The sequence below is a fragment of the Amphiura filiformis genome, chromosome 3 (genome assembly GCF_039555335.1).
Source record: "Amphiura filiformis chromosome 3, Afil_fr2py, whole genome shotgun sequence".
NCBI classification, from domain to species: domain Eukaryota; kingdom Metazoa; phylum Echinodermata; class Ophiuroidea; order Amphilepidida; family Amphiuridae; genus Amphiura; species Amphiura filiformis.
The window spans coordinates 32,635,082-32,707,170 of NC_092630.1; the positions used below are offsets into that span (position 1 = coordinate 32,635,082).

The window sequence follows — 72,089 nt, forward strand, 5'->3', positions numbered from 1 at the left end:
GAAGTGCTTAAATCATCCTCTGATCTCGACCAGTTATGATTGTACCATCTAATCTTCTATTTGGTTGTTCTGTAGCTTCTTTTTCATTCCAAGGTTTATATTCTTGACATTGTATTCTCCAAGTTCATATTTCATTCGCTTTCTGATTGTTTAACACAACTCGACATATTGGTCTGTTACAATTTTTCCTTTTCTTGAGTAGTTTCTGAGAGCGTCATCTTTCTTCCTAGCTTTCTTTCCAGCTATGTCTTTGACGTAATTTTGAATTATTCTGCTATCATTGTCGTTTTCAAGTCCCAGTGAGACATTGCCCTTCCATAGTTTCTTTCAGAACCGGAAATTTATTCTGCAAGTGTTGTAGTTGGAATTACAATGATTTGTGCTGTAGATTGTCCAGGTTCATTTGTGCTATTTTCTTTCTAGTCTATAAGGTTGATATGTATCTTAGCTCTCACCAGTATGTGGTTACTACCTGTGATGAAGTTGTTGAGTGCTGTTTATACATTTGTTACTACACTATGTGCTGCTTGTCTGTCAGAATGAATGACAAACAAGCAGCACATCCTGTATTTACTGTATTAGCGCCACTGTATTACCCAGGGTATTTTATACCTGCCTTAAGGGGTGGGGTATGAACCTTTGGTCAGTATATATTGTGGGACATTAGAGCACATCAGACATATCGAATTGCATTCTGAATACGAGGAATGTCCTTCTGATATCAAATAATTTAGATTTTTTGAAATTCACAATGTAATACACATTTTATGGCAAATGATTAAAAATTGATATTTTTGATATTTAACAGTACTTGAAGTAAACTTTATAAATCTGATAATATGTACTTATAGTGTAGGTAGGTGGGATCAATTTTCAATTGATCGTCGGCTTTTCCTCCCAGCTACATACACTTTAAGAATATATCATTAGATTTATAAAATTTACGTCGAGGACTGTTATATATCAAAAATGTGAAAAATATCAAATTTTAATAATTTGTCATAAAATTTGTATTATATCGTAATTTTCAAAAAATGAAAATTATTTGATATCAGAAAGACAATCTTCGTATTCAGAATGCAATTCGATATGTCTGATGTGCTCTCATGTCCCACAAAAAATACTGTCGAAATGCTAAAAACGCTCATTCCAGATCCTTTAATACGCTGGCGAAGTGATGTAATAATTGGATTAACTACCAAAGCAATAGGTGAAAACAATTTTTGAATATACCGTGCTGCACTGGTATGTTCATGTGGTACCTCTGCATTGAACCATATCATGTTGATCACTCGCACCTGTAAGATTAGTATCTTTGAAAAGATTGGTATTGTATTCAATCTATGATTGCAGACATACACAGGTGATGAGTGCAACCTGCTTGTAGTGCACCGCAATGTATTCAAAAATTGTTTTCACCAATATTACTATGGTAGTTAATCAAATTATTACATCACTTCGCCAACGTATAAACATAATATTTCAATTTGGAAGGGATTGGAGTTCTAATATCTAGAATACTAGAATACATTAAGACATACTTAAGACAGTACTGAGTGAGAAATCTGTCATTTATTACAAGTATTTATGAATTACACATAGAGACACCATTCTAGATTATATATGATTAGTCTTATTCCAGCCAAGCACTAATCAATCCTTACACACATTTATCCAATCAAATTTCAGTTATCAAATTGTGTTAGTAGGGGGGGGGCTACATTCACCTAATTCAAGATATGGTATATTCAAGAATATCAGCTGATGATCAATAAATTCATATTTCGATTTACTTTTGGTAGGTCAATTTGACCTTACTTCTACATCCAAGAGCTTGTACAAAAATGATGTGACCAGCGGAAGGATTTTTGGCAGCCCAAAAAGGGAGATTTGTTGGCGTCCAGAGGGAGGGAAGGGGAAGCAATTTTTGCACACAATGTCAGTGTACCTTTGAATATGTGATAAAACTATATACAATAAAATGTTTTGAATATTATTAGCTATAGTACCACCTATACAGTAAGTGTAGGTTGTTGTGCAATGTGGCTCCACCAAACTTTGGCCTGTGCAAAGGCTGAAGTTTTTTCATATGAAGGGGCAGTATTTGTTAGGTACATCGAGTGGGTCAGGAATTAACAAACATGCTGGTCAAATAATTATTGCGGCCAGTGGTCCCTTAACAAAGAAGCTTAAAGACATGATTTTGTCCTTGAAGTTAAAGATTTTCTTTGGTGGATCACTTTGCTTTTTACACAGAGTTGGAGTTGTCAAGAAATCCAGAAATGCCTGAAAATCCATATACTTCAAGACAGAATCATTTGAAATCTGCAAATTTCATAAAATGTGGCAGCCCTGTTTCTCTGTATAAATAAATAAAAATCTCCATAATCCGTTTCTTTAGAATATTATAAAGGACAAAAAATATAATATTTACATTCTAACTCTATTGTAATATTAAGGTTATTAATAATTTTAAACTGTTGTGATTTGGTAGTTCACAGCATCTTACTTAATGGTAGTGAGCTTTGGCAAAAACTGCATTGCTCAATTCATAGCGAAAGTGTAGAAGAATTAAAATATCACAGATATACTTTTATAAGTGCTGCGGTTCTTGAGTTACGTTGTAAAGAGGGCTGAAACAACAATACTTTTGTAAAACGTACATAACTCATTAACAGCAATAAAATAAGCAAGTTTGCAAAGTATACGATTTGTAGAATGAACTTTTGCAAAACATCAAGGTGTTAATTTTCAATAATATATTGATCTAGATAATAAAAATCGATTTTTAGGTTGCTTCGACCAACAATACCTCGTCTACCCTTAAATAAGTAAAACAAACCTTAGCACCATTACATAGGTAATAAATTAACACCTCAAATAGAGAATGTCTATAGTTATGTAACCTGTCCTTCACCAAAACCATCCTAATTTTTCACCGATGTGGCAGTGATGTTAACGTGTTGAAGCAGCTGTTTAGCTCATGCATCGTCTTGAGTGAATGCTAGCAATTTGAGGCTGCTCTCAATTATATTCACACTGACTTCACTGCCACATCAGGGTGCAAAATGGACAGTTCTCTGCTTTTAATTCTGTGTTGCCATAAAATAGTATTCCCTACCACATAATCCCAATCAAATCTGGAGTAAAAAAACATATACTTTTCAACATAATATAAACACATCAAAAGAAATAAGTCCCCCTCTGAAAATTTCATCATAACATTGTAAAGGAAAACTTTGTACCAATAAAACTTACTTAGAAATAATTATATGATTGTTTACTAAGTGTTTTGTGAACATGAAAGATGTCCATGACATCATGGCTGAATGAACCCAAATTGAAGACAAAAACTGCCCTTTCCAAAAGTCACAAAGTAGGCCTATGCTTGTTAACTGCAAGGGGTATTGGGACAAGGAATGGAACTGGCCATCTTACAACTCACTGTGCTGAACTCTGCACCAAGGGGATTTGCATGGCTGAATGATCAAGAATCGATACACATTACAGTAAATGTTCACTTGGTGAACCCTGTTTCTCTGTATAAATAAATAAAAATCTCACATACTCAGTTTCTTTAAAATATTATAAAGGACAAAAAATATAATATTTACATTCTAACTCTATTTTAATATTAAATAAGAAAAACAAACCCTATAGCACCATTACATAGGTAATAAATTAACACCTCAAATAAAGAAAGTCTACAGTTATGTAACCTGTCCTTCACCAAAACCGTCCTCATTTTTCACCAATGTGGCAGTGATGTTAACGTGTTGAAGCAGCTGTTTAGCTCATGCATCTATGCAGCGTCTTGAGTGAATGCTAGCAATTTGAGGCTGCTCCCAATGATATGCACACTGACGTCACTGCCACATCAGGGTGAAGGATTTCTGTGTTGCCATAAAATAGTGGCAAATAGTATTCCCTACCACATAAACCAAATTAAATCTGGAGTAAAAAACATATGCTTTACAACGTATAATTGTTAAATCATGTCATTATATATGACTATAGATAAATATGAATGAATGTCAAAATACAAGATGTTGTTCATGCCAGATCACAACAAATGATGGCAATTTTTTTTTGAAGAGATTCATCAGGAATACAATATTAAGATTTCAAAGTTTTTCATAGTATAATTCCAAGAAAAAAACTCACTTTTTTTTCCATACAGTTTCGGCAATCCACTCTGTTGCCTTTCTGTTGCCTGGGGCCTACCAACTGAGTCACGTCTATGACCAATTGATCCTGAGGGCGTCATCATCTTCTGATGACGTCATACCATCCAACAAAGGATCGATTGGCAGACACCATTGAGAAACTGTATTGGCCTGTAACTTTTTGGCCTGGTCGGTAACTTTTCTGACTGGCATCTATAGTTGCCAGCCCGCCTGGCCAGTAACTTTTTAAGGTCAAGCCCGGCTGGCCTGTAACTTTTTGAGGCATATTTCGAACACTGTACATATATCCATACAATGTGCTCTCAAGGTGGTAGTTTGTGTGCGCTTGTACTCAACACAGTTATTGGGAAAATAAAAATATGCAAATATAGTCTTAATGCATAGGTCTGTTATGTATAAAAACCAAAAATGAAGAGTTTGTTTCTAAACCATGTTAATTCTACAACCACATGTTTCTCATTTACTTGTGTGATACAATCCCAATTACTTTGACAAGTTTGATATTAGCAACATTAACAATGAGTTGTACCATTAACAACCCATTTATGCTGCTCAACAATATGCAGACTATTGTTCTCATTTGGGAACCAAAGGCCTTACACAGTATTGTTACTGTGCATCCATCCACTGTTTGTTTTGTAATGGTGCATCCAACTGAAATTACTGACTTAACATGGTTTGGAAACAAGCTCTTCAAATATTGAATTTGAGAGTGAATGATATCAAAGAAATTGAAAAGATAAGAGTAGCCAAGTTTCACAGATAAACCCTATCAGGAAATGCTTTAAGAATTGAATCTTTATCCATTAGAAGTCAGAAGATTAAGAGATGACCTGATAGAGGTATTCAAGATCTTGAACAGCCTAGAAGATATCAGACCAGAGGAGCTCTTCACCAAGTCACACAATACAGATACCAGGGGCATAAGCTCTTCAAGAAGCAGCTGCACAAAGGCCTGAACCTGGAGAAAAATTTTCTTCTCACAGAGAGTGAGAGACACATGGAATAAACTTCCTGAAGATGTTGTGAATGTCAAGACGACAAACCAATTCAATGGTAAATTGACTAATTTTGGAACAAGAATCAATATGGGGAACTAAAAGCTACTAAAAGGCTTAACCCTATAATCTTAACACATTAAATGTAAGTTTAAGTGTAAGTGGATTCATCCAACTGGAAGAAAGGATCATCAGTCAATATTCTAAAGATTACTAGTGAGTGAAGCTATGTTACCCAAATCATTTGATGCAATGTTTGTAAGTCTTCAGGATATTCACAGTTATAATACTAGAAATAAGCATATAATTATCAGCTGCACAAAACAAGAACTGTTATCTGCAATGGTCAACAAATTTGGAATCAAATGCCTCATCAGATAAGACAGGCTACCAACATTTCTCTTTAAGTTTAAATGCAATGGATTTTCAAGGCTTGATTCCAGAGGGGCGCAAGTTAATAATAGAAACAGCCATGCAGAAAAAAAAAAAGTTTTTTATACGTTTCTTAGTGTAACCTTAAGAGAGGAGTATTTGCCTTACTGCATGACAAGTAAATCTAAGCCTTTTTTGCTTCATTAGTATATTGCTAACTATTGTATTTTTTATATCATCATGGTTATTCTTTTCTGTTATATCATTCCTTCCACTTAAAATGTCATTTCAAAGTTGATCATAATTGCTCTTATGCTTATCAGTGTTTGCAAGTTCCTTTATCATACACTACACTGTATGTTAATACTCTTTAAATTGAATGATTCAATATATTTTTGTTTAAAAATTATGGCTACATTTAACCGTATTGTCTTTGTTTTGTTTTGAATTATGTAATTATACAGTGGGTGCAACATTTACAGGCTCTGCTGATCATTGTATCTCCTCCATTATGTTGTACTTTTTCACAATATTGTATTTTGTTGTTCATTTTTTGATGAAAAATAACTACATTTGATTTGATTGAAAAAAGTTTTTATGCAAGAATCTTCATATTTAGCAAGTGAAGTAGATTAGAATCTTCATATTTAAAAGTATGTTCAAACCTGTTCATATTCAATGACTATTACAAATGACTGACATACATTGTATATCCACATTACGTTACACTACAGGGTGTATCAAAATGATTGGTACCCATCAGTTTTCAGTGATTATGGACAATACCACCACAACAAAATACAACATAGGAGCTACCTTATTTATAGATGAATGTTAAGAAGGGTCATACAACTATAAATCATGGGCATTTCAAGAGGATCCAATGTTGCATATTGAAAAACAGGCTTGTCAATAAACACCAAAAACTGATTAGTACCAAACACTTTGATACAGCCTGTACCTGGAGAGAATTGATCAAAAATTGAACACCCTCCTGAGGTTCGTATCTGTCAATAAGTTGACCAGATCATAAGGATGTCATGATAGCTAGAGGCAATATATAACACAATGGGTCAATTAGTTACATAAAAATGACCTAGTGTGTGGTATTCAGTTCCCAGGAAGTGAGTTTTGCCTGAGGCAATTTGTGGTTAAATGTTGATCACTCACTACAAGAGTTATTACCGCCGATTTGGTTGAAAAAGGAGGTGAAACATGATCAAATCTCTCCAGGTAACAAAACATAATGATTTATAAATATACACTGGAATAATGCAAGCTCTTAGGCTGTATATCAGGCCTTAATTTGTTTGGATGTGAATAATATGAGATTAAAAAAGAAAGAAAATTGATTTCAAAATTTGCAGCATACATGTTTGGTGGGCAGCATAATTGTTGGTAAACTGAGACTGTCCAGAACATTGTTTTCATATTGAAAATCAGAATACTTGAGAATATTCAGAATGCTTGGCAGTGGAGATGAGCAGTGCATTCATGTCTTCTCGCTCCCCTACTCAAACACACCAGACTACTAATAACCCAACTTTGGATGATTAGGGTCGAGTTGGTTTGGGAAATTGGATTGCTGGTGTGTGCCCCTGTTTGAGACAACTTGGCAGTACAATTTATTGAATATAAAGTATAACTTTGACATGGTATGGTAACCATTGTGGACTCAGTATCATACCAGTGACCTGGAGCTGATGTTTTGTCCGGTTTGTTTTTGTTTGTTTGTTTGTTTTTGTTTTGACGTGGATTTGATCTTTGCATCCAATGATTGTTAATTTTGTTTGGCATAAGTTTAATAGTAACACATTCGGTGGGTTAAACTATTCTTTTCTATAGTAATAGACAGCCTACACACAAAAATGGATGTTGATCATGTGACCCATTTTGATATCATGAAATAGAATCAACCAATTAATCAACATACTTATTGCAATACCCTAGTAAAATGTTTGAGCACTCACAAACTTTAAAAGATGTGTGAAGGTCAAATGATTACTCTAAAACTTTAATATAAAGATAAAAATTGCACTATTTACACACCACACACTTAACTGTGAGTTTCAGATAAGCAGGGCTCGAAAAAATGTTAATTTCCCGGGAAGCAAGCTAAATTTCCCACAATAGCATGTTTTTATATACAAAAAAACACAATATCCCTCCAAATACCAGAATTTCCCTCCAAACACCAACATTTCCTGGGAATGAGCTTCCCAAATTCCCCACTTTTTCGAGCCATGCAGAAAAGAGTGGATGCACTAAAGTCATGCACAGCGAACTGCAAACTGCGCATGATATTACTGTTCTTTGCATATGATATTTCCCATAATGCATCTCATTGTGATCCAAGATTTTTCAGTATACTATCTGCTTCTCTCTGACCAGACAGCATTGCACCATGGGTAGTGGAATAGAAATATCTGTGAGTGGCTTCACCAGCAAACAGGATCTGAAAAGAGGAAGGACATAACAAAGTCATTTTAAAGGAACTTTACTACTTGAACCATATTTTCTTTCCAGAAATATTAAAGAAATGTGAGATCATGTCCCCTGCTGGATTTGTATAGAATTCCTTATGCCCGGGCATTCAGAATTAAGACTGGTCTTTTTGACATGTAAAATGTAGTGTTAGTTATTAGCAAATATTCTAAAGTGAAATTAAAATTGAATTGCATAGGGAATAGTGCAGTTTGAGATTGATAGATCTCTCAATGTCCCTTTAAACATGAAACTTACTATCATTTCTGATTAGAGGTTAATAACTGTGCATCGGTTATTTGGAGGGTGTGTGCCCCGAGGGATATTCTGAGGTCCATAGCAAAATGTTTAGATTTTTCACAGTGCCTGACATATTACTGATGCAAAGTTATTAACCTCATTCATAACCCTCACTTTCATCTCTTCCCTTTACAACACACAATTTTCCTCAAAAATAAACAATTTTGTTCGTTTTGCCTTTCCAAAAATCAATCAGGCTAAAACAGGATGATCAATACAGAAGTGCGAATCACAATCTGTGCAATTGTGGTAGCGCACAATCCAAATACGGTGACCAGTGCTCTCCCAATTTGTTCAACGCACAACACAGCGCGTGCGGAGGTTACTAATATTTACGCTGACGGCATGGCGGTCCACTGTCGAATATTAGTAACCGCGTTCAGTGCTTGCGCTTTTGGCAAAAATGATTGGATCGCATGTAATGCGTATGAGGTTATGAATACAGGATTTTGATTCATATAGGCTAATTGTATGGTGACTAAACCAAATAAAGAGATATCCAAACTAATTACTTATTACATAAATAAGCACTCATCAATCAATCTGTTCCGTAACTACACATAACACTAGGATCCACAACATGCTCATCTATCAGTGCTCAGTTCTATAACCCAATACATTTGTACATTAATTCATTGGATGACCTTTGAAATGTTATGTACAAAAACTCATACTCTGCAACATGAGGTCAAATTTTGCACTCTGATTGTTTAATTGAGGTTATTGAACTATGCCATTGGAATGAGGATATTGTGGTCCATAGTGTTATGATCATTTTGGATATTGAGCAGTATTCTGTCGGTCGGACATCCGGGCTATCTCTAGTCTCGGGCCCAAACTGCATGTGGCTCACGGTTTGTTGTGAACGACAGAAACCGGCTGTGAAGGAGGCTACATAGCGATGTTGCTGGAGTGGCATTCAATTTCGGAAAAAACGACACTCGACCATGGAATTTAATTTTAAGTTTGTCAGTATATAAACGGTAAATCAAGTAAGTTTCTTTCACTCTGAAGACTTAGAAACGGTTGTTTGATTCCACTGACTATTTGCGATCGAAATTTATATAACACCAATGACAGAAATCATCAACAAAAATCGAATTAGGGACTTGTTTTCACTCGAACATCATCAACCGGAAGTGACGTGACACGGACCGACAGAATTCTTTAGAATTTTCAGTATCTTAAGTCCAAGATACTGGAAAACAGTCTCAATTTGAGAGTAACGCCATGTTGGATTTTGCAGTGGCAGATTCTAATTGCATATATGCTAACCTAATACCACAGGGAGTAAACACACGCATAGAAGGGTGATCTGCCCATACACTGTAGATGCAATTGCGTACACGCACTCTGCAACTGCGAAATCCAACATGGCGTTACTCTCAACTTCAGATGAGACAGACTATATAGTCCGAAGCTCTGTTCAGATCATTTGGCTGATGCTGCACATTCAGTTTATAATTTATAAATAGTCCTTAGCTTATAATAATTTCACAGATTACTGATACAGTTTCACATTTGAAATGCATTCGCATCAGAAAGAAAATATGAAAATACTTTTGTAAATCTTTCCTTACCACTGGCCTTCCATTTGCAGTGATAGGTTCAGCCAAGATATCTATATCTGCACCTTCTGATCCAACTGACATGTAAGAGTACGACCCCCGGAAATGAGGGTTGGTATACCACTGAGTTCTTAGCATTGATTTGGGTTTAGGTATTGAGCAGTCACTGAAGATGTTTTGCAAAATGTCTGCAATATACATGAGGATTCAACAATAATCAGTTAAAGTATATAATATACAATCAACAGTGAAAAAGAGTCACAAGTATAAAAGACTAATTTGTTGTCTTTAAATTAAAAATATGGCAGTGATTATTTATGCTGCTTTATCAATTAAACAATGTGTAACAATGCCAGCTGGATTTTTAAGGAGAGTAAAAACAAGGGCTGCTGATAGGATCCATGGAATCAGTAGCATAGATTTCTTTTTGACATTGGGGCCATGGGGTTGGCAAAATTTTCTTGAAGTATAGTGAATCCAGCAACTTTTGGTGACAAAATAAGTAAAAATTTTTCCCATATTGAAGCTAAACTGGTGAAATATGGTACAAGGTATTTTCCTTCAGAGAACCTAAAATGACCTAAAAATAGCCTAGCTTTCCTCTAATACAAAATCATCGATCTTGGGCTTGTCCTTCGGGATTGAGTCAACTTGTGCCGAAATTCCTTCCCACAATACAAAATGCATATTGCAATAATAAAGGAGATTGATTAACCCCTGAGCTGTATCTATTGTTATGCGAAACACCTATTATACACTTGTATTGCACTACTCCATTAAGTAAGCATGCTCTTAATGAAAGCAATTGGTTACCTGTGCACTTTTGTATGATTTCCTCCTCAGGTAATGTCTCCATTTGCCTGGCTTCATTCCCTGATAACCAAGCCACCAGCACATTGGGGCTATGTTGTGATTGATAGAATGTATTCAGTTTTCTAAACCATTCCTGTGCAGGGGTTAGAAGACAATTGGTATCATTAGCTCCACTTGGACATGCAGTACAATGTGCATGTGCTAGGCCTTACCATTGGGGGTGAGGGATCTCCCTTGCCATCGGTATCGTAATTAGCTCTACATTGCCATGCAGTACGATGTAACAGGCCTTTGCATTTGAGGTGACAGATTGCCCATACTTGCCATAAATTGATTCACAGAGAGTGATTTATTACATTACTTGCCATAACCAATAAGATCTCTGGCTGTGACTTCTACAAAATAAATCCAGTACATGTTTCAGCTCTACAACTTGTTCATTTGTTTAAATGGGTGCTCCATGTGGATACACTTGGGTCCTGATAGGACCAGGTTCAAGCAAAATGCTCAAGCCAGGCTAACTGACTGATTTCTGTTGAATGAAGACAAATGCTTTTTTAGCTCCTGCGTGACAATCCAATATGAGTTTTCAAACTATTATGAATGAAGCTATATATGTTGATGTACACACATGAATAGCACTCACTTCTAAATTGCATGGTACATGTACAAACTGCAGCAATATATCACTCTCATTAACTAAACAAAGTGTATATAGGCTATACATTTGTAATGAATTGTCTACATATAGTTTGATAAGCTTGTAATCAGCGGGAATTGTTAGGCTTTTACCATTACGCCGAAAAGTAGACCCACGTTAAGAGTGAGATAGTTGACTTGTCTGGTCAATAACGTGCATGTTAAAGAAAGTAGACAAAGTATAGGACTTGAATTAATTATTTGTGATGCTTCTGGTGAGATGTCACAAGACAATTAAAATATATCTATATTAATCCGTGATGTTAAAAGGCCCACCGATTACGAGCTGATCACACTATAGAGTGTAATAAGTTGTGTTCTAATACACTAACCTGAGATGGATTTTTCTTGACAGCATACTCCATTTTATCTCTCCACACCAAATTGATGCAGTTTTTACTATATGTAGTCCAAAACTGAGTCTCATATTCCAGACTTATAGTTGCAACAGTTCCAAAACCCATTCTTTCAATTGCTCTCTGCTTCTCTTTAGGAAGTTGTGGATTGAACATGGTTCGCTGGTTTTCCTTTAATACGCCAAGGGATACTGTCACTATGATATAATCTGATGGGAATGTTCTACCATCTGTGCACTCAACCTTCACTGCTCCAGTAGCAAGCGGTCCATTTATACCTACATAAAATTACATAGAGATGTTTAAAACCACATATGCTAGCTTTTGGACAGCAACACAATAAAAAACATTTTTCATTACCATCACACTATGTTTCCATCAAAACATATCATTTCCATCAAAACATATCAACCTCACTTTTACTGACAAAAAATCTGGTATAAGAACATCTCATGGCTACCAACTGGCTGCTGAAAATGACAGTGGATGGACAACTATTATTTTCTCTTCACAAAATGATCTTTCTGACACTGCCTGACTTTCAATTTGACAATCCTAAACCACTAACAATTATTGTCAACCATTTCAACTGCCAAAATAACAAGGCCTGCCTTAATGAACAAACATACAATTAACAAACAAACCCCTAAAAAGACTATAAATGCATTTGACTTTGCATTCTCAAACCGATGACAATGCAAGGACAACAATATCTTACACACTTGGGACTCAAATAAATTACATTTTGAGTACCGTTTTGAAATGTTACAGGTCAGAGAAGATTTATAGGCGGTCCCATAATACTAGTGAAACATCCGGGTACTTGAGAACCAGTCTACTAGAAATTTCAATTGAATGAACACGGCTGTCAACAGCGTGGTGATTCTCTGTGTACACTGTGTGATGAACGCCTGTGTGTGTGTAACGCGGAAGTGAATCCAACCTTGCCAACTCACTCATGATTGGATAGTATTTTCATTATTGTATCCATGGTTGTGCGTTCGCGTTGTACTTTGAAATACACGACATACGATCGCGGTTGCATCGCGTACAGTTGTTGGCAGCAGTGTTCATTCAATTGGAATTCTTACTTTTAGTATATCGATTTCTTGTACTTTCAGACTTTTATTCCTCATTCAAATGTGGGTCGATAGTAAAAAAAGATCTCATTTGAACAGGGTACCGATGTTCTTTTCATTGGCTTCTTGGCTCAAAATGCTTATCGACCCAAGTTTTGGACATATTTTGAGTGTTTGAAAATGGCGACTCTGGAATGGGAATCAACAGTGAAGAATGGTGTGAAACTCTGTGATTACTAGACTGGTTCTCAAGTACCCGGATGTTTCAGTGGCATCATGGGACTGCTTATAAATCTTCGCTGGTTACAGGTAGATACTCTGAAGGCTCATCAGTCTGAAAACCCAATTAAGTCATTACAAACCCTAACCTTTGCCCTAATGCTCAACTTCACCCTAACCTATAACCTAAGCCCTAATCCTAATCCTCTGACCCTAACCTTTATCTGCAACTTATAACCCTAATGCTAACCTTAACCTAAAATGTCCTAAACTGTAACTTTAACTCTTTACAGAATAATGACCCTTTGGAAAAATGGGCTGTTCATGAATACATACCTGTGTTTTCCTGTCCATCGTCCCTATTCCAATGTATACATTTAACAGGGGAGTTATATACAACACAGTCTGTGGGAAGCTTCTCAAGGAAGGTGTCAATAACCTGAAAGAAAATATGTACAAGGATGAAAAACTAATGCTGCCATTCATTCTAGCTAGGAGCAAGCAATTTTACCACATTTAATTTTGGACAAATTCATTTTCATGCATAAAATGCTCTGTAATATTCACAGATTTTGTTCATGAGTGAGATGAAATCGAGAACACTTTGAAAATAAATCTATTCATATTTTGCAACTGATGTAGCCATAAATATTTTGGATTTTGAAAAAGAAGAAGATATGATTCTGAATAATGAAAGTCAAAAGGCCCAAAATAGAAGAATGAAGACATTGATTCTGTACCAATTTCTAAAGCAAGGAATTTTTGATGTCATATATGGGGCCTCACATAATATAAACCAAACATTTAGGTAAATAAAGCCATGCCGGAAGCAATGTTCTTGTGCCGAAGTGCTGATCTCTTTTTCATTGGTGTTTGGGCCAGACTCCCCTGAATTAACTTGTAGTGGAGTTCACCACTCCTCCTATACAACCAATATGTTTTACCTTCCCAGCACTATATTACTGAAATCAAGTGCAAAATCAAGTGCAAAATTCCCTGGGACACTTGTTCATATTTGGCACAAGTGGTTAAATAAAACCGTCCATGTGAAGTTCACCATATGGTATTTTAATTGTATATATTCCAACCCTTCCACCCCCACCATCCATTGTTGGAGCAACATGTAGCGCATTTCAAAATTGAGGCATGCTATTTTGAATACATATACAGCATGAATAATGGAGGGTCATTGAACTGTGCGGTGTCCCAGTAATTTTGCACTTGATTGTGGATGGAGACAGACAATAGAGGTTAAAAGCCTTGTCTAAAGGCACAACACCATAGCACCACCACCACCAGGGTTCAAACCCACAACCTTCTGATTATGAGCCATACAGCTATATAGGAACCCACAAAGTCAAGAAAGTACCAATTTTTGGCGAGAAAGGGCGAGGTGTGGCGAGAAAGGGCGAGGTAGCCTATTACCAAAGTCCAGAATAGGCGAGGTGGAGATAATTAGATTAACTCTTGCTCAGATTCTATCCAGAAAAGTCCAGAGAAGTCAAGAAAGGGCGAGAAACGAGAATACATTAAGGGTACACAATACATCATTTGTACCACTAGAACTAATTTTGAATTGGTGTCCAAGAAATCAATATGCTCCATTACATTCTCACTTCACATGCTCTTGTAACTTAACTTGCTTAACTTGATTATTGATTGCTTTTAAAAACACCTATTATATTACCATTATGATGATGTTCAGTTGAATGAGATTACATCTCTTGAAGGGATTAAATTAGATCAAGTGCTCATGTCAAACTTGGTATCTTTTTATTTATCTTGTGTAATAGATTAACTGAGTGATAGATTGATCATTAAATTGTGTTCATGTAAGTCATTACAAAGTGATTATGTTTGTAATTAAATACAATACATTAGATTAACAAGTAACTTACATGTAATTTTGAAAATAGGATTCCAATTGAAATGAAAGAAAGGACTCTTGGCATTTTTCATGTGTTACTAAAGAAATTCTACATTTGAATAAATGCAAATTCACTTTTAGTCAGATATTCAAAATAAGCTTATTCTTGTGTTTTGAACTGCCTATAATAATTGCTGAACTTTTTCCTAAAAATATTAATGTTTAACATTAAATGCACTTTGCCTATAATATTGTGTCCACCTAATAATATCAGTAACACCCTGATCATTATATGGAAATGTGAGATCAACACCATCACATTCCAATTAAATGGTGTAAATGGAGCATTGCTACCAAAACTTAGGTGTTTACAGGATTGCAATTCAAAATATCCAAAATTGAGTTTTAAAAAGCAAATTCTCTAATTCAGTGTTTTGGACAATCAGCCTCTCTTTTTCCATTATCTTGAATGTATAAAGTGTGTGGGGGGTGTGTGTGTGTGTGTGTGGGGGGGGTTGTGGGAAGAAAGAGGAGGAAAAGTGAGGAAATAAATACTATGCCAGGTCAAAATTTGCCTCACTGTTGGCAAAATTCTTTAAAAAATTGGGTAAATTAAGTCAATTTGTGTTAAATTTGGCTGAAAATTTTGAATTTGGTATATTGATGGGCCCAAATTCCTTGAAATATTGATGGGTCCACTTTCAAATTCTCAGCAGCACAGCAAGCACACCCCTACCCAAACCAAACTTTGTATAACAGTTTCTAATAGCATGTTAAGATAACACATCTACATAACTAAAACATCATATCATGACATAAAATATGCATAATGTTGTGATTTTAGTATTTTAAAAGACAAAATAATGTTGTAATTTTCTCCATTCTCATGTTCACCAACCATGACCATTTCCAATCAATAAGCATATCACCCAGGCCAGAGAGGCCAGAAATTTATGACCAGCTTAAGTCAACAATATAACAATAGTGTTAAGTGGGTGCTACTTATCTTCCAGACACAAAGTCTGTACTCAGTCTGAAGGAGCTGAATCTCACTTGATTTACCTCGCCTTTTCTCGCTTTTCCTCGCCGTTTCTCGCCTTTTCTCGACTTCTCTGGACTTTTTTGGCTAGAATCTGAGCAAGAGTTAATCTAATTATCTCCACCTCGCCTTTTCTGGACTTTGGTAATAGGCTACCTCGCCTTTCCTCGCCCTTTCTCGCCACACCTCGCCCTTTCTTACTACAACGCGAACGCACGACATTGGATACAATGCTATCCAATCACGAGTGCGTTGGCATGGTTGGAGTTCACTTCGGCGTTACTCATGCACAGTCGCACACGCTGGCGTACATCGCTCAGTGTACGCAAAAATTCGTCACGCTATTGAAAGCTGCATTCATTCAATTGGAATTCCCACTATAGTCCACTGTGCCCTAAGCATATAAGGTGCTATTCATGTTAGTACCAGAGCGCTTAAAAACAATCAAAAGTCTTGAAGGCTGATACTTGGCAATGCATGCCCAAGCTTCAAAATAGGCAGACACCCAGGAGCCATTTACCCAAAGGTCATAACATTTTGGCTCCTAATCCACACCAAAATCATATGAACTAGGCTCTACTTTTTTATTTTAAATAGAGCCTGGTAGGTTTTGTATTTAATGTGTATAATTTAAATTTAAATGACTCTTAGCTCTTTTAAAAATGGCTCCTGGTTCACTAGATCATCACAGGACCAGGAGCTAAGCTGCTTTTTCCAAATGTGTGGCTCCTGGTCCAGATCTGCTTATTTCGTGACAATGCATGCCATACTCGTACGCAGCAGCAATACAGAAGTTCTTACATCCAATGGATGTTGCTACTCTGTGTATTGCTAAAAGACTGTTTTGTCTTTATATGATCTTAAAGGAGTATTTCCTGATCCTAGCATCCTCTTTTTATGACATTTTTCAGTACATATCCATGAAAAAAGCCTATTCCCAAAATTTCAGTTGATTCCGATTCTGCGTTCGCGAGTTATGCATGATAATGTGTATTACACTGCTCCATAGACAATGCGTTGTAATTTCGTTCTGGTGCACCAGAACGAAATTCAAATTTCACGATATCTTTGCTAAACGAACTAATCTGCAAGAAATATTTTGTACATAAACATTATGTAGCCATAGGTTTCCAGTGATATAAAAATCTCAACTTTTTTTGAGAAAAGTGGGGGGATGAGGCTGTGGATCACGAAATGCCCTTTTAAGTGACAAGATGATTCCTAAAGAGTTATACACTGCAAAAGGTAAGGTGGAAGCACAGTTATTCAGAGCCTTGAAAACATATGTGACACGATCTGGTCAATGGGGCCAAAGGCTGCAAATTTGAAACTGAGATAAAGGTAAAAATATGGAATAAAAAACAATAAAATCACGTAAGAAAATACACATCAAAAACTTTATAACTTGAGAACCAAGTATGCTAGACCTTTGGTGTTTTCAGTAAATGATAGCCTATTTTGTATTGTACATGTATGTATAATGCAATAATTATAGTAACTCAATTTTCAAAAATGCCTACTTTGGCCCCATGGATCAGATTATGTCACATATGAAAGCACTTTTAAAGTGAGTCTATTCTTCACTGGAAGGTAGTGCAAGGTCTCCAGTAATGATGGGGCATCAACCGTACGACCAACAGTAAATGCAACTACGGCAGCACTGTTCTAGAAGAACGGATTATTTGACTATCATCCACCAAACTATGCAACTCAGGGAAAAGACAAACAAGTAAGGCCAAAAAAAAAAAAAAAAGGTTTGTCTCAAAGCTCGCACGCATTTGTAAATTCGTGAGATTTGGAAAAAAGAAATGCAGAATTTTTTTTTATTTCAAAAAAAAAATTTCAGTTTTTTTCTCCAAATACCATGAAAAAAAAAAAAAAAAAAAATTGCATTTAGCATTTGTTTTCAAACCACTCGTGAGCTTTGAGACAAACCATTATTTTTTTGGCCTAATAATACCTGTGAATACCCTTGTGGAAATATTGGATGATATCCTTCTAATTCTATGTACTCTCCTTCATCTCTTAGCATCAAGTCATGTAGTGTGTCACATGCATTGTAATTACAGCCAACATTCACAAAGTATCGCAGAATATCAGCAAGGACATCTTAGGGTGTGTCAGAGGATCTGTATGGGAATTAAGATCAATGTTTTGAACATAATGTACTTCTTATTATAGAAAAATTATTAAATTCTTGTACATCGTGGAACATTCAACTATGCTTGTTACTCCGCGACTGATCATTCTAATACACAAGCGTACAACGCGTCCATATTAGCGATGTTATCTGCGTACAACAGCTTACGATGCACAGCCACGCAAAGAGTATGTTCCATGATGTACACAAATTAAATAATTTTATATAGTCAAAAAGCTTATGCAAAAAAAAAAAAATTTGATTGTACTCGCACTCTTTGTAAAAGACAAGGTCGGTCATCCGATTTGTTTAAAAAAGGTCATAGCCGAAACAAGTAGGCCTAATTTATTTTTTAATAAAAAAAACTTAAAAGGTGTGAAATGGGATATATTCTCTACTGTATCACTTCACTAATGTTTTAAAACAATTTAGCGAAGAAAGTGTTTTAAATATCTTTGTAGGATGTCAAAAATTAGTGTTTGTTCACAATAAGTTATCAAAAGGTCCAAAGGAATGATATAAGACAAATAAAGCTGACATTCAAGAGACACATTATGGGTTATATAAAGAACATCCCAAGCCTTGATATAAGGGGTGTCATTATTTTCTGCCCACATGTATGACCTAAGTAGGAAAATGGAAAGAAGGATATGGAAACAAAAATGATCATAAAACATCTGACCTTTGATGTCTCACTTAAGGGCTGGGGTATGAACGTTTGGACAGTAGGCCTATTTATTGTGGGATATTAGAGCACATCAGACATATCGAATTGCATTCTGAATACGAAGAATGTCATTCTGATATCAAATAATTTTGATTTTTTGAACTTAGCAATGTAATACACATTTTATGGCAAATGATTAAAATTGATATTTTTGATATTTAACAGTACTCAAGTAAAACATCTGACCTTTGATGTCTCACTTAAGGGCTGGGGTATGAACGTTTGGACAGTAGGCCTATTTATTGTGGGACATTAGAGCACATCAGACATATCAATTGCATTCTGAATCGAAGAATGTCCTTCTGATATCAAATAATTTTGATTTTTGAAATTGCAATGTAATACACATTTTATGGCAAATGATTAAAAATTGATATTTTTGATATTTAACAGTACTAAAGTAAACTTTATAAATCTGATGATTTATACTTAGCGATGTATGTAGGTGGGATGAAATGCTGAGGAACAATTGAAAATTTTGACCTTTCGTATTGAAGATATGGATTTTTTTCCCCAAAACACCTAATGATTGTCGGCTTTTCCCCCCAGCTACATACACTTTAAGAATATGTCATTAGATTTATAAAATTTACTTTGAAGACTGTTATATATCAAAAATGTGAAAAATATCAAATTTTAATAATTTGTCATAAAATCATGTATTATATCGTGAATTTCAAAAATGAAAATTATTTGATATCAGAAAGACATTCTTCGTATTCAGAATGCAATTCGATATGTCTGATGTGCTCTCATGTCCCAAAAAATACTGTCGAAACGCTCAAAACGCTCATTCCAGATCCCTTAACTACTTACTCCTCAGCAAATCGGTCAAACTTTTCCTCCAGATATTCTCCTATAGATTTACTGCAGTCCACCTCTTCCTCACTCTGATTGAATTGGCCAGATTGTCTTAATGCATCATAATATAAACCTCCCACTTTCTTTACAAGGTTACGTGGAAGAGTTTGTCCATCTGTGTAACAGTAGTGTCTCTTTGTGGACAAATGTGTAGATTTTGTTAAAGTAGGTTTTTCTATATTTTTTTCTTGCATGAACTCATAGACTGGGTTTCCTTCAATACCATGTATCCAGGTTGCACCCTGCTCAGATATTCCATTACCTACAGGGTTAACAAAAATAATGTACCTTGATTAATGCATTGGGCAATTCCAGTTGAAATCCATGTACCTCCTATGGAAGATATGACCTTAATCTCCCACAGCAGTGCAGATTTCAAAATTGAGTCACCCATTCAAGTAACCCCATTTGAAATCTACACCTCCTGTACAGTATATTAAAGGTCATGTCTTTATAGGGGCTGCGTGGATTTAAACTGGATTAGCATATTGAAAGAAAAAGGCTCAACCGATAAACATATACAGAAATATAGGCCTACATTTTAATGATGTTAAAACATAACTGCATTTGACCTAATCAGCACCCTTAATTAATTACAATGGAGCAGCTCCAGGGCTGGATCCTGCATGAGGGTGCTTACCACCTTCCTGCACCTACCCCACACTGCTTACAATGTATGTGGCACAATGCCTGCTTCACAACCTTATTGATATATTCAATTATTCATTAGTGGGGTCCCTTTCAAAAACCTGGATCCGTGCCTGCATGAGCACCCCTCTGGATTCACACCTGCTTCAGCAGCCCCTGGCTTTCAGTGCACATTTATTTAGCATTTAAAATTGAGTATATAAACAAGCTTAAAACTCATCTGTTAGAAATATGATCATTTTGATATTGTGTAATTGATGTCTATAACATTTGTTCTACAATTTCTCTATTTATTACCAGGGCATAAAAAGATCATTTTGAATGGAAATTTGGTTTGACTTTCAAATCATGGTATTAAAATCATGGTATTAAATAAAAAGCAACTGAGTGAATCAAAAGTGACTAACTAATAGCAAGGGCCACAATTTATACACATCAAGAGAGAAAGGAGCAGCATACCTTATAAATAATTTCCTTTGATGTTCTCAAATGCAGAACTATAGTGTTCAAATTTTATAGCCAAAATTGGGTTTGAAATCTACATGCCCTCATCAATCTTCACATCATTTTAGACTGGCCCACATTTGTGACACTTTGTGAGATGCTAGACGATACTCACCAAAGGGCACAGAATGAATGCGACCTCCAGCTCTTGAAGAAGCTTCCAGAATGGTGACATTGATTTTCTCAGCTTTGTTCTCTGCACCAAGAAGCCTTTGTGCTGCTGCTAGTCCTGCTATGCCTGCTCCTATGATGATAACATTGACTGGTTCTGATGATGCATCATCTGATGTGGAAGGTGAAGATGTTTCAGACATGTCCTAAACAGACAATCAAAAATTACATCTATTATATTTACATGATTTCAATAAAACATGAACATGAACAACTCATCTATTATATTCAGTATATAGTGTCAAATCGTACTGCAGCCATTTGCTGAATTACATAAATTTTAAACATAAATTAGAAACAATTGTGTATAAATAACATAACGCAATGTAAAGTTGATCATAAAAAATAAATTATTACATTCTATAGGCAGGTTTCATGTACGCCACGGGTCACTAGCCCTGGAGGCACAACAACGATACTAGCACGTGAAAATGAAATATAACCCACAGAGTGCTAGTATAGTATTCCTTACAAAAATTAAAGCATGGGTTTGAATGACGCGCCAAAGATTCACAGAGGATGATAATAGTTTGTTTGTCCTCCAGCACACTTGACAATGCAGGTCATTTTTATCAACCTTTTAACCTTTCGTGCAAGCACCCTATACATGCATAGACTACACAGTGATTCAACAATCATTGAAATGAACAAAATATATGCAATAACCCTTAAAGCAATTTTTGAACATTTCCATAAAAAAGAAATATTTGTATATTTTCCCACAAAATGTTAGTTTTTACTAGGACGTGGCATTTCCCTGGTCAGATATGTCCCAATTTGTGTTCCTAAAACTCCTAAGTAATGTTTTCGTACACCTTTTTTCTAGGGCGTAATATATAGAAACGGTGCCCAAAAATCTGTGCCAAAAATCAGCTGCCCCCCCCTTCCGAACTGCCAAAAATCGCCTTTTGACCTGCCAAAATGCTTGCTCCCCTTTGGCATGCCAAAAATCTTTACCCCATCATTCACCACCCTGGGTACATGGATCGAATCCATGGGTTCCTACAGTCACCCATGGAAAACAGGGTACTGAAAACCAGTACACCATGTTCATAAGGGCCATGAGTTAGTTTGTTTACATTGCAGTAATTCCCTCAGAATAGTCAATACAGATTCCAAACAGATAAAACTTACCTCAAATCAGTTTTAGTTGCCCTATAAAGGGGGTACTACACCCCTTGATAAATTTTTGCATTTTTCTCAAAAACTAAATAACATTTTAACCTTTTGACCTGCCAAAATGCTTGCTCCCCCTTTTGGCATGCCAAAAAATCTTTACCCCCCATCATTCACCACCCTGGGTACATGGATCGAATCCATGGGTTCCTACAGTCACCCATGGAAAACAGGGTACTGAAAACCAGTACACCATGTTCATAAGGGCCATGAGTTAGTTTGTTTACATTGCAGTAATTCCCTCAGAATAGTCAATACAGATTCCAAACAGATAAAACTTACCTCAAATCAGTTTTAGTTGCCCTTAAGGGGGTACTACACCCCTTGATAAATTTTTGCATTTTTCTCAAAAACTAAATAACATACTGGTAACAAAAGTTATGTATAAACTTATAGGGGCAAAGAATCCAAGTACTACGCTGGAATTTCAGTGACCCAAGACAAGCGTTTCATTATTTATGATCAGAAATAAGGTAACACTAGGATGTACCACATTTCCTATCATATATACTGAACCGCTTGTCTTGAGTTACTGAAATTTCAGTGTAGTAATTGGATTCCTTGCCCCAATAATATACATAACTTTTTGTTACCACTGTGTTATTTATTTTTTGAGAAAAAATGCAAAAATAGTCACAAATTTACCACAGGGGTGTAGTACTCCAAATTGACATGACATTGAATTTTATTTGCTCAATTTCATACCAAAATCAAGGAAAACATGGTTTTGTTATTGCAAAATAACATGGAAACCACACAGGGTTATATCTGGTCACTGCAGTAGACCACTTGAGGTAATCAATATTGGTACTTGAATGGCGTGACTCAGTGACTTTCTGATATCCTTTGTATTTGAGTTGTCAGTTGATGGTATTAGAACTGTCATGAAGTAAACATTAAAAAAATGTCAACAAAACATGCTACTGCAGAACTCTATGCCTGTATGTGTGTGTCTGAGGGCCGATGACCAGCCCTCGAAATAAGGATCTGAAGGGGCACGGCAACTTTTTTAGGGCAAGTTGATAATTGCCTTGGATTTTCACTGAAAAGGCAAGGCAGCACAGCAGTTTGTAATATTTCAAGAGGGCATCATGGCAACTGTTGAAAATTTGAGAAGGGCACCAAGGCAATTTCTCAAAAGTGAAGAAAACATACACAAACATAGATAGATGATTTTATAATGAAGGGGCAGGGCTGGGGCACCGACGGCAACTTCATTAGAGGGCACAGCAAGTGACTGCCTTGGGTAAAGGACATATATATTTTGAGGGCATTACGGCATTGGGGTTGATGGGCACCCACGGCAAAATGCCATGGGTGCCGTGGGTATAATTCGAGGGCTGCCGATGACAGGGCCGATGACACACATTCGATGGGTGTACACCCTGGGATACACATAATTATTGCACCACCCCTAATGTGAAAATCATTGGTTTGCAACAGAAAACAATAAACGTGAGTTACACTGAAATTGTCATGAATATCATTGGCTGTTTGGAATCAAACATAACCCAAATTAAGGGAGTTTTCATAAATACTTTGGTGGGGGTTGGAACTTGGAAAAGTTGGAACCTCGCACATCAAAATTGTTTTGATCCCCTAAAAACATTTGGTTTTTTTTATCCCCCTTCTAATGGTCAAAATAGTGTAGTGTTACACCCAAGTGTGCAAATTTTGTTGATTTGAAACTTTTAGGACTACATGTAGGAGTACCGGTACACAATTGAATACTCAACATTCATGCACACGCACATATAGTCCTGCCAGCAAGACTTCAGTCTTTATCATAATGACATCTATGGACCGAGTTACAGTTACTGGAACTAACGCACATAGAGCGCGCACAAATTTTGGAATGCACATGCCTTGTCCAATATGTTGTCGTAGATTTACCCCCAGACTTTTACCCTCAAAATTTTTGATCCCAACCCCCCTATTAACATGATTAAGAATAAGAACTGATTTTTTTTAAATTATCCCCTTTTTAGGACCCACATTTTAGGATCCCCATATATTAATGAACACTCTATATTACAAGGAACATGCTAACACTATAAAAATAAATAAAGCTTAATTATCATTCTGATCCAATTTACTGTACATTCAGAATACTCAACATTCAGACTTCTGAGACAGAGTGATGGACATAGGAACGGCGTCCATGAGACTCAGCGAGTCTAAGACAGAGTGCAAATTTACATGATTTATATGGATATATTTTTACCCAAATCAATCACCAGCTGAAACTTTAGTCTCCAGCAGTTTAGTAACTGGTCAGTGTAATTGATAAACTACTAAAATACCAGCAAGTCAACGGATATCCCCCGATCTTTGTTCCCTCACTGCACTGATCATCACCGAATTTGCTCGAGAACTCTAGCCAAGAATTTGCTCACCGATAGCTTCACATTCTAGGCTAGAGACCTTTGCATTCAAAATCTAGTCGGATTCGCTGAAGCATGACACCGTGTAAAGCAATGGAAGGTCAGAAGTAAACACAGCCGATCACGACAGGCGATTGCATCAAAAATGTTGCTAAAATTACACTTCAGCAAAATTTTAGACTGTCCAAAATACGCAAATCTTGCTCAAAAGATACAGTTGACTCATCGAAATAACTTTCATTCAAATTTCAACATTAACAGAATAAATAACCTCCGGTGTAAAAACTTGAACCGCTGTCCGACCGAAAAACCATAGTAAAGTACTCTAGCATCGAATGCGTAACTATCGTGTGCAAATTCGAAGCTAGAGTTCTCGAGCAACACCGAATTCAGCAGGTCTCTTCTCTGGCCGGTCAGCTGTTTTGTGTTTACTTCCGGCTCCGAGTCGATTGGATAGTCTCGACTACACTCGCAATATGATCATATCGACGGTTGTTGTCAGGAGTGGTGACATAGCGTGACGAATACATTTCTATAGTACGAGATCATATGCGCGCAATCTGAAAGATTTTTCAGAAATCAGAACATGAGAATCTGATGAGAATCTGTGACATTTTTTTACCAAATTACGGTCATAACGGTCAAATAAATGAAACCTCATCAATCGCACTTGTATTCCTGCAAAAGACATTCCTGACTGGCATTGATAGATTTGAAAACGTAGGTAAAATACGACATTTCTGTAGTGTTTAATAATTTGTTTTCTTTCTTTTTTTAAGCTTACCTCCCCTGCACGCATGCTGCAGGCTGGCAATACCTGCCAACCAACCAAGCCGGCATACATGCAGGAGTGCCAGCCAAGAAGACGTGGGATGGCACAAATCGAATCTGACACAGGGCTGTCAACTCTCACGCATTGGCCGTGAGTCTCGCGCATTGGCGGTCTCACACCAAGCCTTAAATTATCAAATTTGTGTACATCATGGAACATACTCTTTGCGTGGCTGTGCGTGCAGTTGTACGCAGATAGCCTCGCTAATAGTAATATGGACGCGTAGAGAAGCATTGTACACGCGTGTAGTTAGCATGATTAGTCGCGGAGTAACAAGCGTAGTTGAATGTTCCACGATGTACACAAATTTAATATTTTTTCTATAGTATAATCTCACGCCAAAAGTAAATATCACGCAAAAAGCTGAAAATTGAGTAAAATCTCACACATCGGCATGGTCATGGATAAATTGACAAAATTGTTGTTCCAACCCCCCGCCCCCCCACCAGTGGCGCCGTGGCTCAAATAATCATGGCTATGGGTCAAAATTAACATTGAAGTCGGCAAATCCCGGTACGCCTCTGTCTCACGCCAAGCAATTAAAAAAAGTTGACAGCCCTGAGTGTCAGTGGCAAGTGGTCAGGTAGCACACTATAATAGTATAATATTTTGCAGTAAACCGTTGAGTGACATCAATGTGTGTGTGTTAATGTTATGCCTGGACCTGGTCAAGCACCCTCACAGACCCGAATGTACTGAGGGTGCTTGCTGCTTGGTATATCCGCCATCTTTCAATTACATGGATGGCCAGCATCCTGGACCACAAATTTAAGCTTTATGAGAAGCCTATTTTACTAGGGCTATTTCACAATCACGTTAAGTGTGCACTTTTCAAAATGGTGCTTCAACATTTCTGGTTGTCTGATGAATTTGGAACATTATATAATTTGGGTGATTTCATTAGACATGTAGATTAGCTCGAGATACTCTAGCTAAAATACAGGTTTACATTTACTATCTTACATTATCTTGCTGTATTTCAGCTAGAGCTCCAAACGACAAGCTTCCAGGTTTTTTGGTGAACAATATTGTTACGTAAGATGAAGAAGAAACCCGTCTCGAGCCCGCCCTACTCATTATTTCATTGTACTTATTGCAATTTGCCTCCCACATTACGTAATCAACACAAAGCTTTTGTGAGGATTAGTGAGTGGATAAGAAATTGACAGTGGAGGATCCGAAGGACGCGCAGATTGTTAGTTGTCAAGCATGAATTGCCGTAACGTATTAATATTTTATTTCATGGCATTCCGCAAAAACCAAGACAAATTATGCCGTATTGTTCCAAAGATCATCTCATATGAAGTAAGAAGAATGCGATCTGTACTTTTGTAACATTCCGATCGCTTTTGATCACCTATTATCGGCGAATTTGCTTGAAAACACGTGAGTTCATGTTGTGTAAACATAATTAGCATAGACACAAATGAAATTACGATGCAATACAATGCAATTTGAATGCGCAGCAGATCTATAGAAATAACGTTGCCCGGTTTTATGCAGAATTAGACCCTGTCTGATGTAGATGGGTGTATGGAGGAGAAGCTACAGGAGCATTTTCATTAAATTCTGACAACTTTTTATATCAGATTTTTGCATATTACGTGCATTTTTAACACGTTTCTGGAGTCTCACTTTATATTTTGAATGTCTTGTGAATGATTTCTTAGGAAAATAAATATACCTCCTTGGTATAGTACGAGGAACCCATACCGTACTTAGTCTTAGCTCTGCTATAGCCAAAATAACAATTTCTCGATCATGAGAGGATGTACCTTCTGCGTTAGCGTACTTTTCATAGAATAACACGATCTCGCGACCTGCATGACCGAACCTTGACCTTGCCTAGCAAGCGACCGTGTGATTGGTCAATTCTCAAAAGCTGTGTTTGCGCCGTAAGCGCCGGTATTTGCGTAGTGGTCGTATGTCATGAACTGGGTACGCTAAAATGGGGGATTCATTACAATTCAACTTTTTTTTCAAGTTTCATTCTAGTTTATTCTTTAAGTACTTGACTATGTTCAAAGTATTTGGTATCAAATTTTTCCTAGAAGTCTGCTCTACAAAATAAAACCATTTGCAGCCCATTTGGACAAGTATTGTGAGAGTTATAGTAAAAAAACTTCAATTAGGTAACGGGGGATTCGGCGGTGGGGGATTCGGCGGTGGGGGATTCCATAGACATTACACACAAACAGGGCTAAAATGAGTCGCCTATAAATTTACATAAATAGAGAAATGAAACACATGTAGGGCTCTGATTTCACATGCACTTCATTGAATGATAGATCTAACTTATGATGCAAACATAATGTGCATTAATGCAATTAATTAATTAGTTAATTGGATGGTAATTAGATACAAATTTTGACCACTTTTTGGCAATGTCCGGCCATTCTGCGCTCGCACATATCCCACAAAACAAGGTAGAAGCTTGGATTAACATGATTTTAATTTAAAAGGAATTTCATAAATATCTCCTTTTAATTACAGTTTGGTATTTCAAATATTTAAGATAAAGAATTAAGCATTTATTATCAAATTTAATGATGTTGTTTGTCACCTGAGATCAAATCTGTTGCATTTGAGCGATAAGTGTAGGGAATTTAGTATGTGAAATCAAACGGGAAAGGGTGTATACAAACAAGCTAAGCATGATTCAAATGTGGTTATTCCAACAGGCTGTGTTCTTTATGTTGAAATAGATATATGATATCTGAAATCAATAAATTTGTACTTCAGGTTCAAGACCATGAAGACATTATGTGCTCAATATCCGCCTAATAATAAACCATATTTAAAGTCACCCTGTATAGTACCATTTTGCATAGAGATGACAAATAATGTACAGTGTACAAAGGGCCATTTAATTACATAGAAGAAAATGAAGTTTGTATATTCCATAACTACACTTACTAGTACATTAAACCTGTTTGATTTTGATGAATTTCATATGAGTCAAACATACACAGATCACCCTGTATAATATGTTGATCACCCTGTATACTTCATATTTGAGTATAATTGTGGGCAGAAACCCATGACCTATGTATTTCTCTTTCTAATTTACATTTTCAGTGATGAAATATAGGACTGCTACTTGAATAAAGAAGTTAATCTTCAAAATAATTGTTTTGCATCAAAAAAATATTGGCAAATTTGACCACCCTGTATGTTCAACACAGAACACCACCAGTCGCCCACTTTATTATTTTTTTGTGGGCCATTGTCCTATCTTTCAATATCCACATCTGTTTTGACTTGCACATTTTGGGAGAAAAAGATGACCCAGGTATATCAAAATTTCAAAATATGTATTTTTTTTTATGTTACACCCTGTAGAAATTTTACCCACCCTGAATATTGGATCTCTTTTTGCCATATCTAACATCCTTGTAGTATAAGCTTTCCAAAAATGTATACTTGTATACACTTTAAATGTAAGGAATAAAAGTTATGCTTACTTCAGTACATATTGGTGACGTTTATGTCATTTTTCAGTGTGTAATATTTTTTGTACCCAGTTCATGACATACGACCTAGTACGCTCAGCGCAAATAACCGTGCGTCCCCAAGTTGGCTCTCATGATCGAGAATTTAATATTTTGGCTATAGTACGGTACCGGTATGGGATGCTCTGTATGCAGAAAGCATAATTTCAATTCGAGCTTGTACTAAACAATGCAAGGCTCCAGTAGATTTAAATAGCAGCATGTTTGTCATAATATTAATTACACGGGTTGTTGTACTTCTTACCTAAACGTTCATGTTTGAAATTGTAATTATAATAATACTCCATTATGAATCCAGAGAATAATAAGTATTCCTGAGCACACAATTCCAATGCAACTTCAAATTTTAGTGCCGTAAATACGAAATATCAGGTGTCAGCTCTGTGGCAAAGCGATGACGTCACTCTGTTTAGGCTGTTTTCCCAGTCGCTGCCAAAGCATCAATTATGGCAATAGCCCGCGAAATACAAAATCAAGCCTATGAATCAAGCCTTTGGAGTAATCCGCCCTGTGTAATTTGAATTTGACACATAAAATATGACTACGATTTTAGTGCCATAAGGCTACATGTACCGAGTTTTTTAAATGCGTTTTTTCATCTTTTTTGGTGATTGTACATACAATGCAGCATGGTTCTTTTCATAACGCAGGATTAGTTTGAACAATTTAGAGTGAGTATATGAGCAATTTACTGACAATCGACGCACTAAAACTGAGATACCTCTTTGCAAACTTAAAATAGGGCAGCATCAATAATGAAAATGTCATACCGATAAATGACACGTCTTGGTGATACTCGCGTCTTGGAAATATTTTTCAGCCATGTTGCAAAATGATCGGAAATACATTTACACCATCAAGGCGGCTCGATCGGTAAGCATCATTGAAACTAAGCAATATTTAGTATTTCTTCTTTTAATTTCTTGGATAAAATTGTAGTTTACAGTTTTGATTAAAGTTTGATGAGAGTGGATTTAAAAACCAGTCCACTAGTAGCGTTGTAATTGACAGTTTGACATTTCCACCGGAGGATAATGTGAATCCATTAAGATGTGGCGATCAATTTCACAATTTAGTGCATCCATACTAAAAAAATCAGAAGTGCCAGTAAAAACAACCTGGAAAATTATCAGGAAATACATTTAAAAAGAAGAAACATAAAGCACTGAACAAGTTGTAAAGGTAAGGAAATGGACCCAAATGAACATTAAGAGGGTAAAAACTTTAAAAAGGCAGAAATGGAGATACAAACGTCAGCAAGTGGATGTGTGGCTCCTTCTGACCAGCAAGATTTAAAGGGAGACAAATTAAAGGGAAACAATCAATATAAATTGACTGTGGTAGAGGAATTGACAAGGAAAAGTTTATCTGCTAGTTGCAAAACTTGGGAGACTTTGATGGACAGTATAATAATAACAGTGTTCAGAAGTAACTCTCTGATTCACTCAATCTAGTCTACACAGAGCTCACTTTACACATGATTTTGCTCACCGAATGCAACTAGCTTAGAAAGATTTCCGAGATACTGGACAGAAGTAGTACAAAACACAATGCTCCCAAGATTTTGTCATCAAGTCTATCAAACTAACATCAGATGTGCTTTCTGACATCAAATTTGGGACGAAGTTGGAAAGGGTGGCTTGAGACAATGGAGCAATGTCCTGCAGGGCAGAGCCCCCTGACAAATATGAAAGAGAAATCTGCTCACTCTGACATAAAATAAAAGAGAAAATCGGGGGAGGGGGAAGGGGAAAGGAGACTGTGTCCCACCAAAATGATGTGTAAAACTAGTGTGAAATAGCGACTTTTTGCGCGCTACGGGCGCACATCGTCCCAGAAAGTCCCCAGTTTGAAAGCTCGAATACTTAACATGTATAGAGTTTTCTTGAAAAAATGCTATGTTACCATTGTCGTCTTTCGAAGTGTAGAATAAAGATATTTTATGTCTGGTTATGATTGAGGAAATCTTGAGCCTAAAAACCTTGCTCCTGAGGAAGAAATCACAATTTGCACCCAGACTCAGACACGGAAATAAAAAAATAAGTGATCAAATATAAACATTAATGAGACAATATGCGGACAAAGCGAGCACAATTTTGCAATTTGAAACTGGCATCGTTTGCTCCTCCCAGATTATATTTGTTTACATCTAAGATCCAAATTCCAATATCGATTAAGTGACGTCACAAAAAGGATACACCCGTGGGATTAGGTTATCGCACGATTTGAACCTGCCACTACCATGACTGCGAAATCCAACATGGCGGTCCTCCAAAATTGCAATGAGACACAGCATAGCACGGTAACAAAATTGCATTCAAATGATTTTTTTTACCTGTAAATAAGCATGAATGATGTTTGTGGACATACTCTTTGCTTTCAAATTGTCCAAGAATTAAATCAGTGCTCAACAGCAAAAGTACCGTATTGTTTGTAATAAACGCCCCGGGGGCGTTGCATTTTTCCAAAAGGGGGGCGTTTATTGAAGGTGAATTGTCAGTGAAAAAAACTTAAAAATCGGGTTAAATTTCCCGATGGTGCTCCTGTAGAAAAGAGGGATTTACGGCTATACTAATGGTGACGCCCATGGAAAATATCATTTTCGTGGTAAATACATCAAAACTACACTCGTAAGTACATCATCAAGCAAGAATCTAGTGAAATTCTACCATAATTAGGCAATGGAATGGATGGAAGTGTGAGTCATAACAGGTTTGTCCATGCAATTTATCGTCCCTGACAAGACTGACTGACTGATGCCAGTTTTAAGCTTACTCACACGATATAGCATGGAATTTTTGTCAATTTTTCACAGAAAAATGGGAGGGGGCGTTTATTAGAGGGGGAGCGTTTATTACAAACAATATAATACATTACCTTCTCTTCAGTTTATTTCAAAATTTCTTTTTATAATCTAGACATAATTGGACTTCTATCAGGACCACAGCTTACAGGTAATATGTCTGCTAATGAGATGCCCAAGAATGTAACACCAGTAACAACTTTCAAGACTAAAGAGAAGAAAGTGATTTGGGTAAAGAAAGGCAATATTGCACAGACACAGGTAGGTTGTATGTAACTCAGAAAACCTGGAACAAATTGCCAGACATGTTTTTTGAGTTAGCTTCTAAAGATGACATTCCCATTTCTAAAAAGATTTAAATTTTCAAATTAATTAGCAATTTTATGGGATTTGACTCTAGAATAAATGGTACTTTGTCAAAGTACTGTACTTTTATACTAAAACGATGAGCAGTTGAACTAAAATAATTCCAATTCATTCTTATAAAGCAGAAACTAATTGACCTATTTCTCAGAGTAGGTAGCAGTTTTAGCAAAATTACCAGTATCGATTGCAAAATCAGTTAGGCAAATGCACATTCGGCAATTTGACTGAAACTGTTTAAATTCTTGATACTAAAATTTACCCCCATCCCAACTTTAAAAGGCTGTTCCGTTTGACCATAGGGCAACATTTGAGTTAGTAACTTTTGAAAGAAAATCCAAGAAGGTTAGGGTTAATGAAAATTGACTGATTGTCATTTACTGGGTTAAGATAAGTATTAGTTTAGGAGAAGCTAAATTGTAATTTGAATCATTTCAAAAGTAGATTATGATTTGTGCCAAATTTGTCTGTGTCATATTACACAGAAAAATATTAGTTTTTCCACATACTGAGTACACTTTTCAAAAGTATTATAGACTTGTAACATTTTTATTTACTTTCACTTCTTTAGGTGGATATTATCGTAAATACAACCAGTCCCGAGTTAAATCTTGATTGTGGTGCAGTATCCACAGCTATCCTCAATGCAGGGGGTCAACAAATTCAAAAAGATTGTGACCTTTTGGTAGGCCGTAGCTATGGAAACCATCAGAAGAAAGTACCTATGGGTCAATTCCTTCTGACAAGTGCTGGGAAGATGGCAAGGTGTAAACGAATCTATCATGCTGTATGTCCGCCTTACTCTGTACCCAACTCTGAAGAGGTAAGATGCGGGATGAATATAGTAACTAAAATTAGTGTGATTTATATTATACAAATGTCATTCAAAAAGTTCTGCTTCCACCCTCATCTCTTTTTGTAAAAATGATCGCAGGATTCTGTGCCGCAGGAATATGAGAAATCTGTGTATATAAGACATATTAAGCAGACCCTATTGAAGTGACCATAAAATACTATTGATCACTTTAAATTGAAGCTGGCATAAAGAGCAATATTAAAAATTATGTGAAATGACGAAAAAGAAGCTGCTTCACTCTAGCAAAAACCATTGCTTTTTTGGAAAGAAAAGACAAGAGCAGATAAGAACTAGTTATATTTTTTAATCAAATGTTTTTCATAAAAATGCACAAAAGGCATTTATTATGCAGAAATTGAATCAGAAAAAGGTCTAACGGGGAGGATTTTAAACCTGCTATGGAAATGCTACTTGGCAACTGAACACTAAGTAAACTAATTTGAAAATTTAAGCAAGTGGTTGGATGTCTTTATTTTTGACTTTCAGCTCTGAGACAGAACTTATTTCATTCATGAATATTCATATTTATCCCCACTGACTGAGTTGTAAATTTGCATTCAATTTCAGATCTTGTCTTCACTGGTGTATAACATCCTGGTAGATGCTAACACAGCTGATATGACTTCCATTGCTTTCCCTGCACTTGGAACAGGAGTGACAGGACAAGCTGGATTCCCTGCTGAGACAATAGCCAAGATTATTTGTCATGAGATGATTAGATTTAGTGAGCAGGTGTCAAATGGTAGTTTGTTTGACTTGAGATTAGTGGTGCACTGGCATCAGGATAATATATTCAAGGTAAGCCCTCAGAGAAAACTATACTTCAGCTTGTATTAGGCAAGATATGTCAACACCTTAAATTTGTATAGAATTGGGTACACACAGTTCGCCAAATTTGGTGTATTATGGGCAGGGCTGTCACCAGCCAAAATTAAGTGCCGGCTAAGTTTGACAAGAACTTGAATCAAAATGCTGAATCAAGTTGCTATAGTGGCGTTTTATAGCTGTTTTGAGGGACAGAAAGGTTACTCTCTCATTCTAGTCCTGGTCGGCAAGGCCTCAAATTCTGTGGAGTGCTGGTTCATTATGGTGACTGCTGGTTACTGCAGACCGGCACCGACCAGCATAGTGACAAGGTATTGGGACTGATGTGCACTTTCGTCAAGTTTACACAAGTGTAAATTAGGACTATATTAACACATGTAGGAACAAAAAACGAATAATTTTTGCAAGTCGAACAAAATATAGTTCCACATGTCACAGCAACACCATATGTAGGCAAGGGTACATGCAGTAGCATAGCATTGTGGCATTCCTACTAGTAGAAAGATATACTGAGAAATGAACACCTCATAATTCTTTTTTTATTGCAGGCATTCCAACATGAACTAGGGTTATGCAACTCAGAAAACAAAGAGAATGCAATGAAGGCTAAACCAACTAAAGAATTAACCAATAAATCTACCAAAGGTAAGTCTACAGAATTCGCTGTCGTAGTGCACATTAGAATATTACTGTTGCTAGGTCAACTGGATCACGCTTTCTTTGTTACGAACCACTGATCAAAATGATCACAACACAAAGCCTATGGCATATCAAAATTCTGAACAGGTGTATGAGCCCAGGCTTAGAGCAGTAATCAATGGTTACTAACGTGCACTACGACAGCGAATTGGCAAACATGCATAAATCTATGAGTGGATATTCATACGTAGTGGTAGATAAAATGATTAAAGAGTTTAACTTCAACACTACACTATTTTTCGCTCACCTGGAACGTTTTCACTAGTTCGACTAGCGTCTTCAGCAGATGTCTTCCCGATTGTAGACAAGATATCATCACAGCATCACCATCTGCTGAGCGAAAAATAGTGTAGTGTTGAAGTTAAACTCTTTAATCATGCATAAATCTGATTTCATACAAACATTTGACTTGCTTATTTTGTTGTTGTTAATGTCTTTTGCCTGCCCCCCCCCCCCACACACACAACACCACCTGTCCATTGGGTCATCCAAATGCTAATGTAAATTTTTCACTTTTTGGGCTTGTATGTATCTTACTATAATACGTTTCTACGGTGACACCTCGTGACATTACACTGGATATATTCCATTCACTGTCAGAGGAGTTTTGTGGATGTGAATGTAATGGAGCATGTAAATCTGCAAAACAATGTATAAATAATTGAACAGGGCACTTGTCTCATCAAACACTAATCAAAAGTGATAGAGGTATCATCGAAGCTAAAACAGATCAATTTAAATTCTTTCAAAGGACTCCAATATTGAAATTGCACAAATAACCATTTTTATAGGGTTGAAATGTAAAAGATGTCAGTTTCCTTAACTTGTGTGACTGTTGAATCACATTATAGTTGACAAGCATGAGATAGGCATGACATTCTTCACTGATTTTATTTTCTATGGTATACTGCTGTTCACCAAGCTAGATGAACTTTGAAATTATGGCTGTACTTTTGATGCTCAAAAGACTTTCCAGGCAAAATGTTTAAACATTCTTGTGTGATTTGAGAGAGAGTAAATGTGAACAAAAAATGGCAGTCAACAAAGGGAATATATCAAACAAGATTATTATGATTACTGCCCCAAAGATTGTGACATATGTATGTGCTATTGAAATGGATACTGTGAATCAATTTGGGGACAACTTTTAGGCAATAATGAAGTGCTTGGCTCCATGGCTGACTCATTTGTCAAGATTTCCTTATAACATAACACTCACTTCACCAGGACTGAAAAGTCTTCATTGTTGAGTTCTAAATAAATTTTGAAAAGGTAAAATATTGATTATTTTCCCTCCTCCTCATAACATTTTCTTTGTTTTGATTTCATGTAGGAATCAGTAGGAAACAAGCCGAGCCTTCCTCTGCAGCTGAAGTAGATGTCATCACAGTCATAAGTGATGAGAATACCCAGGAGAGCATCATCACACTGTCAGATTCCCCGGTCGAATCACCATCTTCCCCACCCGCATCACCTGTTTATCTTGTGCCCATATTTGTAGACGGTGGCTCGGATTGTGAAATAGAATACTGTTTGAACCCAGTCTTTGTATCATCATCAAATCCTCCCACACTTAGTATGTCTAAGAGCTTTCCTCCAGAGAAAGTTGCTGGGTCTTCGTCATCCTCAAGTACTATACCAGGACCATCATCTTCACCTGACCTTCATTTGTTACCTGATAATGAAGGAGACCAAGTGAAGTTTGAAAACTTGTCAATGCATAAATGGGGAACAACGTCCATGTGGATGGAGCATGTAGTTATACAGGTCACAAAGGGAGATCTTGCATCTGAATGCACAGATGCAATTGTAGTACAGACATCAAATAGCTTTGATCTGAAAGGTAAGAGAATGGGGGGATGATTAGAGAGAGGAGTTTTATTGTGAAAGTATTTTCTTCAGGTTTGTAAGGTTCTTGATTCAATCCTTGTCAAGGCACATGCTACACAATAATTGTATTGGATATGAAAAAAATAAAACTTGTAATTGTAATTGTAATATCAGGTTTCCATTTGGAATCAGACAAATGTGATGCGATCAAGCAAAATCAGTCATAACTCGGAAATAATGATTTTGAGATATAGCCAAACAAAGGAAATATTTCCTTTTGTTTCCTGTTGTTTTGGAAACTCTTTAATTGCTCATATCTATGGAACTGGTTGTTCAATTTCAGTGGGATTTTCTGCAAAATGCAGCTTTGTAAATGCTTTTTACCAACCTATAAGAAACTGAAAATTTAATATTTCCGAGTTCCGACTGATTTTGCTTGATCGCATCACAAATTAACTTTGATGTAGCACAATTCGTGGGAGGGATGTTAAGCTTCAATCATATGAACTTGAATCTCATCTGCACAGTGAGTTACAGAAAGTTGAGATAGAATAAAATTAGCTGTCCCAATTCATCCTGGTTGGGTCAGAGGGCACAGTGGATAATAGAAGGATGATTAATGACCATCCTCTAGAAATTGAATGTCCGTTTGGGGCGCTGTTAATTAAAAGACTGCTGAATTCACAGACCGTCTGTGAATTAAAATACTCTTGCTAACTTCTTACTGCATTTGTAGCTAGTTTTGTTTCAAGGTGCTTACATGCTGTTACAAAGCAAGGTTTTGAATTAAATCAAATACTGGAACTTACATTTTTTGCAACTTGCTACGTTGCTGTTGTTTATATTGTTGTGGTTTAAACATTTCCTATGTGTGACCACAACATAATATCTTTAAAAAACAGTGAACAAAGTTATGCTGCAAGTTTTTCTGATATTCCTGCTTTATTGCGGGTAAATTTGCTCTGCTTAAAAAAGAATTTTAATTTGCACAGATGAATTTGAAACAAACAAAAAATTCATTAACTATCTAATGCAACAAACAGACTGCCTAAGCAGTGGCAGCGCTTATGGGTGGGGGGGGGCATTTTCCCCAAAATATTTTTCTTGGCCCCTCCAGTTTGCCCCCCCACTTTTTAGGCAAAACTTCAAATTACGTAAATTCCCACTTTTTGCGGCAATTTTGCGCAAAATTTGTTGATTTTGCCCCCTGAAATTCAATTTGGCCCCCCAATGCCCCCCTCAAAAAAATTCCTGGTGCCGCCACTGTGCCTAAGTGTTTTATTTGCTGCCAAAATTGAAACAAGTGAAAAGTATGTGAAATCACAGACCCGGGGTATGTAATTTCTCAAACAGGTCTCTGAATTAAGAGGAGTCTTTGAATTCACAGCGCCCCCAACCTGATGTTGCATTAGGAAGAAACAGGTTTTTCAACCCATCATTGTATTAATACAGCCTGTGTATATGATCGTAACGCAATATTATATATTTCATGTTGATTTGTTTCATCTTACTTGTCTCCAATGCGCTATAATTTTTAAGAAAAATGCAAAAATAGGCACAAATTTGGGCATGGGTGTAGTACCCCCTTAATGCAATTGCTCATCAAGGAGTTTATATTGTTCATTTGTTCATCATACAGGTAACATGGCAAAAGCTGTCATAAATAAAGGTGGTCCATCAATTGTCCAACAGTGCAGCTGGAAGAGAAAGAATTTGCAAGGTAAAGGTTTAACCATTTCAGCTTTTCATAGGTTTGGCTTATAATTGATATAGAATGGCATGTATGCAGTTGGGTGCAGCACTCACACTAGTTGCATAATGCGTGACTGACTTGCACTTATGTGGATATACCCAGGCGCAAGTTATATTTTTTTTTATTGACATGCACAGTAACAAAAAACTGAATAATTTTCTCCAATTATAAACCAAAAAATCTTATTCACATTTATTGGAGGTCAGAATCTGAATTTAAATGTAAATATAAATGTTTTTTTGAGGACACAATAGAAAGACAATTACATTGGAAACTTGTTAACACAAAATTGCTGATAACACAAAATGTTTCTTGAGTCCCAAGTCTATAACTTATACATTTTAATGACCTGACAACACAAAATCTTGTTAACACAAACTAATATTCAAGGCTGTGACAATTTTGTGTTAACGGTTATAATCTAAAGTTGTGACTACTTAGGGACTTATAATATAGTGTCATTGCGTAAGGTCATGTGCTTTATAAAAACATGATCGTAATCCATGCCTGTGCAGAACTAGTGCACACTACTCGCACTACTACCTGTAGTCAACTTATGTTGTACAACCCTACCATGCACATGTTTGTTACCATCAAATGACAGCTGTACAAACATTAATCAATATACCAGGCAGTTTAAACATAAAGTGATAGGGTTGTACCTAAACACTTGCTTGCACACCAGTGGCTAGTACATTTGGTCAGGTAACATTTGATATATGTACATGTCTGCCTCACAATTAACAATTTAGACCACTGCAAGTAATCCAAGTTTTATGTAATTTGTAGCACATTATGATAAACTTCTGCAGTCAGAAGAGTAATTTTACAGAATTTGCAGGCCTAAGGTCAAAGGTATAGCTGTAGTGATACTTTCATTTGTCAATGTGTGTTAACATTTACTTTCTATGTTGATATTATTATACTATTCCAGACACAGTGCTCTGTACTACAGGGGGAAACCTGAAGTGTGATAGAGTCATATTTATTGCTTTAGAGGATGCCGGCTCAGTCAAGCAGAGGACACTTGAGGCGCTAAATGTTGCAGAGAAAGAAGGCATGAGGTCTATTGCTATACCTGCTCTTGGCACAGGTAATGTTCATTGAAAGAGAGTATTAAGGTAGATTTTGTTATAATAAAAGTCAGAAATAAAAGAAAAACTTGTTCACGTCTGATAATCCTGTCAATCAAACTCCCCACAGCCTGTGATTGGTTAATAGTACCCTGTAAAAGGGAGGTTGATTTATAATCTGCTGCCTTCATCACAGAACAGGAATGGCAGAAAATGGTAGATGATGGCGGTACTTTCACAAGGCAAAAAGTACTTTTTGCTATGCTGCATTGCTGACATGGTGCCTTCAGCAAAAGACGTTTCCTACAAACTAATTCCTAACGTTTGAGATGCTTTATATGTTTGAAGGTGAAAAAACTAATCATAGAGCATGCTGTTTTTCAAGTGAGTTCAGAACTTTCAAGCATCACAACAAATCATAAATAAACTGTCTTTGAGTGTGATTGACAGGTGATGTCAAATGCAAACTATTTTTTTTAACTCAGATTTTTATTATAGGGGTAAGTAGATCTATCATTTTCACAGGTTACAAAATATAAGGACTGATACAGAAACTTTTTGAAATAGGGTCAAAGAAAAAAATATTTAGGTTTTGTAATGTGTACAAATTAAATTAACTTTCTGAACCAACAGTAGCAAAAATGTTACTTTATCTATCAATCATTTTTGCAAACTTGACTTTTTATCAAGTACACCATTGAGGATGCAAGGATGAAAGAATGACTGAAAGTCTTAAAACACTCCTAACCACTAGCTAGCTGGAAGGGCTATTTTTCAGAGACTTGTATTTTAACTTTTGTTGTAAGTTTACTGCACACCACCTATCAAGTTATTATGACCGTCATTTGTGACGTGTCATGTCAAAAGGAGACACTTTTGGGCAGGATCGTAAATGGAGATATAGCAAAAAATCCACTTGGGGTGATTTTTTCACAATTTGGGTTTATTGCGAATTTGTGATGTTCTTAATGTTAAAAATATTGTCTGATAGTTTCAGACCGAATATAACTGGCATCTTGTATTTTTGAGACATTTTTCAAGGTAATTCCTACTCTCAACATTGTCAATAATATTTGTAAAGGCCGATATCTCAATTTCGAATTTGATAATACCATAACTTACGAACTCAGTATCTTCGCTTAGGAATGTCCGATTACATTGGGGAAAACAGCGTTGTGGAGCAAAATATCTCTTTATTTAAGATATGTAAAAACGTCAAAATTGATAACCTGCCCAAAAGTGTCTCCTTTTGACATGACACGTCACATTTACTGACTTTGTTTTCTAGGTCAGCTTGGAGGTGATGCTATTGCTTGTGCCTCTGAATTACTTGATGCCATTGGGGATTTCATTGTTTCCACCAATCCGCAGTGTGTCAATCGGATCAAGATCATCATCTTTGACTCCTACATGCTTGACTCATACAAGTCAGTCTTTGAGAAGAAAGTTGGCCAGTCCTATGGTAATAGAAAGAGGAAAGTCATTGATGACGATGAGCCTGAGGACTTGAGTCCAGCCAAGACAGTTCGTAGCTATGAGGAGGAGGTTTACTGTAAACAGGTTGGTAGGGTTGACAAGTTTCCTGCCACTTCAAAGAACACAAAATTGCGCGGCCCGTTTAATCATAAAGAAAAGTATGAGCATATCACCCCCGTCATATATGAGCTTCACTGGCTGCCTTTAGAATTTCGGATTCAGTTTAAGTTAGCTGTTCTTGCTTTTCGGCATTTTGAAGATACGTTACCAACTTATCTCTCTGCTACGCTCTGCACATACAAACCAGCTCGATCACTTCAATCTTCTACTGAAAGATTACTGAAATCTCCCCGTGTTAATCTGAAATCGGCTGGTGAACGCTCCTTTCATTTCTCTGCTCCGGCTATTTGGAATTTGCTTCCAAACAGCCTCCGTAACTCACATTCGCTTACTCAGTTCAAAAAGCAACTTAAAACTCATCTTTTTCTTCATGCTTTTCCGGATTCACATATATGTAACTTGTTTGTCTTTATTGTTTGTGCGCCTTGAGTTGTTTTGAAGATTGTGCGCCTACTAAGAACCCTCCATTATTATTATTATTATTATTACTTATTTGGTGCCTCATCAACTCCCACTGACCAAAAGCGACATGGAGTTGCTAATGCAAGTTGGTAGCTTATTGGAGAATGCAGATATTACACTAGCTTCCAGAGAAGAACGGCACTCTCTTCCCCATGGTGAGCGTACAGCGCGTAAACACAAAAATTGGGCTCTGAATCAGTGGCTGATTCAGTCAAGACAATAGACAGGTAATCTCATTAGCTGATCACGGGTCAAAGCATGGTTTGGAGCAGAGCGGTACTTTTGAAAGGAACACAAAAGTGTGGTGTATGTCGCTCGCTAACAGGGTGTGCTCTTCGATCAGAACAAGAACGTGCTATACTTCTCTAGAAGCTAGTGTAGTGCTATCAGTATCATTAGCATGGCAAATGTATGTCAATACCCAGCAAACACAAAACGTTTTAAAAACATTTTTAAATGGGTTATATTTTAGGTTTTAGTTTTGGTGAAATGTTTTAATAACATTAAATGTCAGGTTTTATAAAGGTGGTGAAAACGTTTTAAAACATGTTTGAAAACCCACTGACAATAACATTTTAAAATGTTGTCAAAATGTTATTGCAAAATATTTTTAGCAAACAATTTTTTGCCAAATATTTCATCAACACTTAAATAACATTATTTTAGAATATTTTGCAAAACTGTTTTGAATGCTATGAAAACATTTTATACCTTTGATATTTTATACCTTAATTGATACGGTCAATTACTTATTTTACAACTGGCACCAAGTGTGAAATCTTAACTTTTTGTTTTCCATATAGGAATTGTCCTATGATAGTGATTTAATGGGTGCTATGAATGGAAGTAAACTGAAGGAGGTCAAAGCATGTGCAGCTAAATACAAGGTAGGTAACATGAAAGTGATCTCAGCTTATAAATACATCTTTAGAGGATGTAGTCAGAGCCCCAACATTAAAAAAGAGCTCTAAAACTGGAGTTAGGTTACCTTGAAAGAACTTTTTTTTACAACCAATGTATATTGATAGTCTGGAACCTCAGGATTATGAATTCAGAGGTCGTATTTTTCTCCAGGATTGCAAAAAAATAGATATTGCGCAATAATGATGACGTCATCAAATTTTTGTGAAAAAAATGCAAAATTTATGAAAAAAATTCTTACCGGTATAGATACATGAAATACTTCTTCTTCCATTTCTGCTAAGTTAAAAGCTGTATTATATTTAAATATTGTGTTAGAAAGCTTTTAATTTTATTTTTTACATTGACGTGTGTACTAAATATAATTTTTGATTGCGATTTTCTCAATATGCCGTTTTTTCACTTTTTGGGGGCTATAAATATTGGCTATTTTCTCTGATAAACATATATTATAACCAATTTTTAAATCTTTTAAACTATTTTCATATACACTTGGATGTTCTTAGTAAGAAAAAAATATGTTTGATTCAAAAATATATATTTGTATAACGTCTATCGAACAAAATATGATGACGTCATCAAGTTTGACTCCGCATGTGAAAAATATCAAAATCATTTTTGTTACTGAAAACGATAGCTGACATCAATATATGTAATTTAAACTCAAATAGGGACCTCACCTGGCCTTGATGTACGATTTCTGAGCAAAACAAAAATATATACAGGGTGTCCCAAAAAAAAGAGGCCCCACATTGCGCCCTCTTTTTCTCCTATTTCTGAAACGTTGATCAAATATATTTTGGTATGTAAAGAAACCCTAAATCGTTAGCTTTAATACACCAAAACAATTCTTTCAATCTGCTCACAATTTTTGAAGATATGCCCTCTTTAAGAAATGTACCCGTTTTCACTCTGTCCACGGATGAGGTTTAAACGAAACACACGGTTAATGACATGTATAGATAATAGCATTAGTCTTGGGAAAGCATTCACTATAAGCGAGGATCACCAGCTAGCCGCAACCTCAGATTACTGCTGCATTCGCAAGTATCCGGCGCACAAGGATGGTGCATAGCATAATTAATGCAATGAGAACTATGGCTGAAACCTGTATTCGTCACGGAGGCAACCAGGTCGAGGGCAGAGCAGCACAGTAAACTCACTTCAAAAGAACCAAAGACAAACTAAGCAGCCCTTTTCAGGGCTACATTTTATTCCAAAAAGAGAAATGACTTATGTTGTCAATAAAAAGAAAGCAAGAAACGAGAAAAACATAAGTAATTGCAAGTATAGCAAAACAAGTCCCATCCTACATCAATTTCGACCAGATTAATGACACTTAACAAAATCCATAACCCATAAGCCCACCGGTAAAGCCCATTCCCTTAAATAAAGTTGTTATTTTATAAAGTTATCATCGAGGAATGTTTTATATTCATGCATGGTATATGCACTTTCCAATCTTTGAAGTAGCCAAACCTCCTCCGTGGACAGAGTGAAAAACGGATACATTTCTTTAAAAGGACATATCTTCAAAAGTTACGAGCTAATTGAAATAATTGTTTTGGTTTATTAAATCAAAAGATTGAAGGTTTCTTTACATACCAAAATATATTTGATCAACTTTTCAAAAATAGGAGAAAAAGAGGGCGCAATGTGGGGCCTCTTTGTTTTGGGACACCCTGTACATGCATTGCTGTCTGTATAAAAATGAAACTTCAAATGCATTTTTCTTGCATTATGACGTTTAACAGCTTAATGTTCAACACGATTGAGCTTGGTGATATTTTGCATATTACATTAATGAATCCCCAGCGTTATCACAAATACCCATATCTCTGTTCCCATCCAAATAGTGTGTGAGCTCGGGGTTGGACGGTACTATTTTTTTTTTTTTTGGGGGGGGCAAAGTTGCACTTTTACCATAGGTAGTTGATATCATGGGTTATACAAAAATTTCTGATAGCAATTGAACCGGAGTAGCTTTTGGCGGGAAAAGGTCATCGAACTTTACACAAACTTTACGTCAAATTTCAAACTTGCTCTAATTGTGTTACAAACCATATCTCTAGTCACAAAGATTCAGAAACTGTATAGTTTGACCTATATAGGACATATCGTTATAACCGAAAAGGTCAAATGTCACGTTTTTGGCTTCATTGTGGTCAAAAACATCAACGTGCTCCGATTGTGCCAAAAGAGGTGTCAAAATGTTCGTTTTGATCAATCAATTCAAATAAGGATAGGATTGCACCATCTTGTATGTTTGACTACCTAGGTAACACAGCAAAATAGGTCATGGTCAATAGGCCTCAATGGTTGCGTTACACACTTTGCCATAGATAATTTAGATTTCCACGAACACGCACAGGATGGAACTACATTGAACGCAACACCGCACAAAATAATACAGAAGTACAAATAGACTGCAGAGTAAACGTTGAAACCAATGAGTAGCGTACCTCTTGTAATAGCCAGGAAAACATCTATACCACTTTCTGAATGCACGCTTACAGTGGACAGCAGTATCTCTCTTAAAGATAGACAGAAAGCACGGTCCTCAGAAGGGGTATCTTACTATCTTACACGAAGACAATGATTCCAAAAACCAAACGAGTCATCGTGACTTACTTCGGCATTAGACCCGGATGTGTCTGACTTCATTGTAAATGGTGAGATCAACGTTGATTTTGTCTGCCCTATAATCCCCACGCAAAATGCTTGGACAGTTTGTTTATTTTACGCATCCCCGCTCCCCTTATTCAATGTTGAATGCAGAAAAATAGTAAAAAGTGGTTGCCCTCAATCTGCGTGTTTCTACTGGGGAACGGTTGGCGGGTAATGTGGTTTAGTTTAGAGTGTTACCGGTTAATGTGCTCAGTGGAAACAGATCGGCTCAGAGTTATGCGGTGTGGACAACCGGGAACCGTGATCCACCTCATGAGGTAGACCATGTGGTGTGATACCTGGTATTTATGTCAGTGGAAACAAAACGGTTAACGGTTGCTGGGTGTTGAACTTCTTTTATGTACATTTTATGTATCACATCGTGACCTTAAAAGCAGCTTGGGGGTAAGGAAAATATTTTCAGTACTTCCGGTACACACCACAACCCTTATTTTAAGCATCAGTAGAAACGTGCTGGTTGTTGCCTGAATCGGATTGTGGGTTACCAGATAATATCGTAAAAAGACAGAGTGCTCAGTGTAAACACGCAGATAGTCTGCTCCAACATTGTTTCCAGGGGGGAGGGGAGGGGAGCAAGCAAGTACATAACGTGAGCTATGAAACGTATCATGTATCTGGTTCAATTCACTGAAATTTGATCTATAAAACATCATCTGTCCCAACGATTTTCGCACAAGATTGTAGGTCATATATCTACTACGGTCACCAACAAGCCCTGACGTTATTCAAAGTTAAAAAAACTACTGTTTCAACATGGCTGCAAAATTATGTCAGGAATTCACCACAGTAACTTGTGATCAATCTATCTGCGTGTTTCTACTGGGGAACGGTTGGCGGGTAATGTGGTTTACTTTAGAGTGTTACCGGTTAATGTGCTCAGTGGAAACAGATCAGTTCAGAGTGATGCGGTGTGGACACAAGGCAACAGTGATCCACCTCATGAGGTAGACCATGTGGTGTGACACCCGGTATTTTTGTCAGTGGAAACACAACGGTTAACGGTTGCTGGGTGTTGAACTTCTTTTATGTACATTTTATGTATCACATCGTGAACTTAAAAGCAGCTTTGGGGTAAGGAAAATATTTTCAGTACTTCTGGTACATACCAAACCCTTATTTTAAGCATCAGTAGAAACGTGCTGGTTGTTGCCTGAATCGGATTGTGGGTTACCAGATAATATCGGGTAAAAATACAGAGTGCTCAGTGTAAAGACATAGCCCTTGTGCTGCAGAAGAAGCCGGAGAAGTACAAGAAACTGATTCTTCGTATGGGAGGTTTCCATATTGCATCAAATTTCATGGGAGTTTCACCTAATGAAGTCAACAGGAATTGAAGACATATTGGTAGAATCGAAAACACGTTTAAGAGGAACAGCAAGTAAAATAATGGCAGGGAAAGATTACTATACCTAATGCTGCGAGCACACCCTTTAGTGGCAGATGCTATGTTTGAATCATACTGGGAATCATTTGAGTAGTGTCTTCAGGGTGAAGGAAAGGATGCTGAGTGCCTTTCTGGAATATCCCTCCATATACAAGAACTTATGGCAGCATTGAAAAGGCTGTAACTGCTTTAATTGTCGAATTCCAGAAAACCCAGTGCACATCGCCTATATGTCTTATTTGGCTGATGTACATATATGTGGTAGGGATCCTACACCATGTCAACCGGTAAACATATATGCGAGCGGTCATGCTGTTGGGAAGCATATCTGCAAGGAGATAGGAATATGCTTCCGTACCCGGTAGCTGCAGGACATTACAAATACCTGGATGCCTTCCACACTATTTAGAAGCCATGGAGTCGATGTCAGTTATAGCCCCGGAAGTTAATACTGCCTTCAAAAGTGGTAAATTCACAGTACTTCACCAGTAAATATTTCAATGGGGTGAGGAGTGACATGGCATTAGAACAGACATACATTATTGTGATGCAAAGACTCGCTTATTCCATGGCATAATTAGCCACCAGCAAGCTGCGATGGTAAAATAAATTATGGTAGCTCCTAGACTAACTGCCATATCTGGACGTAAAAGAGATGGTACACTTGGCAAGGTAAACTACAAACACCACGAAGATACTCCAAAGCTGACTATATAAACATATCAATGCATCAACTAAAATGCCAAATGCCATAATAACCAAGATGGTAAACCTATGGGTTTACACTTGTCAAGATCTGCTTAACATATCTGCTAGACACAACATCCCTAGACCTTAGAAAGACACAAAGTCATTATTCCAGCATGAATAGACCAGCTATCCAGGTTCTCCTTTTCAGTCGAATGGCTGCATTTGAGCAAAGGAAATGCAGACTTCATAAATGACATGAAGACATCGCTAGGCGATGATTGGCCAGCTCATGAGTCACCCGCAAGCATAAGTACTGATGGTAGTTGTAGCGTGATAGTTGAAGCGATGGCCTTTATCAAATGGTTTCAGCAATTCAGAAATGAAACTTTCTTTGATTTGCAAGCTTATTATCTGACGAAATTGCTGAGCCTAAGACCTGCAGGTTGTGATGACATATTTTGTCGGGGATAGGTATGATGTTGGAGATCTGGTATCATTGAATGGGGAAAAACGGAAAAAGCGAACAAAGGGGAACACTTCAAAGGAGTATGACCCACAGGATACCCTGCTTATTACGGACTAGGATTTATTCATGATGAATCCAAAGAATAAAACCAACCTTCTTCACTATCTTGCAAAGGCATGGGAACGTCAACATGGCAATCTACCACAAGGTGTGCATCTCATATTTGGAGATTGCTTACGTGACCCTGGCTGTACATTAGAACTTACAGTGGCGGGTGTTGCGATCATTCCTGTTGTCATGTGCTCTCCATGAAGAAGCAGATACCAGGATGTTTGCCCATATTCAGCAAATGTACATCACCACAAGAAAGTTCTAATAATGCAACTGACACAGATGTAATCATCATGGGAATGTATAACGCTGTACGCATTCCTGGACTGAAGGAATTATGGCTTTAAAAGATAAACATCGCGCTCATTGCATACCACTGTGGAAACAATGAGCAAAAACATGAACATTGCTGAACTGGAATTAACAGCATTGATTCTTTCCTTATGCGTACTCAGCGGCTGTGACACAGTCAGCTATCCTTATCATAAAAGGATGGCTCTAGCGACACTACTAGATAGTGGTAGATGCAATGCCTTCCAGCATAAGGTAACTGTGGTGAAGATGGTGATATATGGAGCTGGAAGAAGAATTGATAAGGGCAGCAATTCTTCTTCGCGCTCTATGGGCGATATTATGGCTTCTCTTGTAGTTTGGATGATTTGCAAGCCCCTCTGTTTGCAAAAGAAAAAAAGTGGACTTGAGACATTTTCTGTATTTGGTCTGTTCATCATGTTCCCCTTTGTGGTCATATTCCGGTTGCTGCGCAGTGAGCGGCTCTGACGGATACTTGCGCGTTATAAATTTTCATATTATTATCATTTCCCCCTTGCCCCCTACAGAAGATGCATTTGCGAACGCTGGATGGAAGATTGTCAATGGCAAACCTGTCCCAATCATAATGCTGAAAAACCCCAAACCCCAAATCGTAATGAAACATAAGCCATGCAGGTGTCTAAGTGCACGAAAAATTGTAAATGTGCAAATAACAGTGTAAAGTGTATGCATGTACAGTCAGGTAGCCCTGATAAATGCGTACGTGTTGCAGCTGATTGCATTCTGCAGGATAAGGATGATGAGTAGTGTCAGATATGAAACTACAGACAGAAGAAGTGGTGAAACAACTGCAACAGCAACTGCTGTTGAGAAATCTAGGTTACAGAAATAAGTCCAACAGAGTCTTTCTTATCACATATGAAATTAAACCTATTTATGATATATACAGTACCTGAAATTATACATCAAAGTTTCAAATTTATGTAGATAAACATTTTAACCACGCTGTACAAGAAAAACAAAAAAGTAGACAAGTCTTGTGAAGCTCAAAAGTCATATAATGCAAGAAAACTTCGCTTGAAGTTGAATTTTCATACAGACAGCAATGCATATCAATAGTTTCTGTCGCTCATAAACCGTAAAGAAATTGAGTGTGCGGTTCTTACACGAGTTGAAATCAAAGGTAACAATGCTTGTCATCATATAAAACAATAAAAACTATTTCGATATTTTTTACATGTAGAGTCAGATTTGATGACGTCATCATATTTTGTCCCATAGATGTTATACAAATATGTATTTTGGAATCAAACATATTTTTTGTTACTAAGAGCATCCAAATGCATATGAAAATAGTCTTAATATATATTTATAAATATTTAAAGGTTGCTATATAAAAAATTATGTTTATCAGAGAAAATAGCCAATATCTATAGCAATGTAAAAGTGAAAAAACGGTTTATTGAGAAAATCGCAATCAAAAATTATATTTAGTACACACGTCAATGTGCAAAAAATGAAATTAAAAGTTCCCTAACACAATATCTGAATATAATACTGCTTCTAACTTAAAAGAAATGGGAGAAGGTGTATTTAATGTATCCAAAACAGGCAAGATTTTTTTTTTGGTAAATTTTGTATTTTTAATCCAAAATTTGATGCGTCATCATATTTTGTACATAGATAGGCGTTATACAAATATATGTTTTGAAATCAAACATATTTTTTCTTACTAAGAACATCCAAAAATATAATGAAAATAGTTTGAAAGATTTAAAAATTGGTTAAAATATATGTTTATCAGAGAAAATAGCCAATATTTATAGCCATTTAAAAGTGAAAAAAAGCGGCATATTGAGAAAATCGCAATCAAAAATTATATTTAGTACACACGTCAATGTGAAAAATAAATTTAAAAGCTCCCTAACACAATATCTAAATATAATACAGCTTCTTCCTTAACAGAAATAGAAGGAGGGGTAATTAATATATCCATACAGGCAAGAATATTTTTTAAATAAATTTTGCACTTTATTCACCAAAATTTGATGAGCGTCATCATTATTACATAATATCTATTTTTTGCAATCCTGGAGAAAAATACGACCTCTGAATTCATAATCCTGAGGTTCCAGACTATCAATATACATAGGTTTTAAAAAAAGTTCTTTCAAGGTAACCTAACTCATTTTTTGTATTCTTGGGGCTCTGACTAATGAGTGTAAAGTTCAGTTTCATACCGTTTGCAGCATTTGAAGTGTCTATAGTATGTATCTACCTCGAGTCACCGGTACTAGCTTTGAAGTTCAGCATGTTCTGCATTAGCTTAGCATTACTTGGTGCGTGTACATACTTTAAATGCACACGATCAATGTGCTGCATATGTACATGCAAGAAACTAAGCTAAACCAACACAGCACACGCTGAACTTCAAAGCTGACTTTGGTTCAATTAATGTTTTTTCTGGTTTAAATACAAGCTAAAATGAGAAGGAAGTGTTTAGTGCATTGGTTATTACTTGGCCCTGATGCACAAGGTTCCAGGTTTAATTCCCAGTTGTAGTGACTTGCAGAGTATTGGCTATTAGGGGGGGGGGGCAAAGAATTTCACTGGTAAAATCTAGAGATTGATTTATACTTCTGCTCCACTCAAGGTACATTTAGAATAAGTAAATGAACATTGAGAGGATGTAAAACTGTTGGTACATTTAGTCATACCAATGCAAGTAGCTCACATTCAGTTTCAAAAGAGGCAAATTATGCCCCTGGTTCTTGTGCCTCTTTGCGGTGTCCCATTTGCACCTATAGTAATAAGATTGAACCTATTGAATGTTGCTTCTATTTCATCTGGCAGGTAACTGTGACTCCATTACCCTATGGTCAACGCCATATCAAATCCTTCCAACTAGAAGGTAGAAGACTAGATGTACTCAGTGCCAAATCCGATATCCAACAACTCTACCTGACATTACAGAAGCAGTACAATGAACATAAACATGCTCATAAGCTATGTGAAAATGTGGAGTGGAAGTGGTGGTCTAAAGAGGAGTCAAAATATATTACATATGATATTGATGTTACAGCAGAAATTGAGCAAGCTTATCAAACAAGCAAGCCATTTGTGGATCCACCGCAGCTGGCAGGCTTCAGAATAGATTTACAGACCATGAAGGAGATTGATCTTAGTGGGGGATTCCCTGTCAAGGAGACTACAGTACAGAGGATTGCCAAAAAGGGACCAGGTAAGGGTGTGTTTTAGACACAAAACAGAAAATCGTCACTGGGCGGGAAAAACCTCATCTGTACTTTTTGCCCTTGAACATGGATGAAGCAAACCATTCAATGTAAAGTATACACCTACAAAGCTTTATCCATTTTCAAGGGCCAAAATTAAATATGAGGTGTTTCCTGCATGTACTTTTGGCCCTTGAACATGGATGAAGCAACCTCTTCAATATAAAATCTACACCTACAAGGCTTTATCCATGTTCAAGGGCCAAAAGTACATGTGAGGTTTTTCACGCCCAGTGACAAAATGCAAAATGGAAAGGGATTGAAACAAGAATGGATTCACTTACCCAAGTTACATGTGGATGTCAACAGATTGCCATAAATGGTAAATTACACTATGGTGCAAAAATGGTCTCATAAGTATGTTTACTTTTTTTACAGGTGGCGCTGGATGCCAATAACCTGCTACCCCAGTTACTGCGCATAAACTGCTAGATTGAGAAAATTGAGGCAAGCAGCGTTATTAAGATCCTGCTTTTGAAGGGTTGCAGTGCCTAGAAAATTGATGATGAAATGAAAGTTATCTTCGGTGGTGATTGTGATATGTCACTGTTGCTTTTTGGAAAAGGTATTTTTATTTCATCACAGATTTTCTGGGCACTGTAACCCTTAAACTGGAACTTAATCATGCTACATGCCTCAATTTTCTCCATTTTGCTGGTTATGCGGTTACTTTAGGCAGGTACTGACATCTAGCGCCTGTAAAAAAAAGTAAACATACTTATGAGACCATTTTTGCACCATAGTGTACATAAGGACCAGTGATTGCACTGACGAAATTTCATTGATATAGCTCTTTCACTTCTGGGCGATTTCTAAAACTTTTTGATACCCCCTCGTATATACAGTTATATGTCTTTTTCTGATCAAAATAAACCAATGAATTCCCAAAACATTTTTGGTCAATAAATTGAAAAACCAGTTTTATCATTTGGACACAAATGTTGCTATGTTGTTCAAAATTTAGTGCAAGGACATCATGACTGGGATGAGATCAGCATATATTTATAGATTACTGTATATTGAAAAACTTGAAATTTTATTATTATTTTTTCATTCAAGATACACGATCTGATTTGCCAACAACTTGGGGGAAAATGGAGGCAACAGAAAACTTGAAAGTAATTGGTTTGTCAAAAACCTCTTCTGAATACCAGACAATTCAAACAACGTTCCTGTCTAGTGTTGGTGTTGGTGGACATGGCACTTGCTCATGTAAACAGTGCAGACGCACACCTAACAGGGGATTTAATGTTATCAAGGTTGGTATTTTCATATTGTAATTGTCAGAGTGCACACTGCACAGAGGTACGGCAGTACAGTGGTACTGGATTTGACATAATTTTTGAAGTGTTAGTGGCAAGACTCTTCACCTCTAATTGCCACTCTCCACTCAGGTGTATAAATGGGTACCAGCATATGTGGGCAAAGTAAAGTGGCAGACCCCTTCAGCAATGAAGAATCTTATAAAGATATAACTTTAGAAAAATGAATTGTGAAAAAAAGTGGATTTTGGGAGGTGTTAAACAATGTTAAAAGCATATGGTATGTAAACAAAATGCCACAAGGGTGTTAAATTTTGAAGCCCAAACATCGCATTTGGAATAGAAGTAATTATTTCCTTCAGAAATGATAATAAAACTATTTAAAACTGATTAAAACGTTAGACATTTAAAGGTGGGTGACCCGATTGACAGCCTCGCCCCCCCCGCTTTACCCAATCAAAATGCAGGTTTTGGTATCAGGTGAAAGTTCATATTTTTCTCATTTACATATTGAGAAATTAGGCTTTCTAAATCTGTATATTTCCGAAGAAATCCTCAAAAAACTTCATGTGCCACGTTTAAGACTAATTCGACAGCTTTTTGATGATTTCTTCGGAAATACACTGATTTGGAACTCCTAATTTCAATATGTTAATGAGAAAAATAGGGTCTTTCATTTCACATCAATATGTTACATGATCATGATGATAATAATCATTAATAAACATACTTTAGACTACCAGTATCACACTGTATAAATGTTAGTAATTCCATAAGGAATTTACAAGAAACATTTATGTGTTCTTTTTGCATGCATGCTTGAAAGAGACAACATTTTATGTTATCATAGGTTTTAAAGAATTGGATTTTCCCAATTTATCTGGTCGTCTTCGTTTAATACATGCCTTACTACAAGTAAAATATTGAATTTGATAAACAAATGATAATATGTGATTGGAGCTCATTTCTTGTGAAAAGGAAGGGTGTGTAAAAGCTGTCATGTTAAAATGATGTAACAAAATGTTTAAAAACAACATGTTGGTTTCCCCTTGTTTCCAGATTGAAAGAATCCAAAACAAAGAGTTGTTTCGTCAGTATCAAGCTAGAAAAGAAACTATGCAATTGGCACTTCCTAACATAGATGTGGAACAGAGTCTCTATCATGGTACAGCATCAAATGCATGTGATGCTATTAATAGAAGAGGTTTCAACAGAAGTTACTCAGGTTTGAAAGGCAAGTATTTAACATTGATAGAACATATATGATGATATAAAGGTAATTCTGTAGAAGAAAATTACCAGGGATAAGAGGAATAAGTGGTCCCAGGGTCAGAATTTCGGCGAGAATCGGAGAATTGATTTTCGCAAAGATTCTTGTGAACAAATTTGCGTGAATCAAAGTTGATTCTCCCAAACTTTTGTAGTTTACATAGAAGTTGATTAACAAGAATCAAATGATTCCCGCAAATTTATTCTGCAAGAATCAAGATTGATTCTGTGAAACGAAGTTCTGACCCTGTGGCCCTGTGGAATGAGTTCAGAAAATGTACTTTAAATGAGCTCTGGTGTGTATGTGTGCATGAAATATGTAGGGATGGGGCGTGTATGGTCAAAATGTTAGCCCTGGATTTGTTTTGGCAATTCCTCATGCATGCCTCAATACAACTTGGACCCACAATCCCGGAAAAAATGTGTTTGAACACCCACTGTTATTCCCATGTTCTTCTTAGTATAGTGCGCACGCTATATGAGTCACTGGAAAGTAAGAATTATAATAGAGTTCTCTCAATGTTCATCTTAAGCATATCCCCTCCCCTTTCCCCACCAATCAATTTTGGGAGAAGATATGGTGAAGATGAGCATATTGGGCATGTCAACATTGTACAGGGGTAGAAGGGGGACCATTTCCAATAAGGCCTTTGAAGTGTCCGAACAATTTTTTCTAAGACTGCAGTTACCCTGAGATGTCAATAGATGTGATGTCAAAGGTCATCTTCGGATTATCTTAGGCTTGTATAAATTTGTTCAAAATGCTTCTGCGTGTATTCCGTGACTAGCTAGGCATGTCTTGATATTTGTGACCATCCACCATGAACCCAGTGTAAATTGGCTATTGCTTATTTAGAAATATTGCCCAATAAAGCTAACATAAATCAATAAAAAACAGGAATATAATGTTCAATAATGTAAGAAACTGTTAAGGCCAAAAACAAAAGATTGTTTGCTTGTCCTCCACAACTTTTTCAGAATTGGGTTGGTCGGTCAGGATATTTTTATTTATTTATTTTTTTCTTAAATGTCATAGCCAAAACATGACTGTATGCCCCTAATTAGCGTAATAAATAGCCCAAATAGTTTTCTCTACTGTATACCACTTCATTAATGTTTTGAAACAGTTTAGAAGTGTGTAGAAACTGTAAAAAACTTTTCAAGATGTCAAAAATGTTGAAAGAAAAAAAAAATTTCTGGAATTTCCAAAATTAGTGTCGGTATTCATTAGTACAGTAAAACAAAACAAAAACTTTTTTTCCAGATTTTTCAGATTAGGGTCAGTCAGTGGAGGATTTCTTTTTTGTTGTTGCCTAATTGTGACTTTGCACTTGGTTCATCGTGGATGGTCATAATTGCATGTAGGGTATGCATTAAAAGGTTCTCTTCTACCAGGGCTGTCAAATAGAATGATAACATTTATGGTGGCCAAGAAAGACTGAATCTTTCTCAGAGGGTGTATGAAAGTCAAATTGAGCTGCCGAATATATGTTAATTCCACTTGAAATTCATCCTCCCGCTTTGGAAGGTATTTCCAAAATCTTCCACAAGGGTAGTGAGGACTTTAAGTGGAGTAGCCCATTATACACCCACTAAAATGTTTGACCGGCCCATCCTGTATGACATGATAGTGAATAGTAAAATACAATTATAAGTTTACATTTTATTTCTATAATTCCATTTACAGTTTGTAGAAGCTGATATCCCAAATGTTTGCTTTGACTTGTGATTTAACTAGTTCGTCAAATTATCTTGTTTTTTTAAATATCTACAGCTGGATTAAATGCATATGGAGAAGGAACCTACTTTGCCAAAAGTGCCAGTTATTCTGCACAACCCAACTACTCTGCACCAGATGAGATGGGACAACAACGTATGTACATGTGCAAAGTATTGACTGGGGAATATACCCATGGACGTAGTGGAATGAAGCTCCTACCCAACAAGCCCGGGAATCAAAACGAGATTTACGACTCGCTAGTTGATAATGTGAAACAACCAGGGATTTTTGTCATCTTTCATGATGCTCAAGCTTATCCAGAGTATTTGATTACATTTGCATAATGGTGCTGATACTGAAGTTGAATCTTTCAGTAATCAGTTGAGTACTTCACTGGCAATTGCTTCAGTAAGGTTTTTAACATTTGTTTTTAGTAATTTTTATTATTTTTATTATATTTTATTTTTATTATATTTTATTTTAACCAGTAAAATCCTTCCACAGCATTGCAGAGCTGCCAACTCTCCCTCTTTTCGCAGGAGACTCCCTACTTTTAAACCTTCAGAACCCTTAATTTTTGGTCATCTCCCTGAAAAGGAAATGGTTTCATCAATCAATCAATCATCAATCAGTCTTTATTTCATTCAAAATACAACAATACAATAACAGCTAGACAACACATTTGAATGAGGAGATGCTCAGAAGGCCAAAAAGGCCTGAACAAGCACCCCTTAACCTTAGCCTCCTTTTCTTAATTTGTCTAATAAAATAAAATTACATACATACAAACCCCCCCCCCCCTCCCACCCTCTTTCATACATTCATGTAGAACGAACTAAGCAGGAAAAAAATGATGAATAAAGAACATGCAGAATATAAGTGTAAGACAAATTAGGATTTCATAACATATGCTCACGTATAAAAAAAAAAGAAAGCTGACATTTTGTGAATATAGTATAGAAGCTAAGAGATCGGGTTAATTTTAATCGATTTTTTTGTTTTAAAAGGGAGAAAAATAAAACTAAGTAAATCAAAACTAAGAGGTATTAAGTGTACATTTCCATAAGGTTTGTTTTAATTTGGGATCTAAAGAGTTTTACTGATGTAGCCGTTTTGGCGCATCTGTCGATCGAATGCCATTTTCTTGGCCCGGCGGTTCTTATTGTTTTGTTAGCAAACTCTGTTTTTGTAAGATTAAGATGTACACATTTTGACAAATCTCCCTGATTGCAACAGGAAATCTCCCTTTTTTCAAGATTCAAATGTTGGCAGCTCTGGCAGTGTAACTAACTCCAAATGTAATAAGCTTTTGTATGGCTGTTGAACATCCAGTTCATCAGGTAACACATTTCTTTGCCATTTTTATAACACAATATTGGTGTAGTCGATACAGGTAATTTCAAATTGCAGTTGTTAAACTTAATGGATAATTACTTATTTTTGTGAAGAATTTATTGCACAAAGCTTTTGTCTAAGTGCCAAATTTCATGTATGGCTTTACACCAAAAAAGTCATGCTTTATATATTGAATCACTGAAAACATAATCAAAGTTATCAAACTACTAAATTCTTACGATATTGACCTGATATTGAGGATATTGAACTGGATTCAAATTTATTGAATATATACAGGGTGTCCCATAAAAAAATACTGAGTGTATGAATTTGGACATAAGTTGAGAAACATGCATCATAATCCATAAATTAAAAAAACTGCGTAGCACATCTTATTCTGCATCTTATACGCTGAGTTTACTTAAATCGGTTGACTGATTGCGAAGAAATTACCAATTACATAACGTATCAGGGCATAATTTAGTTGGTATCGCATAGCAGTTTACTACTCAATCTTGGCAAAATGTTTTTTCATTTGCATACAAGAGAATACAACAGCTATGCAAATTTTCATCAATGTCTGTTTTGCTATACAAATGGCCAACACTAAATTATGCCCTGTAACGCATGCATCAATTCACTTCATTCCAAGTTTAAAAGAAAGATCATTCAACACAATACCCACTAGTAGTTAATATGTCAAAGGGCTTTATATTTTGTTTGGTGAAATTCTTTTCGTTCTCCTTAAGCAGTCTGTTTCTTGCAAATCATTGAATTAGGTTTTGTTCAAATGTGAAAATATTGCAAGATATTAAAAATGAAAGATGATGCTCGGGACTTTTTTAATGTTAATAAAATTACTGCATAAAAAATGATAGCATAAAGAGTTTCAGCTGGCTAAAAGCTAGTTGTCTCACACATTAATGTTTTTGGTAAAGTGGTGATGATATCAAAAATCACATGTAAAGCTGTAAGCACTTGATCATTGCCATTCTTGGTTCAAAGGTTCTTTTGAAAGTTAAAATGTAACATATTTCGCAACACAAAGAATTATGGCTGCTTAGCTTCCAAGTTTTATCTGACAAAAAGTTGCTTCAAATATTATTGTTATGAATAATTAATGCAAAAGTTTTTAACATAATTAATATTGCAGTCACGGTATCAAATCAGAAAGCTGATGTTATAGCATGAATAACATAACACTGTTGGATTATAAAATAGATAAGAGGACTAAATTTAATGAGATCCACAATCTTTAGGAAGGGGTGAGCGCTCGATGAAAAATGTGCCTGTTGTTCAAACTTGAATTGCATTGATGCACGCATTATGTAATTGCTCACATCTTCGCATCCAATCAACCGAATCAAATATAATTTGCCTATATGATGCATAATAAAATGAGTTACGTGCTGCTTTTTAAATTATTTGTTTCTGATATCAATTTCTTGACTTAAGTCCAAATCACCAGGTAATTATTTTTTGGGACACCCTGTACTGTCTGTCTGGTTTGACTGTCTATCCAACAATCAGGAATTTTGAAATAATATGTGGCCATTTCTCTGCTAGAAACATTCCTGTCTTATCAAGCTCAAGACTTGGTAACAGGAAATGTTATAGTTGGCTTAGCTCTTGTATCCTGATAGGTGTAAGTAGATCCTTACTGACAGGATGTTAGAGATGCATAAATACAGTACATTGTAGGTCCCAGGCGCCACATTTTTTGATAACTTACCTAAGTAAGGAAAATTGTTAATATTTTGACTTTATGAGTGCCTAAAATAACAACTTGATAGACAGACACCCAGGCAAGTAACAACTATGTTACAACTTGCCTCAAGCATTTAATATTTCTCAATTGCCAATGTGCTAGTGCCTGTGGAAATGTATGCTATTTTCTGATTGGCTCAGTCATATACTGGTATTTTTAAAACCTATATGCCATATTTTGAAGTTTTCATAGTAAGATGGTTTTCTTTACTGGCGTGTTCTCTGCAATTGATGATTTCATTTCAATAAACTGCGAGTCCTTTTGTGTCACTCTTATGAAATTTTGGGCCATCATATTTTCCAATTTAGCTCTGTGCTCTTTTTTCCCCGAGTACCGAACCGGTGGCCAATTTCACCTGCATAAATTTTTTGGCAATTATGGCAATGAATTTGCGTATGTCATGTTTTCAGTGTATACGAGCAAAATTTTGTAAAAAACTTATATCGTGTATACAATATATGTAGCAGGGAGGGGAAAACCTATAACATTTGTGCGGTCTGTAATACCATCTAGAAATTAAAAATGTTTCTGATACTATTTTCTTTAGCCCACATCAGGGAGGTTTGTGGAAAAATGCTATCCTCTGGTATTAGGCCGTTGTATCTATGTGTTAAATCATAATTTTTTGTGTGCTATGTAGATTATACAAATGCCCTTTATCATGGTGTATCTTCACCAGGGTTTTCATCTGTACTTGAAGCATGTGTGGCCCGCATAAGTTGATGAAGATTATTTTGGTCCATTGCTGGTATATAGGGACCAACATGTCACTGCATGGGCTATTGGAAGGAGTTCATAATACCTCAGTGGATTTTTTGGTAGAAATAGGACCCATTATGGTTTTGTATTGGTTAGTCATCAGTCACCTGTTAAGATATGGATGCCACAAGCATTTGAATACTATCACCTAAATTGCTGACGTCTCCATCAAAATATGAGCTATGCTGCCCTCATTATTTTATCCAGGCTGTCTTCTGTGAAAAATCCAAAGCAACATTGAAACAGTTGAGCATAATAGGAGTTGGGTGCATTCAATCAATTTATAATTTTCAAAGGTGATTTTTTAGTGGTACTTTCTTCTACAGGTATTTGTTATACACCTCAGGATTTACAAGTGCCGCTACAAGTGTTAATTAGTTTTTAGGAAAAAATGTAGTGACATTTTCTTTAATTAACAATACAACTCAACATTCAAGATAAAGAGCATGTTTCCCTTCTTTATATTTGTTTCCTTGTGTTGTGATTGTGTGTGTGTAAGTGATTTGGTGGTTAGCTGTGCATGGGGGCTGGTTAGATGCGTTGGATTATTAGAGATATTCAGAGAGGTGTTTGTGTGGGAATATTAAAGCCACATTCAGAGATCCATTGACAACCAAAACAATTCTGTAAAAGTTTCTGATGTTGCTTTTTCACTGCTTTGATAATGCTTCATAAATCCAGAGAATGCTCCTAAACCATTTCTTTACGGAAATGTAGACAAAATTTGAAGAAAGCATGAATTATGGCTGCATGCCTATGAGATTGCGTCCCTCAAAAAATTCCATGGAGTGTGGCTGCAGTTGACAAATTTTAAATTTTTGTATCCATGACATTTCTATGTCAAAGAAAGCAAGGACAAAAATGAATGATGATGTCTATCACAGCAAAGAAATTTAATTTTGGATTCACACACACAATTCTTCTCATGAAAACACAGCGTCTAGTTTATTCATAGTAGGGGTTATTCCCGGGGAGTGGGGGGTTGGTACTCAACTTTGATTTTGGTAGGGACGTGTCGCTGAGAATTTGAAAGTGGACCCATAAATATACCAATTTTTCAAGAAATTTGGACCCATTGATATACCAAAAGTCAAAATTTTCGCCAAATTGAACCCAAATTGTCTTAGTTTTTACAAATTTTCCCAATTTATTTTGGAAAATTGTGAAATTTTGGCTAGATTGAGGCAAAATTGGGCTATTTTTCAAAAAAATTGAAAAATTTTTGAAAAAAGGACCCATTCATATACCAAAATTGACTTAGAAAAAGGGGTCATTGATATACCAAAAGGCCAAAAATGCTACCCATATTACCGGCACGTCCCCGTATGGTCATTTGTACTAAGTACCCCCCCCCCCCAGGGGGTTATTTGCTACATTAGTATACATTTTTTATGCAAATAGAATGGCAAGTATTAAGAATAGTGTAGTTTTGGAGTTACAGATCCTTGAATATCCCTTTAATAATAATTTGAAAAGGCCAAGTACAACATTACAAGAAATTTTATGTCTAAAGGCTTTCATCAAAATGTATGCAATTAATTAAAATTAAGTTCTTTATCAATTTAATTATGAGAATTGAAACCTCAGAGGAAATAAATGCAATTAAAATGGTGAATGTAAGTGTTGTACTGTTCACAGTATCAGTGAAGTAAAGGATATAAATATGAAATTGTATCAAAATAAGGAGTAAGCAATCCAGAACAAAGACACAATGCTAATCCCTGGTGGTTGGTATAAATTGACACGAGACTGTTTTTCCCCAACGCTGAATTACAAAGAGTTGAAAATAGGTTTGAATGTGTGATTTTAACACGTTCCCTGTAGAAGTTGGCAGCTCGGGAGATTTTTATAGCAAATTGGTCGAGTGGTGTGTAAATAGTGACTTATGTAGTATCCACGTAGGAACAGTTTTGGCGGAAAGTGGGAATTTTAAATTCTGTCTGAGGTACAAACTAATATGGTTGAGTGAAGATTGGAATTATGTGACAAAATTGATCCTGCAGTACTCTATTGGGATAGTTTGACAGTTAATTTGCCTATGGGTGGCAACAATTTGCCTAGAGGAATTCCGATATTGCCAAGTTCTGTCCATTATTACTTGTGAAAATACACACTTTGCTATGATAATGTATATTGAATTGTTTTAGAATTAATGAATTAAGTTTTAAGTAACACATCTTGGATACATTTTTATGTCATTAAGTTCTGTGCACATGATAGCCATTGGTGCTAAAATGTACACTTTGCGCTTTGAATTTGTTTTGTATTGTTTTGGGATTAGGGTTATTAGCTTGCAATATCAAATTGTGGAAATATATCTTGGATACATTTTAAAAATTTAATAACTATGAGCTTGGTTAGCCAATGGTGTTAAACTCTACACCTCGTGTGTATGTTAATTTATCCAAATCAAAATTGTAACAATAAATTTGGCATAAGTTTTATTAAATCAGTTTGTTGACCCTTGATGCTACATGCTTATACAGAGAAGACAAACCCAAGCTCTCTACTATGTGTTCAATTTGGTTGTAATTGCCTGAGCAAAACTTATTATGAAAGAAACTTGTGTAGCATTCTGGGAGTCACCATTGTTTCCCATTTTCTTATGTTGTGAATTTTTAATTACAGTTCTACATTTATGGCATAGAATTGAGATGGTAAAATGTGCAAATAGTAAGTTTTTATTTTTAAGTCTTGTGCCAAAAAAACTTATCACACAGTTTTTGTAATTAGATATGCTAGTATAATTCTTCATGCAACTCACCAAACCTTTTCACCTCAAGATGACCATATTATACATCTCAGATTACTCCAATAAAAAAGGTTCAGAAGTTCACATTTTTGATAGGACATTTCTCTTTTTATTTTTGAGGTTTTGGATTTTTTGTTTTCTTTTTCTGATCATCATAAAAAAGAGAGAAATTTAGCCATGAAGCAGAAAAAAGAAGTTGCCTAAATATTTTTTAACTAAAAAAGAAAACAAAAGAGCAAACCGCTTTGAGTGTTTTCCATTTTCTTAAACAAACTTTTTGTTCAACGGTTATGATAATGTCAAACTTCATTGTAAGGTTATAAATATGAAAATTATCATCTACCACGTTTCATATTTGATAATTTTGAATTGAGTTGTGTGGTGTGTGAGTGATTATGATTGTATACATAATATTTTGATATATGCTGTAGGATAGTGATTAATATATACTTCATAGACTGCACCTGGTAGTAATAAAATGCTATATCGTAATCATTTTATGAGGTTTTATTAATGTGATAGGAATTCATTTATGATATAGATCTATATCATCTGTAAATGGGCCCGGCTGTTCTCGCTAAATTGTTCAGATTTCAATTATTTTAACTGAGCAATCCAAACCATATGCCCCCTCTTTGTGTAATTTAATATCCAAGCCTACCAAGTCAATGATGACTGCATGAGGATCCATAATTCTATATAACAATAGTGTGTGCACTTTCTCTCCCTCCATAAGACAGTACCTTATCAGAAATTCAAATGGGGGGTGAAGTGGTACTTATACCTCGTACAATAGCAATATTTTTTTCTGAATGTTAAGAGTTCATAAGAGGGAATATCTTTGCAAAATCTGAATTTTTGAATCACTAATTTGGTACATGTGGAGAAAATTGTGAGTTATAAGTATTTCTTTACTGACTGAAGAAGGTACATCAATTTAAAATTTCTTTTTGATATATATCTGTCACAAGGAATTGAAACACTTTTATGCACTCTTTAATGTGCTACCAGAATCAGAATTTTATATAGTGTATTTTGAAACTTACCGGTATATAGTAGCCTTTCACTTAGGTTGGTTTTTTTTCTGTGGGAACTACAAAATCCAAGTTGTACAATATCACTTCAAATATTCATCTACTGTATCTGATGGTACTTTTTTTGCTCTGATTTGTTTTATTTTTTAGGAATTCAGAGTAACATACAGCATAAGTGCCAAGATATAAGTTCTGCTCGAGTTGGAAATCCTACCAACAGATAATATTTGATTATAAAAGTGCACCTGGTAAATGAACTCAGAAAGTGCACAAACGTTAATGTATATAGTAGTAATTATTATTATTGTGGGATTATATAAAAATTATGTATTATGTTTATTGCATGAAGGTAGTTGACTTGATAGACAGCCTCATCCCATGCACTTTAAATTGAGATTTTGGAATTCATATTTATCTCATAATCCCAATACAGTTTTAGGCTAGAGAGTTTTGTTTCATTTTAGATGTTGTGCACAGCAGCTGGAGGGAGTATCCCATCATGCATTGCAGTCTATCTGATTGCTCCATAGCAAATACATACAAAACACAAGTTAGAGCCGCTTGGATATTGAGAGCTATTGATAGTTTCACAATACTTTAGGGATCATATTTTTTCAAACAAAAGTCTTATCTCCTCTGATATAAGCGAGTAATTGAACATTGAAGTGAGGGATTTTGTGTACACTTTCTATGGCATGTGCAGTTCTACTATGGTACTGCAGAGCATGATGGGATACACCTATCAGCTGCTGTGGATGATGTTAGCAAAAATGTGATATCCTCATCCCTATGTTGAGATGATTGCTAACCTTTTGGAATTCCTTGGCATGAGACAGTGCACCGTAGTGGAAATATTGTTTGCCGACTAAAATTGTTTTCGTCTGTGTGCCTGAGAAAGGGACACAAATAATTTTTTCGGACTTTATTTTGACAACCATACATTTTACTACCACTAGCGGGATACCCGCGCTTCGCGCGGGTCCCCGCTAGATGAGTAAATGGGAGCGGTCACTATAACAGGAAAAATTACTGAACAGGTAGAATCATTGAAAAGGTACATTTTTATTTATCTAAATCTGTCTCTTCTAACATTTTCTTTTTTAGTTTCCTCTGCTTAGCTTGTGATTTTCCGTTTCCATGTTATTTATTTATTTAACCCAGTTCCCATTATATATTTTCTAAATCTGTTCTTTCTTACATTTCCCTTTTTAGCATCTTTTTTTTTATTTGCTGCTTGTGATTTCCCGTTTCCATGTTTTTTATTTAATTCTGTTCTCATTATTTTAAGCTATTTTAGCTTCTTTATTTCTTACATTTCCTGAATAGTTTCTTTCCTTCTTTGTTTCGTTCCCGCTTCATTTAGTTACTTTAACCCGTTGGTCTAATTACTCGTACCTTTTTGTCCTCATGTACCTTTTTGTCCTTTATTATTTTTCCTTCTTTCCGTATTATCGTGTCCACTGGTCTCTGGCTCGCAAATCGTGTGGCTCTGCGCCGTTCGCAAGATTGGCGTAGTGCGCATTACGCACGCTTGACGCCGATTCGCCGCTGCCGGTCAGCTGCAGTGACGCCAGTAGTCTGGCAAAGGATTTTTATAACAAAAAACCCGTTTTTACCCATATTTTCACTGTTTTTGCAGCTAATTCTTGACCGTTTTCAACCAAATAAAGTTTAAACACGTTTCCGTATATTCCTCGATCTCCCGTATGAATTTGGCGACATTTGGATCGAAACTGACGGAGCCTTTATAGTGATACATACATAGATACATAGATACATAGATACATAGATACATAGATACAACATTCCCCTATTTATAGTAAGATGATGTGAGATATTACTACCTTGGATGAAAGCACAAGATAGTGAGATGTGTGTGACTCACACTGAATGCATGATCGAGAGTTGGCAACCCTGTGTTGGTATACCACCTGTGGGCCATTGTGATACATGTTTTGCCGCCATCCAATATCCAGACAGATTAGAATCAGATTGTTTTAGTGGTAGGCCTCGATATAAAGTCAGAGATGTAAGTCTTCCGGAAATTCCCGGAATTGTGTGCCCCCCCCCCAAAAAAAAAATTTCTTCTTTTACTTTTTTTGTATTTCCGGAATTGGATGATGATAATTTGTCATGAAAACACCAAAAAAAAAACTTTTTTAGGAGGCGAGTGGAGGGGGGTGAACCCCCACTGGGTCTCTCTGCCCCATTGATCCCTGTTGCACGCATCGCCTCCCCGCAGCACGCCTTGCCTTCGGCTAGCATGATATTCAGGGAGTGGATCATTACCTCAGGCCTCACGTCTCTGTAAAGTACAAGTAACCATATGAAACAATTGCACCACCTACCTTTAATGCTCTGCATGCTAGCCATGCACTTCAACGGAAAAAGGTCATGTTTTGAAATATTTTCTCAAAATATCAAGAGCTATCTTAAGAACTACTGAACCAATACTAGGCTTGTTTGTACTCATTTTAATGCATTTTTCATGCTGATTCCAAATATGGTCATAAAAATTAACATTTCTGAAATTTTTGAATTTTGAATTTTTTTTTTAAATGTGTCGTCTGTAGTCAACACCCGCGTGAAGAGAGTTAATGTGCAGATTGGAATAATATTCATGTTTTTCTCTTCTGTAATATTAGTTGAAGTGATGCAGCTGTAAAGGTATCCATCAATCATGTGACATCTCAAGGTTACAAATGCATGAAAGCATCACCAATCACTTGTACACCTGGGGCAAAGCTCTTAAAATCAGTCACATGGCTCTTACCAGATGTATCATATCACTCAATATATATATTGCTTGTAGACATAAAATGGATATAAAGTTCTGTTGACTTTCTGAATATTAAAGGTACATTCACTGATTTTTAAGTTTATTGTAGAATTTTGTTTTATGAAAACCCTACATCAATATTTCAAAAGATAATGAAAAATTATTTTGGCATATTACGCATATCATATTGACATTTATTGCATTAAGAACTCCTTCTGGGAACATATTTTGTAATTGTAGCTTAATGTTGAATTTAATTTGATCTAGCATCAGATAATTTGCAACAACACAATAAAAATGACTATTCACACAAACTAGTCCAAAACCTATAGAGGCCAACACATCTACAGGTTTTAGTAGTGTGCAAGAGCTGATGAAAATGATCAAATTTGTTAATTTTCACAGAATAGACCATTTCGTCAAAACAAGTTTTAGAATTGACCATTTCGTCAAAACAAGTTTTAGACACAAGTTGTGTCCTTGGGCAAGACACTTTATCCTCATTGCCTACTGGGGGATGGGATTGGGTTGGATGTTTGTATAGTTGTTTGTTTCAATGTTGCAATATTGGCGCTGATTTAGCTGCTGCCTGCAAATTGCATTGTGTCTGTTTAGTTGCGTTTAATGTACAATTCTAGCAATTTGACCTGCGGGTCACCATTAGAGTTTGAAATAAAACCTTCCTTTTTTAATTGCAGATTCACATATGGTTGTAATAAAATGAGAATAATTTAAAATTAGTCATCCTGATGGATTATACTTCCTGACTACCCTAATCAAACCCAGCTGGACCAGGGGTATAACATTTGGTCGACCCACCCAAAATTTGTGAATGTGCCTTTAATTTGCTGATGCTATTGTTCTGAGTTGTTGAGAAGTGGCAATTTGAACAAAAGTTTGCATTCTACAGGTCTGCATACAAGATTTACATGTAGTTTGAAGTTGAACAACAACAGAACTGATGAAAATCAAAACTCTGGGTCTGATTATGTGTGCAGTAAAATTATTTATTTGAATGGTTTATATTGTTGGTCAAAGAGGGCATTTGAAGCTTGTTGTATAATTCATGTGGAGTGGTGAAGTGAGTAAAATGGTCATTGTTAAGAGTACGACCACACCTTTTTTATTTGCGACAATGTTTACAAGACTGCATGATCAGACTGTTCCCAGTGAATGAGTGGGTGGGCATGAAAATAAAATATTAAACTAAGCCACTAAGTGCAGTGATGGAGGAATGTGAAAAATGTGATTCTTAGTAGGGTATAGAGCAAGATTATTTCTGATGATGTTCGATATGTGATTAATAGGTCAAAATGCACTCTGGGAGTTTGGTGCAGATGTAGTGATTGATGCACCAATGCTGGCTACTTCTATACTGAGCTTACCAGTCTTGGCTTGTTTTGAGCGAGTGAATAGTATCACCACAATTGACAAATATCAAATTTAAAGTTGTTTTTTTGTTGCCTTGTCAATCAACCACAGAATTTGTTGGATACCCTTTCCAGTGCATACAATGACTGATGAGCTATTTTACGAATCGTTGGACCTCAACTCTTTATGATAAGGCTAGGTGTGGTGGTAAAGTGTGAGGAGTTCTGTGCTGTATACTTTGTTTGTCACATTTGCATGTTAATAAGATTTCAATCCATTATTTCACTCTACCACAAAATCAATTACTTGAAAATTGGTTGGGTTTAGAGCATGAAACAACTTGTGCTGTATGGTTTGTGTCACTTATGTTTTATCTCAATCCACTTGCAAATTTGACCCAAAAATGCAGTAATCTACTGAAAGAAATGAAACCAAATAAAAGCAATACATTGATTGACAGAATTTGATCACACTTGCAGTTCTCAGCCCACATTACTAAGCAATGTTGTGGAAGATATCTTGACATATGTTACCAGATTTATATGAAACATGGGAAGAAAGAAATCTGCCCACAGATTTGTGACTATAGGGGAGAAATGTTTTCTCATGTCATAACATGTTGTCACAAAAGTGTTTTTTCTTTGTGAGGGGATTGGCATTTTTGACAATAACTTGTAGATCCAATAAATATGTGCATTCTGGTGTATATACTTGTAAACATTGCTTTGTTTGTTTCAGGATGATACAGAATGATAAAAAAATCTGTGTATGCATGATCTATTTAGTCTAGCATTGATTACCAGTCAAGTCTGTAATTCCGATAGCTTTCACCACATGGGCATACTTGTAAGCATGAAGTGTGTAATCACGCAGTAGCCGTGATCCACTGTTTTGTCATAGATACCATCAACAGACAATAACACCACATTGACAAGTGTTACTGGCACATACTCACCTTGGGTTAAAGGGATTAGGAATTGCACATCAAATAAGAAGACTGAGAACATATATGATATAAACAGGGAGTTCGACAGGTGCTTGCTTGTACAAAATGTAATGTAACAACAAAGAAAAATGAATTACTTGTTGCATGAATTCAATTTTCTTTTCTGTATAAAACATTCTCGCTGAAAATTCCATCAAAATTGGCATTAGTATTTCCGATATATTGCTTTTTGGAAAAGATTTTGACCTCTACTTTGAACAAAACAAAAGTGAAAATCAATTTGAGCAACAAACCCTCAATTTACTTGATATAGTCACACGTCTTGCATAGGGATTATAGGTTACTCGTCAACAAGGGATTACAAATAAATTGAGTTGTATCTTGTGCAAATTGATTTTTTGAGATAAGTTCAAAACAAAAAACACAAACACATGATGATGTTGACATTGAATGACCCCAAAATGGGAGAGGTGGTTTGGTTGGGAATTTGATGTCTATTGTCTACAATCCCAGCCAAAACATAAAATGTATGCTGAAAAAGTAACTTTCATTCTTCTTATGAATGTGAATGGTTTGCCAAAACACTGGAGTGTAGTGCCAGTAACTGTAATTTGCAGGGCTGTCAACTTTTTGGAATTGCTTGGCGTGAGACACTGTCAAACGGAGGCGTACCGGGACGGAATTATTTTTTTACCAACTAAATGTTCATTTTGACCAATGATTATTTGAGCCATGACGCTCGAGAATCTAAAAAGTGGGTGGGGGGTAGGCACAACAAATTATTTTTACGATGCGTGAGATTTTACTAATTTGACAGCTCTTTGCGTGAGATTTACTACCTAGGCGTGAGATTATGCTACCTTGGCATGAGACCATGAGAAAATGACAGAATGCGTGAGACTCACGGCCAATGCGTGAGAGTTGACAGCCCTGGTAATTTGGTGTTAAAACCTTGTTATACGATTTATATGGATATGTACAAATGTAAGACCAATTTTGACAGAAATGCCAGTTGTGATGAGAAACCAAACCTGTCCCTGCTACCCCCTGTATTTGAATCAAATTGTCTTGTGCATGTGTTCATATTCCGCTATGCATTTATTATAGGGCTGCTATCACACACAGGCAATTCTGTTTTTAGATATTGTTTACCTATCTTCTTGAAATTAACTTGTGAAACTTTTGGTATGAGCAGCTGTAAGGTTTGGTTTTAATTAAGGATGTCAAAATTGTAAACTATTTTCCTGGCAAAATGGCTGTATATCACTTTAAAGCCTATATTATGCTATAGACAATGGCGTCATGTGTGCTTATTTTTATTTTTGTTCTTAAGAAATGGTTTGTAAATTGTATTACAGGTAATTATTGGCTACTTGTGGTCTGTGCTGTGCGCCGAAGTGATAAGCAACGCTGATCAATGGTCTTGGTCGTCGGCAGGTAGAAGAGAAGGAGACTTTGCCACATCTATGTGATTGCCGATCACAAGCGTGTACCCAGACACAGAAGTACAGTAATAAATTATTAACTGTATAATATATATATAACTGTATATATACATGTACTCCAGGTGCTAGCAGCAAGAAGTGAGATTTTACCAATGAGCTAATTTGTTTAGTGTAGCTTTGGAAAGAACATACAATGGTTGAAAATCAACTGGATGTCTCTAGCAACTGGAGATTAAAATGCCAATACGAGACTTTGGTACTTTTAAGGTTATTTTAACCAGTACTTTATGTAGTGTAGGTTTTAGCTTTTATATAATCTCCTTATTATGTTAATATGAGACCATCATCATCATTACTATATATTTTGTGTTATTAACACTGACAATGATTTTCATGGGAAATAATAGACGAGAATAAAAAAAGATCCAATTGAATTTTAGAATCAGATGAGGGAGGGAAGCATTTGCCAGAGGGGAATGCAACCAATATCAGGGATTAATAGAATTGGGATATGACAGCTAAGAAAATAGTTGGTAAAGATGTGTAGCTGCCATTGCGAATTCTGGAACACCACCACAATTTTACTGGATTTGTTGTGTATGATGCTCCACGTTCAAGCAATAAAACTGCCCGTAAAATTATCACTTGATGTATCCACTTTTTAACCGCTATGAGTGTATTTTATTGAAATGTTACAACAGCTATTTTTGATGACTTTTTGTACTCTATCCATGAACTTAAGGGGGTACTACACCCCTGGCCAATTTTCTGCCTATTTTTGCATTTTTCTATATGTATATTATAGGGGCAAAGGACTACTACTGCACTGAAAATTCAGCAACTCAAGGCAAGTAGTTATTGATTTATTGATCAAATATTGGTTTTCCCTCATTTTTGACTGTAACTCCACAACTGCTGTCTGTGCTGAAATAAAATTTCCAGTGCAGTAGTTGTAGTCCTTGCCCCTATAATATACATATCTTACTTGTCACCAATGCAGTGAATGCGCTATAATTTTTGAGAAAAATGCAAAAATAGGCACAAATTGGGCAGGGGTGTAGTACCCCCTTAACTCATTAAATATATTAAATCAACCAACAATCCAGCGACTCGAGACAAGGATTCAAGAATTATGAGAATTGCTCGTAATATACATGTCTAATACGTAAGACTTGGCGATGGTCTATTCAGATATCATTGTCAAGCTTGAGGTGATTGACAGTCGGGAACACGTACTATGTACAATTCTGGCTTGTTGCGGGTGCTGGTGACTGTCGATTTGATGGACGCTATCACCCCCGATTGCGGCCCCCATCAGAGATGCCAATCTTCCGATTTAAATCGGAATTCCGATTTTTTTGTATTTTTCCAAAAAAAATCAGATTTTCTAAAAAAAAAAAAAAAAAAAAAATTTTTTTTTTTTTTTTTTTCAAAAATATTTTTGGCCAAAAAAGCAAGTTATAGACCTAAATTACTTGTTATTCAAGGTTGAAACCATAGAAATACTGCTATTTCAACAACAAAAATTGCCAATTTTATTTTACAAAGTTGGATAAAGTTGTACATTTTGATTACTTTTGCTTCTATTGAACAGTCAGGAACACATTGAATTAATATACATTGCTAGCTGTTCAGTAGAAGTAAAAGTAATTAAAATGTACAACTTTATCCAACTTTGTAAAATAAAATTGGCAATTTTTTTTTTTGAAGTAGCAGTATTTCTATAGTTTCAACATTAAATAACAAGTAATTTAGAACATATAACTTGCTTTTTGGCCAAAAATATTTTTTCAAAATTTATCAAAAAAATAGGGGGGGTCAAAAATTTGATGAATCATCGTTTTTATATTAGGCATTATATATATCCATTTCAGCCATGTAGGCCATGTTATTAGGCCAAAAAATACTTTGGAAAATGGTCTCTCATGTACAAAAGTATAGGAAACTGAACATTTAAAACCACTTTTTTGGGATGAAGGAAGCATTTTTTTCAAAAAAGTCTAAAACTGGTTTTTATGTTAAAAATGGCCTTTTGGGGTGCTACTTCTGCTAAAATTGCCTGGGCTTAGGTACCTAATTTGCATATTTTATGGTATAATTTTCAGAAAACAAGCCTTGAAGAATATTACATGTATAATAGATAGTCTTCAATACTGCTATCTAGGCTTGTTTTCTCAAAATAACCTTATTTTTAATCCATTTGAATGTAATTTTACCCTCAGAAATGGCGTCTCCTGCAGTGTAAAATGTGTAGTAGAAACCCTCTGGCTTAGGGGCTTCGCCTCTCCCCCACCGGGCTTTGCCCTGGACCCCACCAGGGGCCCTTAAGCGGGCCCCTGGACACCCGGCCGTGGGGGCGAGACTTCGGTCGCTTCGCTCCCTACGTTCGCAAATTTCAGATTTTTTTTTCATAACCCATTGGCATCTCTGCCCCATGCTTTGAACATGGGTGCTGGAATGGAGTCCAAACAACAGCGGGAATCACCTGGTAAAATCAAATTGGAAAAGTCGGCTCGCAGACCGGCGATATTTACTGTCGAAGGCTTGCCAATATGTACAGAAATTATACTTATCCACGAAAAAGAAAGAAATGTTGGAATTGTGGTGAGCTTTGAGAATATGTAAAC

The 72,089-nt window shown here is 36.2% G+C and overlaps 2 protein-coding genes across 2 annotated transcripts; one reads left to right on the plus strand and one right to left on the minus strand.

Moving 5' to 3' along the window:
* Positions 1-5,707: 5,707 nt before the first annotated feature.
* Positions 5,708-24,566, minus strand: LOC140147972 (spermine oxidase-like). The gene is made up of 9 exons (XM_072169788.1): positions 24,433-24,566; positions 20,977-21,178; positions 19,665-19,971; positions 17,942-18,092; positions 13,412-13,514; positions 11,754-12,055; positions 10,723-10,855; positions 9,922-10,097; positions 5,708-8,012 (listed from the first exon to the last, which is right to left on the minus strand). Exons 2-9 carry the CDS (start codon positions 21,173-21,175, stop codon positions 7,899-7,901), a joined length of 1,485 nt encoding a protein of 494 aa, XP_072025889.1. The 5' UTR covers positions 21,176-21,178; positions 24,433-24,566; the 3' UTR covers positions 5,708-7,898.
* Positions 24,567-25,226: 660 nt separating this feature from the next.
* On the plus strand, positions 25,227-56,028 carry LOC140148395 (protein mono-ADP-ribosyltransferase PARP14-like). Its single transcript, XM_072170323.1, has 14 exons — positions 25,227-25,312; positions 31,855-32,000; positions 32,674-32,925; positions 33,526-33,756; positions 34,332-34,428; positions 35,816-36,325; positions 37,952-38,032; positions 39,000-39,158; positions 40,427-40,698; positions 42,000-42,083; positions 50,583-50,970; positions 52,082-52,281; positions 53,344-53,518; positions 55,328-56,028. The coding sequence occupies exons 2-14, from the start codon at positions 31,896-31,898 to the stop codon at positions 55,615-55,617; spliced, it is 2,844 nt and encodes a 947-aa protein (XP_072026424.1). The 5' UTR covers positions 25,227-25,312; positions 31,855-31,895; the 3' UTR covers positions 55,618-56,028.
* Positions 56,029-72,089: the final 16,061 nt, after the last annotated feature.

Coding starts and splice junctions, on each gene's coding strand:
- LOC140147972 (XM_072169788.1), bottom strand. CDS start 21,175: ATGTCTGAAACATCTTCACCTTCCACATCAGATGATGCATCATCAGAA. Junction 13,515..17,941: donor TTCCACAAGGGTATTCACAG/GTATTATTAGGC, acceptor ATTTTCTTTCAG/GTTATTGACACCTTCCTTGA. Junction 12,056..13,411: donor CGATGGACAGGAAAACACAG/GTATGTATTCAT, acceptor AATTTTATGTAG/GTATAAATGGACCGCTTGCT.
- LOC140148395 (XM_072170323.1), top strand. CDS start 31,896: ATGTCTGCTAATGAGATGCCCAAGAATGTAACACCAGTAACAACTTTC. Junction 34,429..35,815: donor AACCAATAAATCTACCAAAG/GTAAGTCTACAG, acceptor GATTTCATGTAG/GAATCAGTAGGAAACAAGCC. Junction 39,159..40,426: donor TATACCTGCTCTTGGCACAG/GTAATGTTCATT, acceptor TTTGTTTTCTAG/GTCAGCTTGGAGGTGATGCT.